General features: G+C 39.2%; 1 long non-coding RNA gene across 1 annotated transcript; it reads right to left on the reverse strand.

The window, feature by feature from the left end:
* Positions 1–19,811: 19,811 nt before the first annotated feature.
* Positions 19,812–54,150, reverse strand: LOC308686317. Its single transcript, XR_014029573.1, has 3 exons — positions 53,578–54,150; positions 22,031–22,207; positions 19,812–21,887 (listed from the first exon to the last, which is right to left on the reverse strand). It is a non-coding gene; the product is annotated as an uncharacterized lncRNA (long non-coding RNA).
* Positions 54,151–72,089: the final 17,939 nt, after the last annotated feature.

Below are 72,089 nucleotides of genomic sequence, written 5' to 3' on the forward strand. Positions count from 1 at the left end.
AGAAGATGGCAATAAACATCAGTTGCATTTTAGAGTCAAATCAAAATAAAGTAATTTGACATGGTCTTGAAAAACATTTAACTAAATACAGAGTTTTGGACTTATTATCTTCAGATTTTAAACATAAAATGTTTAGACATGTGGCTTTAGTTGTAGTGCATTTCTAGATTGCTACAGTGCCAACTTCAATTTTATTTATTATCATAAGGATGTTTCATAAAAATTAATTTCTAAAAACTTTACAAAACTTTGAAGCTATTTATAACAATTTTTTTCATTATGACAATAATTAATTCTACATTTACAATAAACTGCCAGGTGTCAGCTTTCAAATGAGATCATACTTGTGCTTTTAGTACAAAGGGTTCATAAACTGTATCTGTTTCAGTTTGGGTTAGTCATTTCTGGGGATTTTTCAAAAGTGGGGTTGCAGCTTAACAGGTTAAACCCCTCCTTACCAATACAAGTGTAACTGATGATTTCATCTTAGAGATAATGACAAAATCAGTTAGTGAAGAGGTTGAGAGACAGGCACGCCTAGGTCAGACACACAAAACCAAAACAGTCACAGTCAATGCCACGCAACAACGGGAGAGACAACATGCAGTCCAGCCTCCAGCTGAAGTTCAAGCCAGTGTTCTTCAAACTCAAGCTGAAATCCAGGCGAACCGCACAGCTATACACGAACTGACAGCACATGTCTCAGCCTTAGCAAAAACTATAGAGAAGACTCTCAGCCCTACAGCCAGCACTCCAGTGCCGTCACAGGCCAACCCTGTAAGTACGGTGCAACCACCCAAGTCTGCCACAAGGGGGAAATGCAAGCCATGTTTAGCTCGAGGGACTGCAAGCTGCAACCACTTTTTTTGGAAAAAAAAAAAGGTGCCAGGAAGGGCACCGAGCTGTGGGCTGCCTGTCAAAGCCTAAGCCAGTGGGAAACGGGAGGGGCCACTGGGGAGGGACCACCAGTGACCAAACAAGAGCCGGAGTCCCCTGCTTCCGTAACCAGTCTGCCACAAGGGGGAAATGCAAGCCATGTTTAGCTCGAGGGACTGCAAGCTGCAACCACTTTTTCAGGTGTGGCCAGGAAGGGCACCGAGCTGTGGGCTGCCTGTCAAAGCCTAAGCCAGTGGTAAACGGGATGGGCCACTGGGGAGGGACCACCAGTGACCAAACAAGAGCCGGAGGCCCCTTGCTTCCGTAACCAGCGATGACTCCATGGCTCCAACTAATTGTCCATCACTATTGAAACACAGAGTAAGAAAAGGAAATCATTTAGCAAAACTGATAGGCAGGAAGTATTTGCTAACCTGTACTCTCAACGGTGTGCAGACTGACGCGCTACTAGATAGTGGAGCTCAGGTTACGATACTGGAAAAGTCCTGGCTAAAGAAACACTTACCCGACATTAAAATCCAGCCACTTACAGACCTACTATCAGATAATCCACTCAGAATCACAGCTGCTAATGGCACAGATGTACCTTTTGAAGGGTGGGTTGAAATATTGGTGGAAATCAAAAGTGTAAGACATGGTCAAGTAGATTTGTGATTTGCTAGCAGAGGCATTAAAGCTCCATCGAGATACAGCTGAAACTATTGTCTCCATAATTAGTGATACTCCAGCCAAAAAAAAAAAACAAATGACACAATTAGAGTGGGGAAGAAAGGTCTTACAGTTCCAAGTAGCCAAATATGTGAACTGAAGTGTCGTGTCAGATCATGGCCACAGGGAGGAACAATGCTTTTTGAACCCACCTTAGAAAGGGTCTTACCGGAGGGATTACAACTATTTCCAGCGTTAGTTGATGTGCCCGGTGGTGCCTCCAAAGCTGTGAAAATCTCCATCTGCAACTCCACCAAGCATGACATTTTTCTGCCACCAAGGACAGTCTTAGACTGTATAGAAGAAATTGTTGACAGCAAACCAGTCAATCTGTGTTCCCCGGCTAAGCAGACAGCAAAGTCGAAAAGTGATGCATACACGTGTGTCACACAGGTTAGCCTAAGCAGCGGTGCCAGCAGTAGAACGAACAGCTCAGTAGAGTCTCACACACAAGAAAAGTGGCATCCCCCGGTCAAATTAGAACATCTTGATCAGCAATAGCAGGAGATTGTGCGCCAGATGCTTTTCGAGGAGTCTGATGTGTTGGAGGCATCGGTTGTATACCCAACTTACAGCTGAAAATCAATGTGGTGGACAACAACCCAGTTCAAAGGTGCTATAACTCCATACCTAAGCCCTTATACAAGGAGGTGAAAGAATATGTGCAGAATCTCCTAGACAGAGGTTGGATACGCAAATCTGTGTCTTCATATTCGTCTCCAGTTGTTTGTGTCCGGAAAAAGGACCAGAGTCTGCGGCTGTGTGTAGACTTCAGAGGCCTGAACCAGAAGACCGTTCCAGATCGTCATCCATTGCCCCGAATCCAAGACCTGCTTGACAGTTTGGGGGGCAACACATAGTTCTCCATCCTGGATCAAGGCAGCGCGTACCACCAAGGGTTCGTGAGTGAGGAATCCAGACACCTTACAGCCTTCAGTACACCCTGGGGGTTGTATGAATGGATACTGTAAGATCATTTAGTAATTTTAGTGATTCTAACAGGTCAATTTAGCTCAAAGGAATTATTAATTAATTTATAGGGAATTCGAAAGAATCACTTATTACAACCGAGCAAATGACTCGTTCGCGGTTCATTTGAACTGGCTGTAACTATCAGCTCTGCAATATATAAATATCCAAACTATAGTGAAACACTATAGTTAGCAAGGTAACTTAGATCAGCAGTTTAACCTGTTAAGCTGCAACCCCACTTTTGAAAAATCCCAAGAAATGACATACCCAAACTGAAACAGATACAGTTCATGAACCCTTTGTACTAAAAGCACAAGTATGATCTCATTTGAAAGCTGACACCTGGCAGTTTATTGTAATGTAGAATTAATTATTGTCATAATGACAAAAATTGTTATAAATAGCTTCAAAGTTTTGTAAAGTTATTAGAAATTATTTTTTATGAAACATCCTCATGAAAATAAAATTGAAGTTGGCCCTGGAGCAGTCTAGAAATGCACTACAGCTAATGCCACATGTCTAAACATTTTATGTTTAAAATCTTAAGATAATAAGTCCAAAACTCTGTATTTAGTGAAATGTTTTTCAAGACCATGTCATGTGACTTTATTTTGATTTGATGCTAAAATGCTACTGATATTTAGTGTCATCTTCTTACCATCTATGCAGTATATTGTCTTTATTGTTTTGTGGTGCAAACGAGCCCCATTCAGTCTCAGTCTCCCCCTGCACACATTCACACCTCTCCAGCCAGGTTATGGCTCTAAATATGCATTTCTTTTGTCTGCATTAGTTACTAACGACTGGCTATTCACATGCTATTCATATGGTTTCAGTCACTAATTTATTTTCTCAAAGTTCACCCTTACATTCTAAACTGTTTTAACTGCATTTCTTGAATAAAGAAACATTTCAGTAAGCGTTCAAAAATAATAAAAATATAACTTCTAGGTGGCAGGTGCACCTAGGGCTAGCTAGCATGTTAGCTTAGCACACCATCAATACACGACAATTTATGAGATTAAAACCATGTTTGTGCTTATAAACTTACTTTATAAAGCAAATCGAGTATTTTAAATAATTTTCTGTGATCTAATTTGGCTTCAGATAAAAAAATCAGACAGAAAATATACTATTGTATACTGTTCTGCACAATGATAGTCTATATAGATTAGCATTACATTATAAATATAATCTATTATTATGGAAATACCTGGCATGGATTGAAAAACACAGGTAACTCAAATATCATAGCAAACATGTTTATTGTCTTCAAAACGACTGTTTCTCCATGTTACAGCGCGATCTGTTGTTAGCTGTGTGTGTGTTCGAGGCTTCCTGGATTGTCACATGATTATGGCACTTCTTCATGTTCTAATACTGTGCACAGGGCGGCGAGGGCGCCCTCATGCTATTGGTATGAATTGAAAACGCATTAACAGAGTATACAAACGCTCATAATGATTACATCGACGCATTTGGGTATAAATTCAATAAATATTATTCCTGTCTATAGAAATCTGATGTAAACCTATGAGAATATATCAATATTTCTCCAAATCTGCACATTTTTTAGCTAAAAGCCCGGAAGGACGTTGTTTTGTGTATCGCTGTCATGACGACAGCACAGAGTTTTTTTATGAATGAAAGCGGCTGACGCGCATAATTCATATCAAAGGTATCGACTCATTTTTTCATTTCATAACTCCTGACACAAATTAAGAAATAACTGTCGCTATAAGTTTCTCAGAATACAATAGTGGTCAAATTCTGAAACTTGAGTCTTATATCTTTGTAATGATGTATAGTTTGTCAAGGTATAACATTAAATCTGATAGTAACTTTGAACTATTTATAAAAAAAACCGCTTCAGTGCGCCCGCGCTCTGGCAACGGTTAACAGGTTAAGACATTAAATTCGTAAGCACATAACACAAGTAACACTTCTCTTTAAAAATACAAACAAGACTTTGATAATTCTGACTACCACATAAACTAATATCTAACACAAACACACACACACATTCATACGAGTTGCAGAAAGGAAGAGAGTGAGGAAAGAGTGAGATGATGAGTGAGATGATGAAATCTCAAGATTCTATATGCACTTATAAGACATGACCTGAACGAACCATCAAACATTGATTTAACCTTTCTATCGTTTCGTAGGTTATTAAATCTATATCAAATACACCAGTTCAGCTTAAGAGTCTTGAGGTTACTTGCTCGTTTTGCGTTCCTTTTGGGAATTCCTTTGGTCTGCGTCAAAGGGGGTGTCCCGAGTTCGTTCGTTGGCTGGTGTCCCCGTGCTTGGATAGATGTCTGTGGCGGCCACTCACGTGGTGTGGATGGCGGATGGATGGAAAGTCTTTGTTGAAGCTGGCTTTGCAGAAGAAACGTGGACCGAAATCTTGCCGCAAAATTTAACTTAGAACCGAGACTCACAACGGAAAAGAAAGGAAACTAAGAAAAGAAAGGAAATTGAGACGAGAGTAGATGATGGCTTGAATGAAGTTGTTTAACCCATGTTCTTCTGATCTTGATTTGGGTTCTTTCGTCTGTGCGTTTACATGGTTACTGGTCTGTCTGGTCTCTTCTCCCTTCGCGCACTTTTTTCTAACCTGGTTGAGAACTCTTCTAAAACTTTGTTCGGGTCTAAGATTTTTAACTCACATGTTTGTCCGGCCTCCTGGATCAGTTCTGACCAATTAGACACTGTCTTTATTTAGGAGGTGGCGTTCTCTTCACTTCTTATCATAAATCAAGCTTATCTGTGCTCTCCTTACTCTCTAAGCTCTAGCAGAGAGGACAGAGGCCACAGTTTAGACATTATTACTATTATAAGAATACGAAACATTTTACACAGATTTCAATCAAGCCATCTTTTGAATTAAGAACATACGATCATGCTGACAGGAAGCACGACACACTTTCATTCACACAGCTAATAGTTATGACAATTACATGAATTATATGGCATCTTAGCATATTAGATACACATATATTGTAGAAACAACATAGAATTATGTAGTTGCATGATGTTTGATTATAAGTCCATTGAAAATTGTTCTTGAATGATTTTATGTATAGTTATAGGTAAAATCTCAGTTCTCTGGTTTGAAGAGAACTCTGGTTTGGTCTATCAGAGGTCCTTAAGGAGGAGAGGGTCTAGAATGTTGTGGGTCCAGCAACTTCTGCTGTTATCTTGATCGGGCACTGAGTTGTGCCATCTCTGAGCCAATCATTCTTTTCCAAGCTATCTCACATTGACAAGTTCTTCCTTTAGTTGGGCTCATCTCTTTGAAGCTATTTTATTTTAGCCATTATGTCCACTATGAAAATGAGCTGCTTCGCATATTGGGCGATTGTATATCTGTTGAAGTTATTAGTGGCGATCGGTTCGGAGGTGAACGCCGTAAGCGGAGCTCACATGTACACCCGGGATATAACTGCCATACATATTATTTCTGTTATTTAACATGTTTTTGTTATATTTGTTTAATCCATTCATGAATATTGAGTGTCGATGTTAACTAGGAACTAAAGCACATTTTGCGTTGTACTCTGACACTTTTAAGGGTGCAACAGGAAAAACACATATTTGGTCAGAAATTATTCTCCGTGTGTGGATTAAAGTTACACGTGTTTTGTGAGAAGTAAAGAAGATGTTTTTCATTTTTGTTTTTTTTTGAACCGGGTATTTTCAAGTGAACTTATTCCCTCTTGGTTGTGTGCAGCCAGCGAGGTATGTGTATTACGTTTGTAATACACATACAAACGAGCGAGCGAGAGTGAGGTCTGCGGTCTTGGCCATTAGTTGATTTACTTGTTTTTGTATAGGTAATACGTTGTCAAATATGTTTAAACTTAAATAAACTACCCATACAAGTAGTTATGTCTCTTTGTGTTAATTTGTCCTGTTATTGACGTAATGCGCGTCATTTACAAAATGCGCAACCAGATGTTCGAATAATTCGAATAGCTGTTTTTTAGAGGAAATATTCGAACGTCATTTTTGAGCAATTTTGACAGCCCTATATGACAGTGGAAACACATCAAGCATTGGTCCATGTTTAAAGGAAGGAGATGCCTTTTTATGTTGCACTTTAAGTTGTTTTTCATTAATTATGTTAAAAAGAAGATATTATGCCTTGTGCATTTTAAGTTGATTTTATATATTTTAATTTAATAATTTAAAAGTGTTAATAAATTAAAAAAAAAAAATTTTTGCTGATCCGAAAAATGATCCGATCCGTGACTCTGATCCGAGAAACGATCCGAACCGTGAGTTTTTTGATCCGTTGCACCCCTACTTGGATCCATTGCAATTCGCATATAAAAAAGCAAGAGGTACTGATGATGCAGTTTTAACATTATATAATTCAGTTGCTGAGCATGTACAATTAACTTCAAATTATGCTAGAATTTTGTTTTTAGATTTCACATCAGCTTTTAACACGATGAAGATTCACATTTTAATTCAGCGACTGATTGATTTGGGGTAAATGGTGGACTTATCTGGTGGATTAAAGATTTTCTATCTAATCGCCCGCAAAGAGTGGCTATTAATGGCAAACTGTCTGGAATTATCACATTAAATACAGGAGCCCCTCAGGGAGCAATTCTATCACCAATACTATTTTCTTTGTACATTAATGAGTATAGGATAAAAAATGAGGGGTTTAGTTTCCCTTAATATGCCGATGATATGGCACTTGTGGGTCTTATGAAAGTGGGAGATGTTGGTAGTGCTTCTGTATATTATGAACATGCTGAAGCACTTTTTGAGTGGTGCCAGTCGAGTGCACTGGTGATAAACACAAATAAGACAAAGGAGTTGGTAATAACTGGAGACAAGCGTAATATTTTGGGGTTGGAACCTGTAGTACTAAATGGAAATCCAATAGAATTTGTCTGTAATTTTAAGTATTGGGGACATATATTGATGCCCAACTTAATTTTTTAGAAAATACTGATAGCATTTGTAAGAAGGCTCACCAGAGGTTACATCTAATTAGGAGGTTGAATCACTTTGGTGTGAGCAAGATTATACTTGAAATGGTTTATAAAAATTTTGTGGAAAGTATTCTGGTTTTTAATATGACATCATGGTATGGTAACCTGACTGTTGTGAATAAAGCTAGACTGTCCAAGATTGTGAATGAGGCAAGCAAAATAATTGGTAAGACACAGAGACACTTGAATGATCTTTATCGTGGGAAAAGTAAGGAAAAGGCTTTAAAGATAGTAGGGGATGTTTCTCATCCTCTACATAGCAAGTTTCAACTGCTGCCGTCTGGAAGACGTTATAGGCAACCACGAGTAATTAGGAAGGTTTACCAATTATCCTTTGTGCCAAATGCTGTCAAGATTTTAAATGGTAATGATTGATGTGTGCTTTGTTTATTACATCCCCCCCTTTTTTTTTTTTTTTTTTTTTTTAATTGTATTTTATGTGTTATGTGTTGTTGTATTGATGTATGTGAAGCCAGAGACAAATTTCCACTACGTGGACAATAAAGTAAAGTAAAGTAAAAGTAAAGTTAGCGGAGATTGGCTGGCTGGAGCCTTCTTTTATGGCTCTGGGGTTGCTAATTTGGGGTCTGGAATGTTGGGTTCTGTGTGGAATTATGTTTGAACAATTCACCTGGAAGATTCATTTGTGTTTGATTCGCACTCAATCCTACATCATCTCTCCCGCGAGAGGTTTTATTGGCCAAATATGCAGCAGGATATAGAGGATTATGTAAATAAAAGATGCAGCTGCATTAAACAGAAACGTCCAAATCTTCCACAGAGAGCGCCCATGGGACACATCTCCACAAGCAGTCCATTTGAGTTAGTGTGCATCGACTATCTCCACCTGGAGCAAAGTCAAGGCTATGAGTACATCCTGGTCCTTGTTGACCACTTCACGCGCTTTGCTCAAGCATACCCAACAAGGAACAAATCGGGAAAAACAGCAGCCGATAAGATATTTCAAGACTTCATCCCTCGCTATGGTTATCCGGAGAAGCTCCACCATGATCAGGGGAAGGAGTTTGAGAACAGTTTGTTCAACAGGTTACAGCAGCTGGCTGGTATTGGTCATTCAAGAACCACACCGTACCACCCACAAGGTAATCCTGTGGAGAGACTAAACCGCATGCTTCTGCAGATGATGCGTACCCTGGAAGGGGAAAAAAAGAGTCCGTGGAAAGATCACCTGCCCCATGTTGTGCACGCCTACAACTGCACAAGACATGAGGCCACTGGCTTTTCCCCATTCTTCCTCTTATACGGGCGACCTCCACGCTTACCTGTTGACTTATTGTTCCCACCAAAGACCAGAGCCTGAGTCATCCGATCGACAGACATATGCACAGAAATGGGCAAAGAGGATGCATTTCGCATATGAAATTGCTGCAAACAACAGTGAAAAATCTTCAGCCAAAGGCAAGAGTCAGTATGACAAAGCAGTCAGGGGTGTTGTTATTCAGCCAGGCGACCGAGTGCTGGTAAAAAACCTGTCAGATAGAGGCGGGCCTGGAAAGTTGCGGGCTTACTGGGAGCAGAAAGTACACCGTGTTGTGGAGAGAGTTGATAATGGACCAGTTTAAAAAGTGCAACCTGAGAAGGGACCCAAAACCCTACGTGTGCTACACAGGAACCTACTCTTGCCAGTGAACGAACTGCCACTGGAGGAAACACTTCCTGCACCATGTCCAAAAGGAAAAACAAAACTGATAAAACAGAAACTAACCATTGCAGATACACATGAAGAAAACACAGACAGCTTTGATGAGGAATACACTTACCAGCAGATCCCATTCTACAGGTTGGTGAGATCCCAACAGGCAGAGCATCATCAAGCAGTGCATCATCCTCAGACTGAGCAAAGGCTAAGGGCTGAAGCTCATGAGCTTCACCCTACTGTCAGAGAGGACATAGACACCCATGATCATGTTCAGAACACATCACACACACAGGACAGAGCTTTTGAGGATTTCACAGTGGAGGATGATCATCAAGTGGAGGAAGAGCAAAAGGACAGGCCTCAAGTGGACATGGCAGTGGGGGAGGATGAACAGCAAAGGTGGAGGCAGTCAGAAGATTCCAAAGGACAGCCAGGCCCAGAAAACTGTTCACCTATGGTACACTGGGACAGCCATCTTACCAGCAGCAGAATGCAGGGGTAAACTCACTACTGTCAATCTACCCTCTCCTAAGTCATCTCAATACTGTTCCTCTTCCGTACTTCACACATCCACACCCTTACTATTACAATGGCTTCACCCATGCATATTGACATGTCACAGACTCACGTACATCTTAAGACATACAGTCAAATGTCAGGAGACATTTTAAAAAAAAACAGGGTAGAGTGTAAAGGGTTAAAAAGTGTTCACAGTGAGGCATAAGAGATGAAAAAAAAAGTAATTGAGTTAGTACAGTTAATTATACTACTATTTATTGCTAAAAAAAACAATGTGGAAAAAATAGACACCCATATAATTTTTTTCAGGATATTGTGTATTAAATAGTTATTAAAAGGCCAATTTCATTGTATTGTAATTGTTACTGTGGTGGGGCGATACTTAAAGAGGTCACTAGATGGCGCAGAGCGCTCGGGAGGAACTTAAAACCCGTAGGAGACAAACGCTGCAGAATAAAATACTGCAGTTGAGCTGAACGCAAGCTAAAGTTTCTGTCTCATTGTTTCTGCATACAGGATTTAAGAACACACCTACCCCCCTGACACCCACCAGGCCAGGGGGGCGACACTAGCAGTGGGTGTTGCCCTTTTCTTTGTGTTATAAAGAATGCCTTGTCCCATTGTGAGGCAAGCCTGAGACTCACATTTCTCTTGATCTTTCAAGTTAGAGCCATTCATTATCATCGAGATAAGAGACTTTAGGCTTGAAGGAAGTGAGGTTTCTTGACATCTTTCTGGGAATGAGCCAGTGAATTTGAAGCGTGTATGGTTGAATATGTCATTTCTAATAATCTTTGCAGGTTTTGCCAGGATGAGAGCGTCTTCATCAAAATCTCTCTTCCTCAGAGCTTCCCTTAGCATATTTCTCATGCCCTCCTCGAAAACAAGAACTGTATTCCTTCCATCAAATTGTTCTTGTGCATCTGGAAAGCATTGAAGCAAATGATTTTTCAATCTGGTTTTGTTGACTTGCTTCCTGACACCCAGTTCCTGAAGTCAATTTACATACAAAGAGTGGAGCTCAGATAGCAAAAGAGAAGGACTCCAGAATCAACACATGTTTCAACATAGTCCTGAAGTTCAATGAAAGCATGAGACTCATTCATTTTTTCATCTATGTTTTCTGGACATTGGTCGTTCTTACTAGCGAGTCCATGGTAGTGATTTCTCAGCTTTACAAGACATGGTAAATGGTATTTTGCCTCAATTGCAATTAAATCTCCTCCAATTATCCTTGTCATAAGCCTTGTGTCCTTAAGTTCTGTCATGTGGAGTGCCCGCGTGAGCCACTGGAGGGCACTCTCTCCCTGTATTATGTTTCACCATGGACTCATTATGTTTAATTATGTTTCAGTTGTGTTTGATTACCGGTTATTGAGTTCCTTATTTAAGCCTGAGTGATCCCTGTGTCCTTTGCGAAATCTTGTTGCACTGTAAGCGTACATCTCTGAGCATTATTCCCTGTTTTAGTGTTCTGTGTTTCCCTGGACTCTTGACCCTTGCCTGCTTTTTATGAACCTGTGCTGCCTGCCTCGACCTAAGCCTGTTATCACCACGAGTTACTGGACTGCCCCTTGTTTAACTGTGTGCCGGAGTTTATGTCTGCTTGTGTTTAAGTTGAAATAAAGTGCTGCACATGGATCCGACCGCCTCTGTCTGAACGTTACAAGTTCAGTGATCATGTTTCGGATATTCCTGTCAGTATCAAATGTTGATACTTCATGGAGAGCACCTTGATCTATGCCACCCTCACAGAAGAAGCACTTTCGAACATCCAGTCGTTGGCGTTTCATTGGCTTTCCCCCTCCAGATTCAACAGCATTCCGCACGTTCTTCTTTGTCGCTTTCATAAGCTTTGAATTGTTAAACTTTAGGTGGCTAGATTTGTGCCAAGAAGCAGAATGTGAAGCAAAATTGATAGCAGTTTCATAATTCCCAAAATAGAGTTTAGTTGGAAGATTGTCAATCGCCCTGAATTGCTCGACATTAGCAAGCAATGATCTATAGGCATGAGATTTATCACCACTTGTCCCAGGTGTCTGCAAGGGACATCTCAGAGGTTCAGAGGTGTCTTTCTGGCAAATAATACATAGAGCCCAGTTCAGCTCCATGTTGAAGTTTCAGAAACGTATTTTATGTAAGCATAAAAGAACGAATGAATCAAGACATTCTGACCTGCAACACGTCTACAATAGGCAACCAAAATAACTGAAAGTACGTCTAGCTATGTACTGTCACACACAAATAGAATTTAACCCTCTGAGGTGGATTTTCTTCACATTGTAGCACTATAAACTTAAATTACTCCGTCATTTATGGTCATACAGAAAAGAGAAATATAAAAAAGGAATCTGTGATATTTTTACTTTTGTATGTGTCCACTTACAATCAAATCAAAACACTGTGCTTTTGTAAAATAAAGAAAATAAACAGGTTGTGCGTTCTGCCTCTCCGTCGCGGTGAACTTTTTTTTCTTGAGCACGTCTATAAACTGAAACAAAACTCAGCGAATACTTGTCACACATTTATGAGCCATATACCTTTATAAACATTTAAGTGTGTACTTTTAAATGATCGGATTCAAACTGAAAACAAATATTCTCTGTTTAAGTAATTTGTATAAAACCAACAAGATGTCCAGCTTCTCAAACGCTTCCTAATTATTTTTAATTTGAACACGCCCACTCGCGCAAAAGACATTCACATGCAAATCTCCACATGGAACGCGAACGCGCTCGTTACCTCAGAAACAAACACCAAAACACTTCACAAGTCTCTGCTTTTCGTCGAGTTTGAAAGACGCGCCGTGAGCTTACATTGGATTTAGGCTACCTCAGAAGAAGAAGAACGCGATTTGAAGACAAGAAAGATGTAAGGTAAGAAATTCTTACATATTAGTTTGTTATTGTTGCATAAATTTCACATTGCAGTTGAACTGTTGCTAGAAATATGGTGAATATTTAGACCCGTGTTTACTGTTACTGTGTTTGTGGATATCTGCTCAAATGTAGATATGTATATGGTAACCATAATGTTTTATATTTGAGCGCGATCACGTTTGAATGTATCATATTTTGGATCGCGATCGCGTTTGAAAAGCACCAAACGGCTTCATGTTTTTACTATGATCTCATTTCATATCATCATAACGAATGGAAACATTTAAAGTAACATGATAATCAATATATTTTTCTCTAACTTAGTTGTTACTGAAATATTTTGGAAGATTTATAGGCTGCTATAGGTTATTGTTATTGTTATTATTATTTTATGCAGCACTGCGCATAGCCTATGCCTACAAGGCACAACAAACCTGGTGTTCATTATATTATTGTTGGAAACATTTATGTGTGTGTGTGTGTGTGTGTGTGTTCTGTGAATTTTAAAAAGCAATTTTAACCAGAAAATCTAAAATTTATTCCCAAAATCGTGCAGGCCTTTCTCTTGATATCAGTATGTTCACTTTTTTTTTCTTTCAGGGCCCAGATGCCACTCCTGCTGACTTCAACATTCACATGAGTCTCTGTACATGAACATGGTAAAGTGAAAATCAAACACCTTGGAAATGAAAGGTATGTACAATGTTTTTAGGAATGGCACAAAGGTCTCTGTCTTTGGATAATTGTTTTCAATGAGTGCTTTTTTGTCATTTGTTGTGTATTTTTGGATTATGTTGTGTTGTAAATAAATCCAAAAAATCTAAAAGCCATTCTTTTTTAAATCTCCTCATTCTTTGTGCAAGGTTGCTCAGAATGATAGGGCCTGATAGCTCCTAATATGGCCGTTAGGGGAGGGTCTTTGTCTTTCTCAGGTGTGAAAAGCTTAAAAGCTCCCGCATAAAGCTTTTTCACACAAAACGCGTCGTAAAATTTTTAAATCAATATATTGTCTTATCTGAATGAGCAGTCAGGGTGATTTTCACATAGTTTTAGAGCAAATATTCTAGGCTACGTCATACAATTTTCAAAAGTCTTGTGAAGAAATAATCAGTATGGGTTTCATGACCTTATTTCAGTGAGAAATTTTTTTTTGTATTTTCACAAACCACGGATAAATGTCATTATCTCAAAACAACAAACTTTTACACACATGCTGCTGATATATTATTGTAGCAGAGTTTGTGCTTAATACAGTGTAATTTAGACTTTAGCCATGAAAATGTCACAAGTAACAGAAATAAGCACAAATGTCAGAGCATGTCAGAACACCTCCAGGGCCCAGAAAACAGCTCAGACCCCAGAGGGTTAATGTGATGTGATGCAGCCTAACATAAAACTAATGACCAAACTATGAACTTAGTAGATAGCTATATGAATGACCTAGTTGAATTGAAAAATAAAAGAGAAAACCAAGATCTCTTAACATTTAAACATTTTTGCTGCCTTTTTTAATAATTCCGCCAATATTATACAGGGCTTTTTGAGTTTTGTTGAGGTATAAGATGTCTTGACACTTTGTTTTACACTTATAATTTGGAAGATCTACTGGCCTGAGCACAAATTAACAAAAGTAAGCTTATTCAGTTGTCTTAAAAGGCCAGAACCCTGAAAGTTTTACTTGAGAGGAAAAAAAAAAAAAAAAAAACGTTTTTCATGAATATTGTTTTTTAAGTGATTTGATTCTAAATTTCAATATTTCAGCTGGGCTCCTAGGCTGAAATCATTTAGGAGGTCCTAAAGAAGCTTCATGTAAAATTTGGTGTTTTTATCACCTCAGTAACGGTATTATTTAATATGTGCACTACCCAACTGGACTATAAAGCATCAGGGGGTCTGTGTCCATGCCAGCTATGCAAAATGGCACACCAGATCCTCCTGTGGTCCCAAGGAAAATAGCTTTCCCTGAGAGCAGTATACGTTCCAGGGTACCAAAACCTAGGAGCAGACATTCTGTCGAGGCAGGGGCTGAGGCCCAGGGAATGGAAACTTCACATATGGGAGGTATTTTGGCCAAGCAGAAGTATATCTTTTCGCATCTCAGGATACGACGCACTGTCCCCTTTGGTTCACCCTCACACACCCAGCTCCCTTGGAGCTGGACGTTGTGGTATAGACATGGCCGAGGCTACGTCTGTACGTTTTTCCCCGATTACTCTGCTCCCAGGAGTTCTGGAGAAGGTCCGCCAAGACAGAATAAGTCTACTACTAGTAGCGCCGTACTGGCCGAGCTGACTGGTGAGAAGGGAATGAGACGCTGTGTCAATTTGCCATACTTACTGCATCCCTGTGATCGACTTGCTGCGGCTAAATCGAAGCTGAAGCTGGTCAGGCCGGATGTGCTTTTATCCTATCCTAGTCGTGACGTCACCCACCTGTGACGTCACTCTCGTCATTGAACTAGCTGACACAAGTGCTTAAGACGCAATCACGCAGGGGTGTTCCCAAAGCGCCATCTCCCCCTTCTCAGGGAACTAGGGTTACAGTCGTAACCTGAGACGACTTTCTCTTTTGATTTAAGAATAACTTTCAGGTTTTCAGTATATGAAGCACAGCAGATGATTCACGTTCAGTCCAGTGCGTTCAAAGCTTGCGGTGAAACATCTGTGCAATCCTACTTAACATTTCACTCTAACCAAGTCCTGGGCCAATACACTTTTAAACATTCCCAATGTTTTCAATTGCCTCGTACAAACAATATGTAGAAAATGTATCGTTTTCCAGAAAGCACCCTGCGGAAGCCAGTCACTGACATGTGGCCTTAGGTTCAACTAGAGCATTCCCTTTATGAAAAAGAAGTATACTTCAAGTTTAATTTTATGAAGTATACTTAACCCTCTGGGGACCAAAAACGCGCCGGCACGTTTTGCTCGTTTTTTTTTTAGCAATGAAAAATAAACACAAAATGCTCTGTTAATTTTGATCTTTAATTTTCGTGTTATACATCAATCGATCCTGTTCAGTTTGTATTTTTTTTCTGTATACTCACAATAAAAATAAAGTGTTTTGCTTTTTGACAAATAAAGAAACTTTAACATGATGCGATTTCTGCCGTCTCTCTGTCAGTAAACTCCCATTTGAAACGCGTTCGAAAATGATCTATAACTCCGCGAAAATTCAGTCAAACAGGCAAACAGACCCACGGGCATAAAGCTTGAGATCGCACCTTTTAAATGAAGTCATTTATATAAAAAAACAAATATTATCAGCTTCTGTAATCTGTATAAAAAGAGAGCGACTCCAGTCGAGCTCATTACGAGCTCATTGACTTTAATTTGTTCACGCCTACTCACGGAGCGCGCTATTCACAAGATAATGTGCTAAGCCATCTATGCAAAACAGGTAAACGCCCCCAAGCAAATGCATTAAACGCTTCAAGTTTGATCATTTCGTCACCTGCACGTTGGGAAGATGACACGGTACACCGGTGCGGAAGCCCTTCAGTTCGTCCTGGATACTAGCGACGAAGAGTCCAGATTTTCATCAGAAGAGGAGCGCGACAACTCTGATGACGACCGTTTGTATTTGGAAGAGCGACTTGTCCAGCCGTGGATAGAATTTCGGATGAGTAAGTATTCTTACTTGCATTAGTTGACAAGCTATTCAAAACATGAGCTTACATATTATACTGGGTGGACTTGCCATCCAGAGTATTGACATTTGATGTCTACCTATATTCAACACGATCTAATGAAAGTGCACATCTATACCATGAATTTAATATCTCGTAGCCTACCATTTCAACGTCAAAAATGTTTTATTTAGTTTTTTTTGTGTACATGTGCTACACCCCTTGGTTAGGAAATTTGTATTTGTATGTGTAGCCTAAATGATATGTTTAGATCATTATGTATGAAAGATAGAATTTAGAAATTATTTTAGAAAGTAGGCCTAGTAGGTGTTTAGATTATATTTTGACTATATAAATGCTGCCTCATTATCATTAACGATGCATGCTCGCAAATATCAGTTGTAAATGTGTAAATGTGCTGAAATGTGTAAATATACCCAGTTAATGAAGTGCACAAATGTGTTAGGCTATTGTTTGCGGTGTGCCTCTCCGGTAATGGCCCATAGACACGCATATAGGCTTATTGCACGCGTCTAAAATTATTTACATCAGTTATTCATTATAGACTAATGCTACTATAGTTATATTTATGTAATAATATTCTTCAACTTTTTTTAAAGGAATGTAGCTTCATTACTACCTCCGCCTGCAACTCGGAGTGCGCTTAGCAACACAGTCAGAAATCAGAAAGAGTAAGTACATATTTACCCACTATTTTACAGATGTTAGTTCAATTTTGTTTATACTTAGTGTTAATAATATGAGCCTGTGTTAATAATATGAGCCTGTATGACTTTATTATTTATTTTTGGAGATTGGTTGATGTTAGGCTACATATGTTTTGTAACTTTTTTTAAAAGGAATGTAGCTTGTTCACTCTCGCCTTCCACTGCAACGAGGACACGCAGCAACAAAAATCAAATAGAGTAAGTACATATTTACCTTCTATTTTACAGATGTTAGTTACATTTTGTTTATATACTTAGTGATGATACAAATGTAGCCTATATGTGCCTGTTTGCAACAAATGTGTTGTTATGCATGCACAATATAACAATTATTGATTGGTAATGTTAATATAAAAGAGCTTATAGCCTATTGTGTTGCTTTATCAGCATTGCTAAATGCCCATAATATGCATGTGCTGGAATAGTACTCTGTAAAATATATGATAAAAATAGTTTTCAACTTTTTTTAAAAGGAATGTAGCTTGTTCACTCTCGCCTTCCACTGCAACTCGCAGGACACGGAGCAACGGAAATCAAAAAGAGTAAGTACATATTTATCTACTATTTTTTTTGCAAAAAATGCATGTTATGCATGCACAATATTACAATTATTGATTGGTAATGTTAATATAAAAGAGCTTATATATTTTTTGTTTTATCAACATGCTGATTGCCCTGCCCTGGCATGCTGATAGTACTTTGATCAACCTTTATTAACCTTTATTAATATTATTATTTTTATAGGAATGTGGCAAAGAGGGCCAAGACAAACATTCAGAGATACCTGCCTTTACTTTTGTTTTTACAAAATTACAATAAAACAGATTGAAAAACAAAACATTTGAATCTCCTCATTCTTTGTTCAGGCTGCCTCACCTGATGGCCCATTAGCACTCGGGGGAGCGTCTATGTCACACCCCTGGTCTGAATCTCATTAATATTGATGACCCATTACCACTCCCACGCATAAACCTCTTCTGACAAAAAAAACTGTTTTACAATGTTTAAATCAATGTAGTGTTTTATGTGAACAATTAGGCAGGATGATTTTCACATAATTTTGAAGCTAGAACTCAAAGGGACAACATCAATTAGTCAAAAGTCTTGTGGACACATATTTAATATGTTTTGTGTTCTTAAATCAGCAACTTTCATTTTATTTTTTTCCAATATCCACGCATAAACATTATTCTCTTAAAAATACAAACATCTACATACACGTTGCTCGCATATTATGGTAGCCCTGTTTGTGCTATATAGAGTGAATTTACACCTTTGCCATTAACATGTTTATAAATAACTGAAAAAAGCACAAATTTCAAGGCATGTCAGAACATCTCAAGGACCCCAAAAACAGCTTGGTCCCCAGAGGGTTAACCCCCTGAGGTCGACGGTATCGCCGGCGATACCAGCTCGCTTTTTTTCAGTTCAGTTCAAAAGAAATTAATTTTGCTCTGTGGACTTTGATATTACAAGCAAGTTTCATACATCAATCGATTCTGTTAAATGTGTATTATTTTTGTGTATACTCACAATAAAAACAAAGTATTGTGCTTTTTGCCAAATAAAGAAAAATAAACGTGATGCGAGTTCTGCCTTCTATCTGTCAGTGTAGTCCATTCTGAAACGTGTCCGAAAATGAACAATAACTCAGCGAATACTCAGTCAAACAGGCAAACAGACATACAGGCATGAAGCTTGAATTATCTTCTCTTAAATGAAGTAATTTATATAAAAAACAAATATTCTCATCTTGTGAAATCTGTATTAAAAGAGAGCGATTCCAGTCGACCTCATTACAACTAATTCAAATGTAATGTGACTCCGCCTACGGAGAGCGCGCACTATTCAAACGCAAATGAATGAGGCAATCCGCGCAATCCTGTGAACGCCCCCATATCAGCTCGAGAAACACAAGTTTATTCAGATCATTACTTTAACACCGTCTCGTAGCGCTGTGAGGAATAACAATAATGAAAAAAGTACCTCAGAAGTGCGGGTATATCGAGGAGCGAGCTGAGGAATACTGTAAGTTTTTTTTTTCTTCTCACGTGAATCGGGTTTCTGTTTATGAATGAATGAACGGCAGAGATGCGCGCTGTTTACCACAGCTCGCAAAAAGACAGTTTAAATTTAAATTGCGTCTGTGTGTGAATGAATGATGATGTTTTAGCAAACTGTATTGCCGTACTAAGTTGAGTAAAAATCGACAGAAATATGTTGAAATAAAATGTAGGCTATTTGTATAAGCAACGTTTTAAACTGAAAATTAACATTTATATGCCCTAATATTTCATAAAAACAACGTTACAGTCAGGCGTTTCTGTTTGTGTATGAATGTTTCGGTTTTAGCAAACTGTATTGCTACACTCAGTAAATATCGACTAAAATATGTTGAAATAAAATGTATTTGTATAAGCAACGTATTAAACTGCAAATTAACATTTATATTTCTTATAATAAAAATGAAAGACCTATGTTACAGACATATGAAAGACAACATTTCGTTGATTAGTTTTGGATAGATTATACATTTTTAATGTAAAATATCTGCCACCTCAAATAAGCTTTCAAATAAGTTTGCCAATATTTGCTTATGTTAAATATAATATGTTTTGTCAAAAATAAAGTTATCAAATAATCAATCAAATCCTTAACTTTGAAATATGTATGATAAAATGTATACTTTAGTTTTTACAAAGAAAGATTACACTTTCTTTGTAATTGAAACCTTTTTAATAAAAAAATATATTTACAAGGTAGATGTAAACAAACTATTAAAAGGTAAATATAAGCCTTTTCTTTAAATAACTTTTATTGTGTTTTATTATTGACAAATTTGGGGAGAGGATAAATATTCCAAAACTGAAAATACAGTATGAGAATTAACTGCACAATTACTAGACATGTTTTCCTTGGATATTATAGGCCAAATTGCAAGCACAATATGTGGAAAAATAAAAAAGAATTGAGATGCTTCCAACTGTTGCTCTTGCATTCTTGTGGCTCAGTGACTCACCTGAATGAATGGCTAATTAAGTATGCAGGCCCCATTGTCTCCTAAGGTGTGAACCACTATATGCATGACCGTTGACGCCCACTCCGCATATGGCCTTTCCAAACAGAAAGTGCTTTGCAAAATTCAAATCAATGTATTGTGTTATGTGAATGATAAGGCAGGGTGATTTTCACTTCATTTTGAAGAAAAAACACTAGGCAATGACATATTTTAGACAAAAGTCTTATTGGCACATATTTAGAATGTGTTTTATGGCCGTATTTCAGAAACTTTAGTTTTTAGTTTTTTCAATAACCATGCATAAACATTATTCTCTCAAAAATGCAGACATGTACATTCTTGTTGCTCACATTTCATGGTAGCCCTGTTTGTGCTAAATAGTGTGTAATTTTTTTTTGCCATTAATATGTTTATAAGCAACTGAAAAAAGCAAAAATGTCAGGGCATGTCAGAACATCTCAAGGACCCCAAAAACACCTTAGACCCCAGAGGGTTAAAGCAGTAGCCTAGCCTATAAACATTAAGGGCATTGAAACCAGGATCGTAACTAAAACGCGTTCCGCGTAATCTCTCAAAAATAATGCCACACTACTCCATGTATTTTTTTAAGGACTGCTTTTGAAATCACTATAAATTACTATGCAATTGTATCGCTCACGAGAGCTCTTCATTTATCTAATTCCTCAATAGAATAGTAAAAATATTCAGTGTCATTGCTCCTAATATCATCTCTATTTTTAACTTTTGATTCTATTTTTTCAGTTCTAAAATTGATTCTATCTTTGGTTCTATTCTGTTGTAGCCTAATAGGCCTATTTATATATATGAAAAATATGCCTATTAGGCTTAGGGTTTTATATTTAACCCACTTACATTTTAAAATACGGCAATTGCTGCTGTTTTGCACAATGTCCCTTTGCGCCACCTGGCGGTCATTTCGGGAACACCTTTGAAATGCGGCTGGTTTATTTTCGCCGCGGTGATTTCCGGCGCGGCGGTAATAGGCATTCTGGTTGTCCACCATCTGTATTGTATAAAGGGGCATAATAGGTGCCATTTAAAGTAACCTTAAACTAAAACTGTTTAACAAGAAAATACTATTATACAGTCTTCTACTTAAACATGTAATGTTTAATTCAATGTGATACTTTAATTTGCTGTGTAATACTTTATTTCACCAACGTGATGCTAAGTTTGTTAGTTGTTATGCAGTTGCTAGGATATTTCTTTATGGTTTAAATAAATTCCCAACACTTAGAATGAGCAATAGTAATATCAAACAAATATAATAATGGTGGGAACAACTCAATTGATCCACACTGATGCTCCAGAGTGAAGAAAAACCCGTTCCTGCTTAGAGATGCAAGATCATGTAAAGAGGCTGCCTGACCCTCGACTCGCTGTGAGTTCAATAGAGGTCAAAGTTTACATCCCACATTAACTCCAGCTCCAAGATCTGTGCTCTTATATCACATCCCATTACAGGCCTGCCAGATCTCAGAGAGGCCAAAGCCATCATCACACCTTCAGAGAGCGACAGAGAGGGGGGTTTAATAACCTAGAGTATGATATGATCTGAAGAGGGCTGTTTTCCATCTCTTGTATGAAAATAGTCTCTACTTGAACAGCTCTTCATTTCCTGCTGAACGCTGGAGAGATGCTTCACACCGGCCTCTCTGCATTCTGCCCTCGTCAACTGAGACCATGGCCTCTCAGGAGGCTTTTAGTTCGCTCTTGTGCAAAAGATGAAGAGGGGGTGGGGCTTTCTCCTCAATAACCTTCTGTAATTGGTCACAGCTGTGGGTCATCTGTCAATAAAGCTCCATGATTGGATAACCAGACCTCTGGATAATAAAAGACTCCTGACATAAACGTTAGAGACAGAGATAAAGAAGCAAGGGTTAAGCCTGTGTTTAAACGTTCAGAATATCAAAGTGATTTCGGTTGGTTTCAGTGTTATCAACAATCAGGACATGTGCTGTCCCTATTATCATAAGTAACATACAGCATGTTTCCCTGTGGACGTACATCTGATAGAAGGCCAGACTGTGAGGCACATTAGAAAACAAATTCAGTCCAACATCTGGCAGCCGTTAACCTGGATGGCACCTTCTACTGATGAGATCTGACCTCAGGTCTGGAGAGACGGTCCCTCTCCTGTCCTTCACCAACAGTAGTGTCCCTGAAAAACAGGGTGGATTTAGTGATTTGGGGGCCCCAGGCATAATATAGGAATGGGGCCCTATACAATTTCACACATTTACCTGGATCATCCTTAAGGTTACTTTCTCCATTGTGATGCTTGCTGCTGCACTGTCCAATTTATCCATACATTTTTCATCTACATGTTATAATGGCTTTTATTCTTTTGGACACTAGGTGGTGTTTGGGGTAATTTTCACTGCGCAATAAGGCAAGGCTGTAATTTTAACTTTAAAAATACATTTATTTGTATTTATTTTAACTACAAATTTAAATGAAATATAAAATAGTAATAATAATGGGAAGGAAATTATACATTTACACATTTAAATGATTTAAACCAATAATTAAGTACATATGTGCAGTGCATTCGGTGCCAGAGTTAATTGCCTGTGTAGAAAGTAATTGCGCATGTGTCCTCATCTTGGGTCCTTCACAGAAACGAGTGAGCGCCATTTAAAACAATAAAAATACAATACATACTGTTGCTCAGTAGTTATAGCTACAGATGCATTATTTTTTCATTTGCAGCAAGCAGGACACACAAGAAGCATGTTCAACGCGGGTAACACTTTTTTCCAGTGATTTCAATACAGCGTAACACATGTTGTGTCATCGGGAAGGCGTGGCCTATTTGAGAATCTGCATAGGTCAACGATCATGCGCAGTTTGGTTCAGATACCGGTCCGTGATCGCGGGTGTTTTGTGTCAGATTACATTCATACTGTTATAACTTTAGATACCTGTCCTGATCTCAGGGGTTTCGAGTCAGATTACATTCATATTGTTATAATTGCATTCATACTGTCATAACTTTAGATAGCCTACCTGTCCTGATCTCAGGAGTTTCGAGTCAGATTACATTCATACTGTTATAATTAAATTCATACCGTTATAACTTCAGATACCTGTCCTGATCGTAGGGGTTTTGTGTCAGATTACATTCATGCTGTTATAACTTCAGATAACTGTCCTGATCTCAGGGGTTTCAAGTCAGATTACATTCCTACTGTAATAATTACATTCATACTGTTATAACTTCAGATACCTGTACTGATCTCAGGGGTTTCGAGTCAGATTACATTCATACTGTAATAACTTCAGGTACCTGTCCTGATTGCAGGGGTTTCGTGTCAGATTACATTCATGCTGTTATAACTTCAGATAACTGTCCTGATCTCAGGGGTTTCAAGTCACATCTTCTTTATTTATATAGCGCTTTTAACAATGTAGATTGTTTCAAAGCAGCTTTACATAGATAAACGTATAATTTAAGGTAACAGAGATTGTTTTGGCTTTATAGCAGTTCTTTAATAAAGTTATTTTCCAGCTAAAGTTGATTGATTCGCTTCCGTCGCAACGATCATTTGTTATTAAATTTGGGGCCGCTAAGACGACACCATTCTCTCTACATAGACTTTAAACACGAACCTGTGAGAAACGCTGATGGCGGTCACATGCGCATTAAGAATTGGTTCTATAGTTATGTGCGTTTGAATATATGTGCGCAGGTTTGGAATTCCCTACAAATCAAGCCTAAACAAAGTACTGGCGTTTCCTTATAATTTTTGATACAGAATTTTATTTTATTTTATCAATTCGGGGTAGATACGCGAATTGAGTTTCCCGACAACGCTTTATCTGTAGAGTGGTAAAGAGATCCTCCATAGGGAGAGACTAGTTGGCACTTCAGCACTGCGTTGGATCGGGTCCAGGCAAAGGTCCTTCATCAGATCTGGATACGGCCTGGATCCGGCAGGCTGTGGGAAAACCTCGGGATAAACAAAGACACTAAAATTAGCGTAGATGCCATTCTTCTTATGATGTAACGAGTACATCAGGATTTATGGGAAGTGTTCCCGGTTCCAGCTGACCTAATCTATGCAGCCTAACATTGAATTATAGAAGTCTATAATGTATTATGTGAATGCTAGGTCAAAGAGATGTGTCTTTAGTCTAGCTTTGAACTGACAGAGTGTGTCTGCTTCCTGGACAATGTTAGGAAGACTGTTCCAAAGTTTTAGTGCTAAATAGGAGAAGGATCTACCGCCAGCAGTCGATTTTGATATTCTAGTTATTATCAACTGGCCGGAATTTTAAGATCGCAATAGACGTGAAGGACTATAATGCGTTAAGAGCTCGCTCAAGTACTGTGGAGTTAAACCATTTAGTGCTTTGTAAGTGATCAGCAATATTTTAACTAGTGCATTTAAACTGATGCAATGTTTAATAGGCAGCCAAGTGCAGTTTTGACAGAACCGGGCTAATATGGTCATACTTCCTGGTTCTGGTAAGAACTCGAGCTGCTGCGTTTTAGACCAGCTGTAGTTTGTTTATTAAGCGTGCAGGGCAACCACCCAGTAGAGCATTACAACAATCTAGCCTTGAGGTCATGAACGCATGAACTGTTCCGCATTTGTCAATGAGAGCATATGGCGTAATTTAGATATATTTTTAAGATGGAAAAATGCGGTTTTACAGATACTAGACACGTGACTTTCAAATGAAAGATTGGTATCAAAGCGCACACCCAGGTTCCTAACCGACGACGAAGACTCGACAGAGCAGCCATCAAGTGTTAGACAGTATTCTAGGTTATTATGTGAGGAAGTTTTTTGTCCAATAATTAGAATCTCTGTTTTTTCAGAATTAAGTAGTAGGAAATTACGAGTCATCCAATTTTTTATATCAGCTATGCATTCCGTTAATTTTGTGAATTGGTAAGTTTCGTTAGGTTTTGAAGAAATATACAGCTGAGTATCGTCGGCATAACAGTGAAAGCTAATGCCATGTTTCTTAATGATATCTCCTAATGGTAGCATGTACAGAGTGAACAGCAACGGTCCTAGTACTGAGCCTTGTGGTACGCCATACTGAACTTGTGATCGATGAGACATCTCTTCATTTACTGCTACAAACTGATAACGGTCAGATAAGTATGATTTAAACCATGCTAGTGCAATTTCACTAATGCCAACATAATTTTCGAGTCTATTTAAAAGAATGTTGTGGTCGATAGTGTCAAATGCAGCACTAAGATCGAGTAACACTAATAGAGAGACACAACCACGATCGGATGATAAGCGCAAATCATTTGTGACTCTAATGAGGGCAGTCTCGGTACTATAGTACGGTTTAAATCCTGAATGGAAATCTTCACAGATATCATTTCTTTCAAGAAAGGAACACAGTTGTGAAGACACTGCTTTTTCTAATATCTTTGACAGAAAAGGTAGATTCGAGATTGGCCTGTAATTGAATAATTCTGTAGGATCAAGTTGCGTTTTTTTAACAAGCGGTTTAATCATAGCCAGCTTAAAGGTTTGTGGTACGTATCCTAGAGACAAAGATGAATTAATGATATTAAGAAGAGGATCTATGACCTCTGGAAGTATTTCTTTCAGTAGCTTAGTCGGTATAGGGTCTAACATACATGTTGTAGATTTAGATGATTTAACAAGTTTAGTAAATTCTTCCTCTTCTATAGCAACGAACAAATCAAATTTTCCCTCAGGGAGACTACAATGCACTGCCTGATGCGATACTGTAGTAGACGGTTGCATAGTTATAATTTTCTCCCTGATATTATCAATCTTATAAGTGAAGAAGTTCATAAAGTCATTACTGCTGTGTTGCTTGGAAACTTCTGGGCTTGAAGCTTTCTTTTTCGTTAGTTTAGCCACCGTTTCAAATAAATACCTAGGATTATGTTTATTTTCTTCTAATAGACCCCTTCAATGTTTGTAAACATCGAACGCCTAGGTTGGGTGCGCGCGCAGCATGGGGTCAGAAAAATGGTGCGGCTAATAGACCGGCATATTGTGTCAAGGTTATGCACTGTCTTTGCCATCACAGGAACGGGAACAGAACCATAATAAACTTGTTTTAGATAATGGCGATTACCTGCCTGATTAGAGTCCTGCACGGGTTCGGACGGGTGACCCGCAAATTTTGCTCAAACGGGTGAAAAATATCCAACTGTGTCAGGTCGGACACGGGGGAAATACGGGTTTAAACACGGGTTTAAAACAATCACATGCAAACGTAAAAATATATTCATATTTTTAGGAACATGTCTACAAAAATATGCCTGTATTTCAAGTTGATAAAATAATTTAAAATCCACATCAGTTTATTTGCCCACGCGCCACGCCCTCCCAGGATCTTTCACTTTAAAAAATGCATCATAACCGCGCGCGCGATCTTGCAGTCGGCGAGATGGATGCTGAGGAGTTGAAGAGAAGAATAGCTAGTGGAGATTGTAAAGTTGTCGACAGTCATCAAAAATCAAGTCCAGTGTATGGGAGAAATTTGGAGTTATCTGAAGAAAATATTGTGAATGGCTTATTTGCTGTATAATAATAAACGGGAAGACAGGGACAATGCTACGATCAAAGATGTTCCTGTTTGTAGTGTTATTGTGTTATTGACAGTTATTGTGACAACAACGGTATAGTTAAGCCCTGGTAAGTAAACAAATGTTTTCTGTAAACTGTAGACTAGTTTAATAGTTAGGTGAAGTTCGAAATCTGGCATTAATTGTAACCTGTGTCATGCTACTTAGCAGATAGCAGTATCTATCTGAACCATAGACTGTAAAAAAAAAAAAAAATAGATCTGAACAGATGTCGTCTATTTTTTTTTTTAAATGGATGAGATCCTGCAGGAATCCTGAAACTTGACTCCACAACTGGTGTGATTTTCATAGTCCACGACGCAACAAGTAGGCATTTTTTCTTGACGAGAAATTATCTGGTTAACACACAATTCAATGGGATGGAATGAACTTTCTGACCCCGACATGCGCACTGCGAACTTAGAATTTTCCTGTGACGTCCCATATAAAAAAAAAAAACCCTGCATGGTTCATATACAGCAACCATATATCTTCCTTACTTAAATTGGCCAGAATTACCTTCTGTGTTTCAGTTAAGGCCAATACATGTCCTATACAAAATCAGACCGATTATGGCCCATTTCATACTAAATAGCACACATACAACTTGTAGGGGATTTTTGCGTTATATATGAATACTGTTAAAAGACTTATATGAGTTTTACATGACAAAAGTATGCAAATGTGTATGGTATTAGTAGAAATATATAAAACTCATATAAAATTCATATATAAATCATTTAAAGTTCTTATATTGAATCATATGCTAGTCAAATTAAAGTCATATAGAATTTATACACATTTTGTGTCATTTGTTTATGTTTCATACAGATTTCATGTTTTGATGACCAACACCTGATTCACTTATATGCAGTTGGCAAATTTTTAAATTGTACAGTGCAGAAGCCGGTTTGAGGATTACTGTCAGAATATCATTGACCTTTGTGAAGACTGTTAATTTGCCCACAGGATTTGAAAGAGCAGTTATAAAGCAATGACATTGTAAGACCGTGTATTTACATTAATTGTGAACTGTCTGGGCCTGTTGTTTGTGAACAAATCATAACATATTATTGCAAATGAACAAAGTTGAGTCAAATATGTTTCTAGAACAGTGATTAAAATGTTGAAAATTGGCTGGAATATGTTTTTATGGCAAGCCGTTTTAACATTTAATCATTTCAACCGACTAGTATCTATTTTCATGCTACTAGTACTTATTTTTTTAGATACTAGTATCTATTCCATTAAGTAGGCTACTAGTACTTATTCATTAGCTACTAGTGCCTATTCTTTAGATACTAGTGCTTATTCTTTAGGTACTAGTACTTATTCATTAGATACTAGTTCTTATTTATTAAATAATAGTACCTATTAACCCTCAGAGGTCGGAGATCACGCCGGCGTGATCTGCTCGCTTTTTTCCTTATGAGTTGAATTGAGACCCAAAATACTCTTTTGACTTTGATTTTACAAAACAAGTTTCATACATCAATCGATTCTGTTAAATGTGTATTATTTTTGTGTATACTCACAATAAAAACAAAGTGTTGTGCTTTTTGCCAAATAAAGAAAAATAAACGTGATGCGAGTTCTGCCTTCTATCTGCCAGTGTCGTCCATTCTGAAACGCGTCCGAAAATGAACAATAACTCAGCGAATACTCAGTCAAACAGGCAAACAGACATACAGGCATGAAGCTTGAATTCTCTTCTCTTAAATGAAGTAATTTATATAAAAAACAAATATTCTCATGTTGTGAAATCTGTATTAAAAGAGAGCGATTCCAGTCGACCTCATTAGAGCTAATTCAAATGTAATGTGACTCCGCCCACGGAGAGCGCGCACTATTCAAACGCTAATGAATGAGGCAATCCAAGCAAACCTGTGAACGCCCACATATCAGTTTATTCAGATCATTACTTTAACACCGTCTCAGCAGCGCTGTGAGCAATAACAATAATGAAAAAAGTACCTCAGAAGTGCGGGTATATCGAGGAGCGAGCTGAGGAATACTGTACGTTTTTTTTTTCTTCTCACGTGAATCGGGTTTCTGTTTTTGATGAATGAACGGCAGAGATGCGCGCTGTTTACCACAGCTCGCAAAAAGACAGTTTAAATTTAAATCGCGTGTGTGAATGAATGATGATGTTTCAGCAAACTGTATTACTATACTGAGATGAGTAAAAATCGACTGAAATATGTTGAAATAAAATGTAGGCAATTTGTATAAGCAATACGTATTAAACTGCAAATTAACATTTATATGCCCTAATATTTCATAAAAACAACGTTACAGTGTAACAACATTGGCTATCGAATCATTCGTCGTTGGTTTGAATTAACAAATTCGGACTCTCTGTGTTTTCTAAGCACATTCCTGCCCAAAACGTTCTTTGCTAAGCTTATCAGAGCTTGTAACCTCCTGACTTCGAAATTACAAATCATACGCCAGGCTCCATAAAGACTGGAACAACTTGACTTTTACGATCTAAATTGCACCTTGGAGAATAATAAAAGTCCATACATTCTCTTCACTTTGCAAAGTTCTACATTCCAAACCCCCCCTTTTCCCCTCTCTGGACCACAGAGAGATAACGAAACTTGAAACTTTCTACACACACACACACACACACACAAACATCCTCCTATAGAAATATAGTTTTAATGTATGTAACTCAGATTTGGGTTTGATCTTCCTGTACGCATGTTTTATTAATTCGTTTGACCATATAATTATGATTTTCTAGAGGTGTGGTTTTGAAATGTATTCTTTAATCAATAGTGTTTTAGTTAGAGAGGGTTCACTAACATTCTCTGGCAATCCCTTCCCCCCTGTGTGGAACTGTGTTTTATTACCTAACGGAATGTTAGCCAGAAGAGCAGAATTAGGTGTTCATCCTAGATATTTTATATGTATAACCATTGAAGAAATATGTAAGCCTGAATGTAATTTCTCTTTTTCATGATTGTTCTTCTCTGTGATGGGTTTTTGTATTCTTGTAAACCGTAAAGGAATAATGTCTCAGATGTGCACCCTTTTTCAATCATAGATATGCCATGTGGATCTTTTTAAAAAGTCTAATTTTCATTCCCACTTGTAAATGCACATCACATTTTAGGTTAGTCTTATTCCCAGTTAATCGAACTTTTAATACTTATCTTACAGAGTAAGAAGGTACTTCTAGGCCGTAGCTTTTAAACATACCAAATTTGGTCTTGAATTAAACCTCCATATACCCGTAGGAAAGATATGGATACCAAATTATGATAAAATGCATTTTACTGCAGTTATAATTGTTTAACGTAGAAATGGCATGATCCTAAGACTGCCATAAAACATGCAAATCAAACTCATAGTGAGACAAAGAACTTTTCTCCCGCCTGGAATTTCGCATTCCAATTGGCTCAAGCCCCAGGGAGGAGTGAAATTCCTGTGCCCTAGAAAAGCGGTTACACTCCGCGTTCCGTTCAGTTCTGTTCTGTATTTCCTTTCGTCTTGTTTTTGTTCCTGCACTTTCACGAACCCGCCTCGTCAGCGAGAAGACCTTATGGCTCCCTTTGGGAGCGTTTTCAATTTTCTTTAAGTATGTTCTTTATTTTCGTCTTCGGACTCCATGAAGCAAACGCAGCAGACAACTTCAACTCAGAAAGAAAGACTCTTTCGAAAACCCCGCTACCGCGCTCACCAGAAGACACAAGAGCGCGAGCCCGGCTTTCTTAAAGAAACACACGCACGATGGTCTTAGGACACACGCATGAACTCTGCGTTCTTCAGCAACAAAGAGAACCATTTTGCAAGATAAGTTTATTGAACTTTTAATGTGATTTGATTCCTTGCTGTCTCTCAAAAGGTTACCTGTGTTTTTGCGATGAGAGAGAGCATCTCGGTGATCTCTCTCATCCTGAACTTTAGTTTCACTTTCTCCCTTTCATCCTCTCCCTATCTCATCTGTTATCCGTTTGGTCTTGTAATGTTTTCATCCGTATGTTTCTGTTGTAAATATGTATTTACTCTGTGTATACTCGTAGTTTCGATGTAGTATTAGTCTAATTATTAAATTCCATATGTCCTTGACTGACTCTGTTTTAATTGCCCATGTTACTTAGTCCCTGAAATGTTCGATCTTAGCTATATGCTTTACCTTGGTAGGCTACGATTTAAGTAACCTAATTTTAGTCTACAAACACCGAGAGTGTCTTTTCAAGGCCTGGAAAAGATACTCTTTCTCGTGTTTGTAAGAAGGATAATTTTCCTTGAGAGTTAATTTAATCTTACGTACAATCTGTTCGCTGGACAAACAGATTGTTTGATAACTAAATTAATTCCATTAAAGTTATCCCATAACTTCGAGCTGAAATAAGAACAATTGATGTATTAATGACGAACCATAACCCGTTATGGTAATCGTTCATATATCAATCTAGTTCAGCTGCGATAAATTAATGTAACTGTAACATACAAAATATTAATCATATTCATGATTAATTATTAAAATTCCCTATAGATCATTTGAGCTAATATTAATATTAATGTACGACCCATTGTTTTTACAGTTTTGGTGGAGAACGCGACGCATTTCAAACTTTGTTTATGGGCAATATTCAGTTTCAGTCTGTTTATATGGTTATTAAGAATTTTTGCGCATTATGAAATTATGAATTTGTGAGTTAAGTCGCTAACGCGAACTCACTCCTAACTGTCCAAGGCAAAAAGCCGAAGTCAGTAGGCCTAACGTACATTTTAACAAGTTGCTAAAATATGCCTAGACGATTTTAGCACTGTTAAATGCTACGTACACTGCAGTATTTAATATTACAAATGTCCTGTTAAGAGATGAAGAAATATCTCTGCAGTTGATACATTTCTAATATTTGTTTTAAATCGCTGTGAACGAAGAATTCTCACGTGCGTACTACCGGTATTAATAAATATGTTTTCTAAGCGAGAGTCCTTATTAAACATAGGCCTTGCATGCATGCAATATCGTTATTGAATTCGTGGTTAGTCCAGTGATATTCAACAAAACGGTAAAACTCCTGGTTAACATTGACCTAGCTAATCAATCGAAAACCTAAATACACAAATCAAGTGCTATTTTGATAAATGTGTAATATGGGAGTCTAGCAACAGACGGAAAATTCCTGTTGCCCACATTTGAGTATTTGCGGTGAAGAAACCCCGCCATACTTTCCTGTGCAGTATTAATAGCACCAAAAGGTCCGCCGAGACCTCTGTCCTATTTGTGAGTGTTGCAGAAATCAGCGCGTGACGCGAGCTGAAAAGCTCTTAGCGTTTGAATCACATTGAAGTTGTGTAATTCCATTTACTAAACGCCAGAGGGCGTAAGTGGTTAGCAGCCTCAAATTACCCCTTTGCCCCCCTGATTTCCGCCTGCATGAGCGCAACAACGCCATCGCGTGGCCAGTTATCAGATAACGCTCTCTTTACGGCTGAATTCATTTCCCTGTGAATTAATGTTTAAACTCTAAATAACTATTCGCATTTATAGCTCTGCTCGTGCGTTTATTATTTTGTGTTAGACAATTTTCCTGCTTTTGGACTGATACATTAACTCTGAGTTTGGTTCAAACAAGATTTGGATTAAAACTCAGATTAAATCTCAGCCATTCCCTTAGAGGAAACAACGGCACCTAGTGGCCGCCACCCGCGAGGTCGGTTCACTCAGCTCTCTTTCCTCTCTTTTCAAATCCTTTCGTGAATTGTTTACTTCCACTTTTCTCTTTTGATTATCGTAATAATTATTGATGAGACTTCACTGTTACCATTAATTATTATGGGTTATTATTCTGAGTTTTCCTTTTACATGTTCTTTACATGCTCATTCAAATTTGATTTAAACTAGTTTGAATTTTAAATTTAAATTGAGTTGTGTATTCACCCACTGATATCCACTTGGAGGAAACAGCACCATCGTGTGGCCTTGTTGATACTAAGTCGGCATCACTATTTTCCTCCTTTCACTTTTATATCGGCTTTCTCTCCTGATTATTTTTATAAATAGGACTGATACTTTAGTGTATCTGGATTATTATAAGATATTCTGATTTTTACATTTCCTTACATGCTTATTTTAAATTTTAATTTAAACAAGTTTTGAATTTTTAATTTGAATTAAGTTTTATGTTTGCCAGGTTAAGCACAGAGAGGGAGCACGCCCCCTTGTGGTGAAAACCAGCTACTGCGGCCTGCTTCTTCTCCCGTGTTTCAATCCTGTTCCTTTCTATTCTGATTTTTAAATTTTTATTTATTTATTTTTTTTTTTCCTATTATTTTATTCCTACTGTTATTCTTTTCCTTCTCTCTTTCGGGTTAGGTCATTTTGATAATTAACATTATCATAACTTCCTATTGTTTTATCATTATTTAGTAAAACCTTTGACTCTCCTTTCTACAGACATAACTACTCAATTGGTTTTAAACAAGCAAGCCTTAATTCACTTTAAGTTTCCCTTGTTCATCCTTCTGTGTATTTATTGTAGTACTCCCTTTGTGATCTGACAGCCATCTCTGCTTGGTCTCCGGCAAGCGAGCTCACCTGTCTGACGCTACCCGACACTGGCCGTGTGTCTCGGACTCTTCCGAATCTCGTACCTCCGGTTGTGGCACGCCACCCCGACATCAGCAATTTGGCCCGCCAAAAGGTTAAGTCAACGTCAGCGACACACAAGGCAATTTTGAGACAATCACTCGAACTGGGGTCTGCTGAAAGGACCACTCCGAAAGGAGAGTTCCGAGGAAAACTCAATCTTTCCGTGCCGTCTGATGATTGACACCTTGGCGTTGCCACTTTGTGTTTAAAGTCGCAAGTGGTTTGAGTGGGCACACCGTGGTACCGAGAGACGAGGTTGCCCGGGAGCACTGCGGTCAAGTGTTGGAGAACTGTCGGAGAGGTTGACCGAGCCACTGGTTTCCACCTGAGTGGCCTCAATTCACATCAGGTAAACTAAATGTGATAAAACCCATTCTCTTAGTATAAGCCCCAGAATATTAGATATTCCCCCGGATATATTTTAAGTGTTTTGACCCACCTTTCCTCTCCAAGCCACACCCTCTTCCTAGGCTTCCTGCCCCGATAGCCCCACTCACCTGTTGGCCCTATCCTAAACCCTAGCAGTGGTAATAGCTTAGGTCTCGTTACCCTCTCTAACACGTACCGTGTTACTGTTCTGTTTCATTTAATTCCAGACCTAGTCATCACTAGTGTTTTGTTTCACTTTGATCTTTTCTATCCTTTGTTTTGTTGTGATTTGTTTCTTTCAGTTCACCTAAAGACAGTAACCTGTGAGAGCCACCAAAGAAAACTGAATAAGTAGAGCGACAACCAGAGCCGGCGTCACAACACGTGACCCGCCAGGCTACTGCCTGCCAAAATCTCTAGTTCGGGTCCTTCGACCCAAGTCAATTGGCTCCGCTAACTGTCTAACTGTGCATCAGTTAGCCCAAAATTCTCATAAACGGCATAGCCCGTATGAGTATAGCTCTTTAACCTTAGAACAAACTTGCATTGGTCTCTTTGTGTGTGTGCTGTGCTTCTCTCGCCTACAGTGAAGCCAATATGTCCCGTGCATCCAGTCCCGCGGTCCGTCGGGAGCACTTAGCGACATGGCTAAAAGCGACAACGAGCACCTTCCTGCCCAAGGAAGCCAGTGACCTGCAGCATCTGAACCAAACGCAGCTGGACACTGAGCTGGACCAGCTGATGGCACAGGATCCTAGCCAGAGTTACACCCACAAAGAACTCGCCAGGATCACCGGGACCCTAGCTCACCTCCTCGTCGCCCAGGCACGGCTCAGCGAACGGAGCAACATCGACCTGGAGCAGCAAGCCGCAACGCTAAAGCTTCAAGCGGATGAGGCCTGGAAGAACCAGGCCCGTACCCAGAGTCGTCTAGATCAGCTCCTCCTCGAGACCAAGAACCAGCGCGAGAAAGAGGATGCCACAGATCCAGAGCTACAGAAAGAAGTAGAAAGACTTCGAAATGCCCTGCAAGATCTGCGCCTCGACACCGACCAAAGAGAACAGTTGGAGAGAGAAACCAGAAAAGAACTCGACGAAAAACTCCAACAAGGTGACGCTCTCCTAGAGAGAGCCGAGACTGAACTAAAAGAAGCAGAAGCAAAAGCCAGGGCCTGTGAAAAACATTTGCAAACGGCCCGAGCTAAAATCAGCGAGCTTACTCTGCAGAGAGACGAGCTCCAAGATGAACTTGACACTGTTCATGCAGAACTGAAACCTTCTTACAGACTGCAGAGTGGCTGGAACGGAGAAACGCACATCACAGAGTTTCCCCTGACCAGCTGGTCCGCACCTTTCAGCCAAGAACCCAGAGCTGAAAAGGGAGATGTAAGCCCACCGCTCAAGACATCACCAGCCAGCTTCCAAGACCATCTGTCAACAGCGAAAGGGGGAGGACCCTTTCAGAAAACCCATGCCACTAACCACGGCACGACCCCCCGAGAACTTGACAAGCTAGCTCGAAACATTCCTATGTTTGATCCAGATTCTGCAGGACATTATGACATTTATGCTTATTTAAGAGACATTGACTTTCACGTGCAAACTGTCGCCAACATGACGGCTTGGGACAAATTGTATTTGTTAAGAATAACGGCTAGTAGTGATGTTCGTAGTTTTCTAGACCGTCAACCACAGGCTGTCAAAACGGACTTCCAACAATTACGGCAAGCTTTGATCAGTGAATTCTCTGATCCAGACTCCGATCAAGGTTTCATCGCTGCTGTAGACCTCAAACAAGGTCGGCGTGAACACCCCCAGACCTACTACAACCGACTCCGACAAGTCTTCTTCGGAGCACGGAATGAGCCAGGGATGGAACAGGATGTTACATTTAGAACTCTTTTCATGCGGAATCTCCATCCAACCTTATCCCATCATATTGGGGTTTTGGCCGATGCACGGGCCATGTCTACCCAACAGCTGCGTGACTTAGCCCATAAAGCTTACACCAAGCAAAAGACTATTTCTGAAAAGACTGTGAAAAACCCCACAATCTATTCTGTCTCTGGACACTGTTCAAAACTGACTTTAGAGGGTGTCCCACAACACCACAGTCACAGACATTTTTACAGAGAGTCACGACCGTTCCAAACCAGCAGAGGGCAACACAATCGCAGTGGTGCTCGTCCAAAGCACCAGAGCGAGCGCTCTAAAAGATTCCGGGAAACCGGCCGGCGACCCAAGAAGAGCCGATCTCCACCGCCCAGGACAACAAGCCCCGACAGAGAGTGGAACCACTCTCGACACGACACTGGTAAGCTCAAGCCTGAGCTCACATCAGATAACCACAGTGCATCCACGTCTGAGACAGCAGAGATCCTAAAGGTGCTGAAAGAGCTTCTTCACCAGAAACGTTGCAAGAAAGACAAGAAGGACGAGCCAGACATCTTATGCCTAAGCATAAGAACTGAAACCAAACCGTCTGTCCGCCATCTGACTGAGCCAAGCACCTCGAACACTGCTCATCATCCACAGACCACAGAGCTAACTGTCACATCACAACGTGACAGCATCACACAAGCTTCACAGCTGACAGCTGCACACCATGAACGAAACAGCACACCTCCTCACACCAGGTACCAAAATACCAAGGTACCAGAAAACGCTGTTCTGTCTAACTGCCTCCACAGCAAGCTACACGAGACCGGTCCTAACCACCCAACGACCGTCACACCTGCCATGCCAACATTCCTGGGCAACCTAATCAAAAAGGGGGTGGCCCAAAAACTCTACCTGAACATCACGTTGGAAAAGGAAGTGAGCATGGAAGCCCTGATAGACACAGGATCGGACATTACGGTGATCTCAAATCATCTGTTCCAAAGACTCCAATTTAAAGCTAAGAGACAAGACCGAACTCTTACACCTCAAACTTGTGAACTGAACATACAGTCATACAGTCAACATGACATCCGGCTCGAACAGGTAGCCCACATTCACCTGACGATTGGTCCTTTGAGTCTAGTCCATCCCGTGTTCATCTCAAAAATGGACACTTTTCCGTTCCTCATCGGCAGAGACCTTCTAGATCGTTTTGAACCGTTACTGGACTTGAAACAGCTCAAAGTCTGGGCTCAAGTACGAGAACTTTGCCCCCTCCAGTCACAGTCAGACGGTCGGGTCACAAAGGTCACAGAGTTCATGGGAACTCCCACAGCCAGCCAGCAAGACACAGACTCAGCACCAACTGAAGGTTCGAATCCGCTACCCTGCACCTTACAGCCCACCAAAGACTTTGACACTTGCTGCCTCAATGTCATGACTGACCTGCAGCGACATGACCTCATTCAAGCCAGTGCCAAGCCTGGTGCATTAAACAACAAGCTGTGGTCACTTTCAACCCACCCACCCACCCTAGAGGTTGAAAAGCTTACACACAGCATAAGAACTTTACATGCTCAACTGCCTACCTCAGAGCCGCTTACGCTGGCTCCGCTGTTTGCAAAGACAACCATAACTGACATGCGGGCTTCTGACATCCACATAAAGACTTTAAATGCCCACCTCTCAAAACCCTACAACCACCCTTGCATGCCGTCTGACCTCACTGACAACCAGTGCCTCAGACCACTGCATAACACAACGCACATGCTGCGCGTACAGAACAACATTATGAGTTGTGCACCGATTGACATCACAATGCCAAGGCTTGTACTGCCACGACGCACAAAGGGGGATAAACTGCTAATGTTCATCTATAACGCATCATGTGCTGCACAACGCAACACCAGAGACACTGACGAGACACTGAAGCAAGCGACAAGCCGACAGCAAGATGTGGCAAAACATGGGCCAAGGCGAACTAAACCCAGTCGCCGCCCACAAAGTAAAAAGACTGCCCTGTCCAATCAAAGACAACCCTTGCTGGCTTCTTCCTCCCCTTTCTCTCTCTCTCTCCCTGTTGTCTGTGTCAGGTTGCTGCTGTGGTTCGCCATGCTGTACTGTTTGCCAACCAGAGGACAGCTGCCACCGAGAGAACGACCGAGACCCCAGATCACTGACGGCAGGACCTACCCCCAGCAAGTGCATGTTCGACTCATCCAGCCCCGCCCGGTCTACAGAGCACACCACCCCAGCTCCGTAGCCCAATACATCTGGACAAGTGTCCGACGGACAGAGGACTCCCTCTCTCACGCCGAGGCCAAGGTCGAACACATGTTCAACCAACTTGAGAAAGTGACTGTTGCACAATCGGGACTCCTAAGCACCAACCACCACTCCAGCCAGTTCCTGGGAGCATTGCTCAGAACCGGAGCTGCTGCCAGAACTCTGTTTAACATTGGTGTGTCCAGTGTAAATGCAGCGAACCAGACCGCAAACTCCATGAAGCCGCAGTTTACTGTCTTACAGAGTGACTTTGTCCAGACTCAGCTGGTTACAGTGCCAACGACAGACATGCTGTGGGAGGTTAGCTCCTCCAATGACAGCATAGCCACAGGTGTAATCCCACCATACCTGATACTAAGCCTGATGCTAACTGTGCTGGCTTCCGCCATCAACATGCCAGCTGACTTTCTACAAAAACACCTGGCCTACTCTCTGGGTAGCACCATCTCACTCTGCGTCGATCCCGAGCAGAGAGAAGTGGGCCTTCTCCTAAATCCGCCTATCATCGAGTCAAGCCAAGTCTACAGACTTACAGACATTTGCAAGGTCAGGTTTTGGGAAAACAACACCCACATCAAGATAAGCCCTCCAGACGTGGTGGCCTACCACGATGGCGACACACAACCGTACTCAGCTCCAAACCTGCACCTGTGCACTATAACCAAAGACATTCATTATCTCTGCCCTGCCGAAGCTAAGCCTCACACACAAGTGACAGAGACGCAAGCAGAGATTGTAGGTGAAAGGTGGTCTGCTAACGCACCTGTGCACACCGCCACTGTCACTCACGACCAGCATGACACAACCAGCCGTGTCAACATGCTCAACCAGAAAATGGGACTTCAAGTACTGAAAGGTGTCATCCTACACCCTGATGGCCTGACATGGTACCAGCTTCCCAGCAAAGAGTACCAGACAGCACTGAAACTACCATCCTCCAAAAACTTAAACGTCACCGTGAATCCAGGACTGGAACTCCGTAGTGAGAAAAGGGGGTCCCAACTCATGGACATTGCTCCTGCCAACAAAGCCCTCCGAGCACCGGCTCGACGGCCCGTTCTGAACACTTCATCTGCGGTCCGAGGCTGGAACGCCGCCGACATTGGGCTGTGCACCTTTGCAGGTAATCAGCCACACCCTAACACTAGGTTGGTCTCCATCCTGTACAGAAGACTCAACGAGATGCGATGCAGCCAAGTGCACGAAAGCTGTGCACCTTTGCAGGTTTCAGACGGAATCCCCAGAAAGGGGGGCGTCAAGTCAGAGACCACGCCGAACCTCATCGAGCTGAATCCTCAGCTCCAAGCACCACCTGCCTTCCTACCGTCATGATCCACCTGCTACACGACTGTCATGATTCACCTGCCATGTGACCATTGTGATGATTGTCGTCCGACGATGTCCACACGGACTTCACCGGACGAAAAGGGGGAATGTAACAACATTGGCTATCGAATCATTCGTCGTTGGTTTGAATTAACAAATTCGGACTCTCTGTGTTTTCTAAGCACATTCCTGCCCAAAACGTTCTTTGCTAAGCTTATCAGAGCTTGTAACCTCCTGACTTCGAAATTACAAATCATACGCCAGGCTCCATAAAGACTGGAACAACTTGACTTTTACGATCTAAATTGCACCTTGGAGAATAATAAAAGTCCATACATTCTCTTCACTTTGCAAAGTTCTACATTCCAAACCCCCCCTTTTCCCCTCTCTGGACCACAGAGAGATAACGAAACTTGAAACTTTCTACACACACACACACACACACACAAACATCCTCCTATAGAAATATAGTTTTAATGTATGTAACTCAGATTTGGGTTTGATCTTCCTGTACGCATGTTTTATTAATTCGTTTGACCATATAATTATGATTTTCTAGAGGTGTGGTTTTGAAATGTATTCTTTAATCAATAGTGTTTTAGTTAGAGAGGGTTCACTAACATTCTCTGGCAATCCCTTCCCCCCTGTGTGGAACTGTGTTTTATTACCTAACGGAATGTTAGCCAGAAGAGCAGAATTAGGTGTTCATCCTAGATATTTTATATGTATAACCATTGAAGAAATATGTAAGCCTGAATGTAATTTCTCTTTTTCATGATTGTTCTTCTCTGTGATGGGTTTTTGTATTCTTGTAAACCGTAAAGGAATAATGTCTCAGATGTGCACCCTTTTTCAATCATAGATATGCCATGTGGATCTTTTTAAAAAGTCTAATTTTCATTCCCACTTGTAAATGCACATCACATTTTAGGTTAGTCTTATTCCCAGTTAATCGAACTTTTAATACTTATCTTACAGAGTAAGAAGGTACTTCTAGGCCGTAGCTTTTAAACATACCAAATTTGGTCTTGAATTAAACCTCCATATACCCGTAGGAAAGATATGGATACCAAATTATGATAAAATGCATTTTACTGCAGTTATAATTGTTTAACGTAGAAATGGCATGATCCTAAGACTGCCATAAAACATGCAAATCAAACTCATAGTGAGACAAAGAACTTTTCTCCCGCCTGGAATTTCGCATTCCAATTGGCTCAAGCCCCAGGGAGGAGTGAAATTCCTGTGCCCTAGAAAAGCGGTTACACTCCGCGTTCCGTTCAGTTCTGTTCTGTATTTCCTTTCGTCTTGTTTTTGTTCCTGCACTTTCACGAACCCGCCTCGTCAGCGAGAAGACCTTATGGCTCCCTTTGGGAGCGTTTTCAATTTTCTTTAAGTATGTTCTTTATTTTCGTCTTCGGACTCCATGAAGCAAACGCAGCAGACAACTTCAACTCAGAAAGAAAGACTCTTTCGAAAACCCCGCTACCGCGCTCACCAGAAGACACAAGAGCGCGAGCCCGGCTTTCTTAAAGAAACACACGCACGATGGTCTTAGGACACACGCATGAACTCTGCGTTCTTCAGCAACAAAGAGAACCATTTTGCAAGATAAGTTTATTGAACTTTTAATGTGATTTGATTCCTTGCTGTCTCTCAAAAGGTTACCTGTGTTTTTGCGATGAGAGAGAGCATCTCGGTGATCTCTCTCATCCTGAACTTTAGTTTCACTTTCTCCCTTTCATCCTCTCCCTATCTCATCTGTTATCCGTTTGGTCTTGTAATGTTTTCATCCGTATGTTTCTGTTGTAAATATGTATTTACTCTGTGTATACTCGTAGTTTCGATGTAGTATTAGTCTAATTATTAAATTCCATATGTCCTTGACTGACTCTGTTTTAATTGCCCATGTTACTTAGTCCCTGAAATGTTCGATCTTAGCTATATGCTTTACCTTGGTAGGCTACGATTTAAGTAACCTAATTTTAGTCTACAAACACCGAGAGTGTCTTTTCAAGGCCTGGAAAAGATACTCTTTCTCGTGTTTGTAAGAAGGATAATTTTCCTTGAGAGTTAATTTAATCTTACGTACAATCTGTTCGCTGGACAAACAGATTGTTTGATAACTAAATTAATTCCATTAAAGTTATCCCATAACTTCGAGCTGAAATAAGAACAATTGATGTATTAATGACGAACCATAACCCGTTATGGTAATCGTTCATATATCAATCTAGTTCAGCTGCGATAAATTAATGTAACTGTAACATACAAAATATTAATCATATTCATGATTAATTATTAAAATTCCCTATAGATCATTTGAGCTAATATTAATATTAATGTACGACCCATTGTTTTTACAACAGTCAGGCGAAATATGAAAGACAACATTTTGTTGACTATAGATTTGAGTACAGTTTTTATTGTAGAATATACTGAATATATATATCAAATAAGCTTTTGTTTAGCAATTTTTATATATATATATATATATATATATCGTCGCTGTCCGATGAAAACCGCGTATGTCCATTTTGCCGATTTTGAGATTTTTCGACGGATAGAATGTCCAGGTTCATTTCCGTATACAGTATGCTTCACATATCTAAATGACCTATGAAAAGTTGTGAAATCATGTCATCTGATTTTCACGTATATCCATTTGGTGTCAAAGCTGTCAATCACGCCGCGTATCTCCCGCCCTGTGGAGGCATCGCGCGGTCTAAGCGTCTCTGGAAGCTCAGCATTGGATAGCCGAATAACTCTGTGAGGTAAAGTATCAGCAAACGTTTGTTTTTGACAACTGTTCAAGTTTATTATATATTCGCAATATATTCACAACTGTTATTTACCAGTAAATGGTCTAGACGAAGTAATTGTCACTGTTTATTGTGGAGATGTTAACGCACGGGCCTGTTAACTTAAGCAATACTTTTAAGGTAGTCTAATATTTTTCTGACTAATAAATTACTGACACAGTAAAGGGTAGATTTAAATAAAGAAAAACAAAATTTAAATAAAGAAAAAAACTAAATTTAAAAAAAGAAAAATTCAATTTAAATACAGAAAAAACTAAATTTAAATAAAGAAAATGACATTTAAATAAAGAAAAAACGAAAATTAAATAAAGAAAAAACCGAAATTTAAATAAAGAACAACGAAATTTAAATAAAGAAAAACGAAATTAAGTTAAATTAAAAACGAGATTAATTTAGATTGATAACGGGTAAAAAGGCTAATAGCCTACATGTTGGGTCCGTATACTTTTTCGTCCATTCATTATTCTATTTCGGAATGAAAGATGAAATGTAAAAAAAAAGGTGTAGCTTTTTTTCCTTTTTTTTTGTTTAAAAGAAAAAAACAGAAATGGCTGTATTTTTTTTGTACATAGCATAGCCTACTTTGTTATGAGTTTAGTATCATAATGATTAATAAATGCACGCACAATTATCCGTGAACTTGATTTGAAGCCTTTCAACAAAATTCAGAATTAAATGAATGTGCAGTTTGTACAAATAGAGTCTGTAGGTCTACTATGCTGTTGAAAGTATGAAAAGTGAACAGCACGAGTAATAGGATGCACAATTTGAGACGGGTCAGACATGATTTTGACCACTTCATTAAGTTTTGTTTTGTAGAAAACCTTTCTTTAAAGTGAATTTAGTTTTGTATAAATTGTATCTTAATTTTAATCAATTTTTCATCAACCATGGATTTAATAAATAAGCAAAAACCGGTATATAGCAGACAATATAATCATGGAGGCGCCATCGCGTTCACTTGCATTGCACGTTAACTGGAGCGCATCTCATTAACGAAACTCAGTGTATGCCTCACACAGACATGAGAAAGACATCAAATACACAAAGCTTGAAAAGTCTTTAAACGAAATAATTCAAAACGAAAAGAAAAAGGCAACTCTCTGATTATGTATGCCCTTACAAAAGTGCCGCTCTAGGCAATTGCCTAGTTATATGGACGCGCCGGCCCTGGGGTCAGCAATGAGTGTATTGATTCATTGTCCCTTCATAGTTTGCAAGAGACATTTAATAAACTGAGCGTATTTAATAAACGGAGACGTAGGCTATTTAATAAACTGAGCATATTCATCTGTCAATATGAAACGCGACTTGGCCATTCTAATTAATGATCGGAAAAACGCGTATCGACCACCGTTACTGTAAAATATGCGCGTATGTCCATTTAAACTCGATTTTGGTCAAATGTGGATTATATCATTACACTGGCAAGAATATGGCTACATTTAAAGATGCCATACCAAGTATGACAACGCTATGTTCATATGCTTTTAAATTACGGTGTTTTTTTCACTTCCTGAAAAGTAACCGTTTTGGACATACGTGATTTTCATCGGGCAGCGACGATATATAAAATAAAGTCATCAACTAAGATGTTAGCTGTTCCAATTTTGGCTATATTCAAACTAATGAATACATAGATAGGCCTAAAATGTAGGCCTATAATCTTTTTTTTTTTTTACAAAGAAAGAGTACACTTGAAATATTGTTGAAATTTTAATTATTGTTGTAATTGTAACCTTTTTAATAAAATAGCAAAACATATTTACAAGATAGATGTAAGCAAAATCTTAAATGGTCAATATAAGTCTTCTAATTTTTTTTCCTTGCATTGTGGCTCAGTCAGTCAGAGTCACACCTGAATGAATGGCTAATTATGCAGAGTCATTATGCATAATGGGTGGGACATTTTGTATTCCAAGGTGTAAACCACTCCTCGTTCACGCCCACTCGCATAATGGCTTTCCAAGCAAAACCTGTTTTACATCAATTTAAATCAATGTTTTGTTTTATCTGAACGATAAAGTAAGACTATTTTCACATAATTTTGAAGCCAGAACTCGAAGGAAGAACATCCATTTCTCAAAAGTCTTATTCATGCATATTTATTATGAGTTTTGAGGTCTTCTTTCAGCAACTTTCATTTTTAATTTTTTCAATAACCACGCATAAGCATTATTCTCTTAAAAATAAAAAAATATACTTGCATGGTGATCACATATTATGGTAGCCCTGTTTGTGCTATATAGAGTGAATTTACACCTTTGCCATTAACATGTTTATAAATAACTGAAAAAAGCACAAATGTCAGAGCATGTCAGAACACCTCCAGTGCCCAGAAAACACCTCAGACTCCAGAGGGTTAATTAGATACTAGTACATATTAATTAGATACTAGTACTTATTAAATAGATAGTAGTACTTATTCATTAGATACTAGTACTTATTTCAGTAGTGACTAGTAACTATTCTTTTGTTACTAGTAACAAATAAAACAATTTGCCATTGACTTCTATGGGGATCTGTCATTCATATATCAACTATTTGGTTCTGAATAGTATGTATTCCAGTTGTGACTAGTACATATATATTAGATACTAGTAGTTAGGTATTAGGTACTAGTACTTATTTTTTACATACTAGTACTTATTCATTCGATACTAGTACCTATTAAATAGATACTAGTACCTATTCATTAGCTACTAGTTCTTATTCATTAGATACTAGTACCTATTAATTAGATACTAGTACTTATTAATTAGCTACTAGTACTTATTCAATAGATACTAGTACCTATTTATTAGACACTAGTATCTTTTGTAATTGTTACTAGTAACTATTCTTATTTTACTAGTCACAACTGCTATTTTACTATCTTATGTTTTGACTAGTCAGAACGGCCACTGGAGAGTTCAATTAAAAATCTTACTAGTAAAATAAAAAATCTTACTAGTAACATTTGGAATAAATACTAGTATCTAATAAATAGGTACTTGTATCTATTGAATAAGTACTAGTAGCTAATGAATAAGTACTAGTATCTATTTAATAGGTACTACTATCTAATGACTTACAGATGTGGCCTTTAAAAATGCGCGTCTCAGAGAAAAGAATGCCACGAGCACTTCCGAAATTCTGCGGGATCGTGCAGAAGGGGGATTAGGTGTTGGACGCAGGAAATACTAAAACCTGTAGATGGCAGTCGTGTTTCATGTGGCCATACTGAGTTGAGGAAGTATGACGAATACAATGTTTTCTTTTGCCAGTTACATAAACAGTCACATATTCTTCATAAAAATCCGACTCAAACGCGCATCATTTGTCTTATTTTTTTTCCTGTGTACTTACAGTAGAAGAGACGTGATGTAGGCTATGATAACTGAGTCTTATAACACAATAATTTGCGAAGACCTTTAAAGAGACCGAGATCATTTGCGCAATATCATTATCTAATTTTACATTTAGTTCATTTTTGCATCTTAACGTTTTAAATAGTTTTAACATGGTTGTAATGCGCTTTTCTGCATTACACACAGTACTTTTTATACTATCATGTTTCCCTTATAGGCGTCGATTTCGGTGGGGACGGTGGGTACCACCCACCAGATTTCGTCATGAGTCATTTTGTACCCACCACTTTTAACTTCAGTCCATATTAATTTGACTTTTGGTTCGATTTTTTTTTACCGTTTTCAGTGGTTATGAGGAGCTTAATTAATTTAACCTGAGATGTGCGTTATATCGCTTTTTGATCATTCTTTGTGTTGTCGAATTTTGACACAGTTTCATTATTTGTTCATAATAATTTGATTCATAATTATGTCATTTTTTTCTAAAAGTAAAAAAAACAAAGTTTTTTCTAAAAGCAATATTCTAAAGAGATACAAAGACATTGTATGTGTACCCACCAGATTTCGTCATGAGTCATTTTGTACCCACCACTTTTAACTTCCGTTGACCGTTTTCAGTGGTTATGAGGAGCAATATGAGAGAAAAAATTTGTAATCATTGTCTGACACAACAAAAAAAAAATATAATATTCATTTTATTTTAATTTTCGTGTTCGCATTTATGAGGGAAAAAACAACGTGTCAGTTTACGGTTATGGACTTGAGCGCTCTAAAAGCGGCAATAAAAGTCTGCTTTAAAACTTTCACAGAGACCTCAAACAGAACAGCTGCCTTTCTTTAAATTGAATTTCGTTTTGTATTAATTATATCTTAATTTTAATCAATCGTGAACCAATTGCCTGGATTTAAGAAGTAAATATAGCAGACAATCACGACATTGGAGGCGCCGGCGATATCTCATAAATGAACCGAAACTCAGCGTGTAATGCACATTCACATTTACAGTGTATTTAGACACATTTAGACGCATTCATAATCATTACTTTTACCGGTTCTTTGTGGCAAGCTTTATGCGTGCGGTCGTGCGCTTGAGTGCGGCTATATTATGTAAACGCTCATGATCCATAAGTAGGCTAATTAAATTAATATAAAGGGGCGATTTGTCCACGAATTACTTAAATGAACAACTAGCCTAGTATACTAGTCGACTACAAAAAAAAACTTTTAGTCGAAAGCAGCCCGTATTCCACATATTTTCGAACCAGGCAACAGGACATCTGTGTTGAGCGAGGCCGTGGACCCTGAGCGGAATGAACGAGCGGAGCGGAATATTCAGAAATGCGCTCTCCACTCACGAGCTCTGATCGGAACAAACCCGAACCTCACTGTCTGCTGAACTTGCAGAATCATCAAAATATAATATTTTCTAAAGAAGAATTTTAAAACTTTATTGGTGGTAGTTGAGAAGAATTCCTCTTTCCATATCTAAATCATTTCGAGTGCAATATAAATGTATCATATTGTTATTCTTATTATATAAGAATAATACGTATTTTTTACAACATTTTTAACATATAGAGAATATAAGTTTAGCGTGTTGTGTGTATTTCCTAATTATAAGCTTTTGGTGAAATTGCAACAAAACTAAAAGAGTAAAAGTGCATAAAAACAAAAACATGGCGTCGTCTCAAGAAATATCTGCGTACACACTAAACCACTGAAACCGACTCAAAACGATGTAGCCTAGTATACATACCAGACCAGGCACTGTAATTCTGCCACAGACATACACTAAAAACGGAGAAGACTTAAAGCATGCGCATAAACCTTGCGCGCTATACAACAATAATATTAGGCACAGTAGCTTCTTTTTTTTTCTTTTCTTTTTTTATCAAGAACTTTGTTGAACAATATGAACAACCATAAATGGTCTGGTACAAAATATGAGTCACGATATTCGATAGTTAACGGATGCATAAAGCTTGCCACAAAGAACTGGCAAAAGTAATCATGTGTCAAATATAGCAAGGAGACATTTTAATTGTTTACTAATCAACTAGTGTTTTATGTGTCAGTCAAAGATGTTGACAATGCTGACTCGTCATGTTCGCAGATATTGTGAACGTGCCTATAGAGAGAAATGCACACTTACAAAAGAGAGTTGTCTGTTTCTTTTCGTTTTGAATTGTTTTGTTTAAAAGTGGACATTTCAAGCTTTCTAGATACATTTCTGAGTTTCGGTTCATTTATGAGACGAGCTCAGTTCACGAGCAATGCAAGTTATATCGCGCCGGTGCCTCCATTTTCTGATTAAATCGTCTTAAATGCGTCTCCGTGTGGACAGAAACCAATGTAATCTTCCTGATTTAATCACGTAAAACACAAGTCTAAACACAAGCACCACTCTTCTGAATGATGGTAACCACAAACCTCCAAGAGTTTGTAAACCAATTGTTTGTAAAACATATTTAATATTTACAAATTAAAAAAAAAAAAAAAAAAATGTTTTACAGTGTATAAATAAAAAGACATGAAGAAAGTTATTTCCAAAATGTAATTAATTGCACAGTCTTTGTTTTAGCTGCTTGTTTTAGCTGCTACCAATTGCACAGAGTCAAGAAATTACAACCACCCACCCCCCAGGTCTGCCGATTCAACCCCCAATGCTAATCGATCTCCTCTCAGGGAATCAAAAGAAAACCGGTTTTTCCAGTTTTCACCAGCGTGTGGGCGGGGTTTTAATCCCTTGCAGTTCCTTTGTTTAAATGCTATTTAAGCAAATATACATACGCTTTAAGTTATTTCAAATTAATGTTTATAGCTTAATTTGTTGATATCGCGTAACTTAATTTGACATATGTTGATATAACCAACTGACATTGTAGATTCCATTGCATGCCAGGAAGAGGCTTATGCTTTGTTTTAAGTAATGAGCATTTACTATAATATAGCCGCACTCAAGCGCACGACCGCACACATAAAGCTTGCCACAAAGAACCGGTAAAAGTAATGATTATGAATGCGTCTAAATGTGTCTAAATACACTGTAAATGTGAATGTGCATTACACGCTGAGTTTCGGTTCATTTATGCAGAGGTGGAAAGAGTAATAAAATATTCTACTCAAGTAAAAGTACTATTACTACAATTTTTTTTTACTTAAGTACAAGTAAAAGTACCGGTCGAAAAATCTACTCAAGTAAAAGTAAAAAGTAGCTCATTTAAAATGTACTCAGAGTAAAAGTAACTGAGTTACTTTTTTAACAGCGGGGGTGGGTTGGGGAGTCCCCCGAGTAGGGTTGTAAAGGTATGAGATTTTCACAGTATGATAACCGACTAATATAATGGTATTAAACAATTATTAAATATAAAAACTGTATTATTAAATTAGGGTTATTATTATCATCAGTTAAAATGACAGTTACAGTAAATGGGATGAAAACAGTATTTTTGGAAACATTTGTTTTGTTTATTAAAATTTCAATAAAACATGTCTAATCAACTAATTTCAATAAATGATTATGAATTTGATTAAAGGAGTAGTTCACTTTAAAATGAAACCAGCCCATGATTTACTCACCCTCAAGCCATGTATATGACATTCTTCTTTCAGACGAAATTCAGAATTATATTAAGTCAAGTCACCTTCATTTATACAGCGCTTTAACAATATAGATTGTTTCAAAGCAGCTTTACAGAGATAATAGGATATTACAGTAACAGAGAGTGTTTTGGCTTTACAGCCGCTCTAGAATAAAGTAATTGTCCAGCTAAAGTTAGTTTTTGATTCATTCATTTTTGACTGATTCATTCGTTGCGAAAAGCAAATTAGTTATTAACTTAGGGGCCGCTAACACGACAGCACTTTAACAGAAAACAGAAAACTTTAATGTGTTCTGGCCGTTCATTTGCACGACAACAGTGTTTGGAGCTCGAGAATGTAAACCTTGAAATAGGTTACAAGGTGCAAGCTTTAAACAAATTTGAAAAACACTATCATCTCTGTGTAAACTTCAAAAACGTGAATCTGTGAAAACGCTGACGGCGTGCACATGCGTATTACGTGTTTAATCTATAGGTATGTGCATTTGAATGTGTGCATGCGAGTAGTCTTTCTTTACAAATTTACCTCACCAAATTACTTGTACTGGCCTGCATAATACAAAAAAAATATTTGTCGCTTCCGCGTATCCATGCGAACTGGAATCATTTTGATAATGTTTTATCTGTACAGAGGTGAAGGAAGCCTCTGATATTAATAAACACCCTGACGCTTCCTAGCTTGATAATGGCTGTGGATTGCAACCATCAGTTTGAAGCTCATAAAAGTGCATCTATCCATCATAAAAGTGCATCCATCCATCCATCCATCCATCATAAAAGTGATCCACACGGCAACGGGGGGTTAATAAAGGCCTTCTGAAACAAAACGTTGAGTTTGTGTAAGAAAGATATTCATATTTAAATCTTTATGAAGTAAAATAACTAGCTTCCGGCCAAACGAACATATGTATTCGACTTAAATCTAAAGCGCAACTTATGCGAGTAATGCGACGTACTGCTGATATTTACGCTACGCCAGGACGCACTACACTACTTCTGACGTCATGAGTTGCATAAGATCCGTTTTAGGTGTAAGTAGACTGCGTATGGCGTACTTTTTTGAGCTTTAAACTGATGGTTGCAATCCACTGCCATTATAAAGTGTTTATTAATATAACTCCGATTGTATTCGTCTGAAAGAACAAAGAAGAAAGTTATATAGCCTACACCTAGGATGGTTTCAGGGCTGATAAATCATGGGGTAATTTTCATTTTCATTTTAACTACTCATTTAACAACTTATTTTTTATCATTAATAATTTATTAAAATGTTCTAGAACAATAGACTTCTATGAAATGTATTTAATTCAGAAAAATCCTTTTTGTTTTTTATGATTTAAAACAAATATATTATCCAAAACGGTGGTAATCAAATAAAAGTTTTACACATTTTTTCATCCTTTTATTTTTTGGCAAAGTGCTGCAAAACAGATTTACTCAATTAAACCATGGACAAAAATCCTTAAATAATGTTTAAATAATCTGTATTATTATTGTTGTTGTTAATATTATTATGAGAAGTACATTCTATTGTAGGCCCACAACAGTTATGTCATCATTTCTTCGTAGTTAAACCAAACTTTTATTTTGATGTGTTGTAATGAAGTCCTGTTTCAGAGTGTAGGCTATTTGACAAGGTTTTTCTCAAAGGTCATTCTCTCAGAGCAGCTCTGGAGATGTTCATGTTTCCATGTTCTCATATTGTTTGTGAGATGCTGAAAACACTATTAGCGCGTCGCGTACTTGAGTATGTAGTAGACGAAACGGCTCGTCTCATTCGCACTGATTCACACAGACACGCATATTATACATTTATATAGCAGTCTCTTGTGCTTTAATATATAGACTACTGACCATGTCGCAATTTGATTTATTGTAGGCTACAGCTTTACTTTCATGTGTTCATGTGTTTCATGGATGGTGTTCCCGAACACGTTCTATGTGTTTCCTTCTTTTGCAGCCAATTTTTTGCGTCCACAATTTTTGCAAAATGAATAGGCTATGCTCAAGCCTCGAGGACAACCACGCGTTCGTTTTTCTATATCCAAAGTATCCCCATACTTACCAGGGGTTCGCCTCACGTGTGTGTGTAAAGAATCTGTATTGTCCGTCTCCATATTTTTTGTGGTTTTTACGTGTCTGTTCTCCCGCCCGTCAATCAATCAATGCTGAGCACGAGCGCGCGCGCTGTTTTAACCATAGTAGGCCTATGCTAGTTCATTTTTTTAATAATGTTTTTTTTTTTTTACTCAGTAACGCATATGTTTTAAAATGTAGCGAATTACAATACTTTAAACAAAACATACTTAAGTAAAAGTAAAATTACAGATTTTAAAAACTACTTAAAAAAGTAGAAATACACAAAAAAACTACTCAATTACAGTAACGCGAGTAAATGTAATTCGTTACTTTCCACCTCTGCATTTATGAGATATCGCCGGCGCCTCCAATGTCGTGATTGTCTGCTATATTTACTTCTTAAATCCAGGCAATTGGTTCACGAAACATTGATTAAAATTAAGATATAATTAATACAAAACGAAATATGATTTAAAGAAAGGCAGCTGTTCTGTTTGAGGTCTCTGTGAAAGTTTTAAAGCAGTCTTTTATTGCCGCTTTTAGAGCGCTCACGTCCATAACCGTAAACTGACACATTGTTTTTTCCCTCATAAATGCGAACACGAAAATTAAAATAAAATGAATATTATAATTTTTTTTTGTTGTGTCAGACAATGATTACAAAAAAATTCTCTCATATTGCTCCTCATAACCTGAAAACGGTCAACGGAAGTTAAAAGTGGTGGGTACAAAATGACTCATGGCAAAATCTGGTGGGTACACGTACACTGTCTTTGTATCTCTTTAGAATATTGCTTTTAGAAAAACTTTTAGTTTTTTTAATTTTACTTTTAGAAAAAAACGACATAATTATGAATCAAATTATTATGAACAAGTAATGAAACTGTGTCAAAATTCGACAACACAAATAATGATCAAAAAGCGATATAACGCACATCTCAGATTAAATTAATTATATAAAAAACAGGGAACATTTTGTAAAAGCAAAACTGAACAAAATGCATACTTAAAATAATTGTATTAGGCTATGTGTTACCGAATATTTAATACCACTTCCCCATAATGTTGTAATTATTTTTTTAAAACAACATCTGTCAAACTGTCAATCAGATACCTCTTATCTGGTCATTTTTATTTTATTTTAGAAGTCATAACTGTTGATCACCCTTTGTATGGAATTTGTGAATATGAATATTTAGAAGATTTACAAACTGTCGGCAAGACCTCAAACCAACCCCGGACATTCTGAGACTAACGGGGAAAAATCTTTATGCTTAATGCATTAAGACAGTTCAATTAAAATATTTATTAATAATGTAATGGCAAATCAGATGCGCCCAAAATATAAATGCTACGCGTTGAGCTGCAACATTACCTCACAAGAAATATCTGCACAAGAACAATCACACAAGAAATATCTTCACGAATTAAGAATCTGGGTAAGTCGCATTATTTAATTGCATTATGTTAGGATTATTTTGTGTATATATATAAAAAATACTGCTGGGTTTTTACAGGCAGAGTCACGTGTATTATGCTCACACTAAATTCTCTGTTGCACTTATATAAATGCGCATTGCATGCACAATCATCTTAATAGTTGTACAAAAAAGTTATGCGCTAGGCTACTGGCAAGAACGTCACTTTGCTGTTTTAATAAAAGCAATGTTAAATAGTCTGCATGCACTCATCTCCTGGAAACCACAGCAATGACAAAGCATATAAAAATTTGTAAACGTTGTCCAATACCCCTTCTTGTCTTAATGAACCTTTTGCATTTACAAATATTTTCAAATGTCTGTATAATACAGTAGCCTACTGTAAATATTTGTGTCTATTACTATTTATAATTTATATTTTATTGTGGATGTTTTCTCACAATCATGACGTAATGTGAATTAAAAGAAAAAATCTAATGTAAAGTTGTTTTTTATGCGCCACCTGGTGGATATTCTGTGAAGCGAAACACATTGAGGGAATTTGTAAGTAGCGCCCCCCGAAAGCACTTGCAGAATTCTGCGAGACTCTACGAGACGAATTGCCGAATGCCGCGGGAGAAAACGCGCGTTTTTAAAGGCCAGATCTGTAGTACTAGTATTTATTGAATAAATACTAGTATCTAGTAATAGGTACTAGTATCTAACAAATAAATACTAGTACCTAATACCTAACTACTAGTATCTAATAAATATGTACTAGTCACAATTGGAATACATACTAGTCATAACTGAATAGTTGATATCTGATTGACAGATCCCCATAGAAGTCGATGGCAAAAAAATTAAATTTGTTACTAGTAACAAAAGAATAGTTACTAGTCACTCTCGAAATAAGTACTAGTATCTAATGAATAAGTACTAGTATATATTTAATATGTACTAGTATCTAATGAATAAGTACTAGTATCTAATAATAAGTACAAGTAACTATTGAATAAGTACTAGTATCTAATAAATAAGAACTAGTAACTAATGAATAAGTACTAGTATCTAATAAATAAGAACTAGTCACTATTGGAATAAGTACTAGTATCTAATAAATAAGAACTAGTATCTAATGAATAAGTACTAGTATCTAATAAATAAGAACTACTAGTTCTCATGCACATACATACAGAGCCCCCCACCTCTTCTCCAGAGTCCTCAGTCCTGTCCCAGTGAAGCAGAGTGCGACCTGCTAGCTGCATGCTAGCATCGGGTATCCCAGGGTGAAACCAGGTTTCAGTGTTAATCAAAACACAGCAATCACGAACATAGGGATTTCCAGCAAGTTGTAATTCCAAGTCATCCCTTTTATGCACCAGGGATCTGGCATTGGAGAGATACAGGCTTGGTAGAGGTGGCTTGTATGGTTGTTTTCTTAGCCTTAGCATAACACCGGACAAGGGGCCCCGTTTCTGCTTCCTCTCCCTCCTCTGTCTGCCGCCTCCTAAGCCCGACAACACTCCACGGGGAGCCCAGCGGTCTCGCTATGTCATCTGGGATGTTGTGCGTATAATGAAAGACACTCCTTATAGATATCTGATGCTGGTCACCGATGTCCAAAAGGTTCTGACGGGTGTAACAAATGTTCTCAGAACCGATAGTGCACACACAAACAAGAAAAACGTAAGACAAAAACGACAAAAAAGAAAAAAAGAATACTTAAAAGAAGAGCCGTGAGCCGCTGCGACCATGCGTGCCGCCATCTTGGATGTGTCAATATAATTCATTATATGGTAATAATGGTATCATACATTAGTTCTCATCTCACACCATGAATACATAGTCCAAACCATGTTTTCCTCTCATCCTGAATCAGTACGGTATTCCCAAATATTCAAACTATTTTAGACCAAATAGAACGCCAACCACTGCAGAGTAGCCCAGTAGCCCGCGTAACGCGCCGCAGACGTGTGCAGGTCTGACGACACCTATCTTGATTAATGTCGACTCCTATCTATCTATATGTGTAGAATTGTTTAGACTTTATGTTCTCTTAGCCAATCAGAATTAGCCAACATGTACTGACTGATGTCATTGGTGCCCTTGGAAATGGTATAACTGGTGTGAGATTTTGTGAACAGTAGAGTCTCTGGCCTGCGACCTCCTCGAGAGACGTTGACGCCTGGCTCTACCGATGAAACTGCAAACTATTCTTCAGTAAATTTGTACCTATTTGATTGAAACTCATGACTCCTGGTCTTCTTTCATCATGTCTGGTCCTGGGTTTTTAAGCTGTTTACAGCTTTTTTTTTTTTTTGATATTATCTTTTTATTTGGAAAGGCAAAATCCCATCACATACATTAATTACAATTTTTTGCATTCAAGTACATAGGCAGGGATGGATTCAGAAAGTTTAGATGAGTTGTCTATATTGCCCTTCTGAGTATTCCTTTTACAGACCATTACTTATTTCAGTTAGGAACAATAACAAAGCAGAACAGAACCGGGATGCGCACCACTTCAGGTACTTAAAACAACACAAAGAGGGCAGGTCTACACAAAGCACAAGTACAGTCAAATGAAATCAGATCTGATTGGTTTTACATACTCAGTCCATTTGGTCCAAATCTTATAAAAAAAATCTTTTTCAACTTTGAGGGAAAAGGATATCTTTTCCATAACATAAATCTCATATACAATTCCAATCCATTCATCAATGGTGGGTGGATCTACTTTTAACCATTTCCTCGTAACAGATTTCTTACTGGCTGCTAATAGTATTGCCAGCAATTTTTTATCGTTAATATTCCATGTTTCGAACCCTATATTGCCCAAATAAACAGTTTCACATTTGAATGGTATATTTACATTAAATACATTGTTTATATGTTTGTGAATCTCTTCCCAATAAGGTCTAATTATCTGGCAGTCCCAAAATATATGGAAGTGGTTGGCTCCATTAGACCCACAAAGTCTCCAACAGGCATCTCCGCTACCCTGATATCGTTTCTGAATGGGTGTGATAAAGAATCTTGCAATGTTTTTCCAGCAGAACTCCCGCCATGTGTTTGACCCGGTTGATAACCACTGCAATTGACATATTTTCCCCCAGCTCTCCTGTGTGATCTTCACTTTCAATTCCCTTTCCCATTTCTTCTTTATGTACTCCGTATTCTCTTTTTTAGATAATTGTATGATATTGTATATTTTGGAGATAATTTTGTTGCTTGGTCTGGGTTTAATTAATGATAAAAATACTTCCAGGAACCCTGACTCATCTGTTCCTAACACCCCTTTAAGATTTTCATTAAAATGATGTCTCACTTGCAGGTACCTAAAAAAATCATCTTTTCCCAGTCCATAATCTTTTTGTAGGGTTTCAAAACTCTGGAATGCCCCTTTGTGGATAAATGAATAATAAGTAGTTAAACCTTTTGAGATCCATATCTTAAATCTGCCATCGATTCTGTTTGGAGCAAAGTCTGAATCATAGGCACACCATCTCATAATTTTTGATGCTTCTCCTAATCTGCAAGTTTTGACCATTGTCTGCCAGGACTTCAGAGAGCTGCCTATTATAGAGTCGTTCGGGATTTCCTGTTCTTCTAATAATTTGTTATCACTTAGTAGGGCTGTTATTGGGATTCTGTTTAACATTGTACTTTCTATTTCTTTCCATGCTGCAGTGTATGTTGGCGAACACAGGCAGACTAAAGGTCTCAGTTGGGCTGCATGGTAGTAGTCCTGTGGGCAAGGAAGGCCCATTCCACCCTTCTCTTTTCTTAATTGCAGTGTCTTAAATTTAATTCTGGCCCTTTTCCCTTGCCACACATATCTTGCTATCAATCTGTCCCATTCTAAGAATTGTTTAGATGGTATTTTGACTGGCAGACACTGAAAAAGGTATAGTAACCGTGGAAGAATATTCATCCTGATTGATTCTATCCGGGAGCTTAAACTTAAAAAGGGAATAACATTCCATCTATGTATATCAGATTTTATCTTTGAATTTAATGGGCCGTAATTGATGTCATACAATCTTGAGTAGTCCTTAGGTAATAAAACACCCAAATATTTAATGGATTCCGCATCCCATTTCCAATTGTACATGGTCTTAATTGAGGATGGTGGGTCATAATTAAATTTTAATATTTGAGTTTTATTGATATTAATTTTATAACCCGAAATGAAACCAAATTCCTCTAGTAATTTCATCAATTTTGGGAGTGTCTGAGTAGGTTGTGTTATACTTATCAATAAATCATCAGCGAATAGGGCCAGTTTTTGCTCCCCGGATTTCATTATTACGCCCTTTATGTCCGACCTCTGCCTAATCAGTTGACTCATGGGTTCTATAAACAAGGCAAAGAGGAGCGGCGACGCACAACACCCTTGTCTCGTTCCTCTTTCCAGAATGAATGAACTAGTTAGATCCCCGTTGATTTTGATTCTAGCCGTTGGTTTGTTATATAGAGCTGCAAATGTGTCTATTATACTCGTATGGAAACCAAATTTTGAAAGTACTTTATATAAAAATGACCACCTCACTGAGTCGAAAGCTTTCTCTGCATCCAAACTTAATATCAGTGTCTCCAGATTTTGTTGTGTGATTTGTCTCATAACGTGCAGTGTTTTCCTGATGTTATCTTGGGTCTGTCTTTGTCTGACAAAGCCAGTCTGGTCCTTATGTATTAATATTGGTAATATCAGTTCTATTCTTTTAGATAATATGGAGGTGAATAGTTTGTAGTCGTTATTTAACAAACTTACAGGACGGTAATTCCCACAATCCGATTGGTCCTTCCCCTCTTTAGGTATGACCGAGATCATTGCCTCCCTCCATGAGGGGGGGATATTTTTATTTTCTAAAACCCAATTAAACGTTTTTAATAATGTTGGAATTAGTTGATCTTGCATTGTTTTGTACCATTCTGTGGGAAAACCATCGGTCCCTGGAGACTTCCCCCCTTTCATTCTCCTGATTGATGATTGAAGTTCTTCTTTTGTTATTTTAGATATTAATTTTTCATTTTGTTCATCAGTGATCTGTGGGAGATTAATTTGGGCCAGAAAGGTATCAATCTGATTGTCATTGCTTGTCTGTGGTTGGGAATATAATGTTTTATAGTATTCTAGGAAGCACTGCTGGATTTTTTCCAGATTAGTTTCTATTTCATTTGTTGCAGAGTTTCTTATTTTGTGTATAGTTCTATCCGCTTGTTGTTTTCTTAACCTATATGATAAAAGTTTTAGTGATTTCCCACCTACCTCATAGTATTGTTGCTTTGTGAAAAGGAGCTTTTTTTGAATTTCTTGAGTATTTATTTCATCTATTTCTTTTATTAGTTTTTTAATCTTATGTTTGTTCTCATCTTTGAGAGACTTTGCATGTTCTTTCTGTAGTGTCTTCAATTCCTCTTCCAATTTTTTAAGTTTTACTCCCTTAATTTTTTTCTCATATGAGGATATGGATATTATTTTGCCCCTAATCACTGCTTTTAATGCATCCCAGAGAATAGGTGGGGTCACTTCTTCATTTTCGTTAATGTCCAAGTACAACTGAATTTCATTTTTCAATTTATCTTTAATAACTGGGTTATTCAGAATGTTTGAGTTCAGTCTCCAGAGGGTTGATTTCTTCTTATTGTTCAGATGGACTGACATATAAATGGGACCATGGTCTGAAATAGTGCTAGCTTTTATTTCACAATTATTCACCCTACAAAGATCTCCTTTAAGCATAAAGAAGTAATCTATGCGCGAGTAGACATTGTGAGCAGGTGAGTAATGCGAGTAGTCTCGGCTCGTCGGATTTATCTCTCTCCACACGTCGACAATCCCCACTTCACGCAACCACGTATTTAATTTTCTGTTAATGTTTTTGCCGCCAGATTTCCCATTTGATGAGTCAATTTTCGGATTTAATCGTATATTAAAATCTCCACCACTTATTAAAATCCCTTGACTTTTTGTTGTCATTAGATCAACTATATGTTTATAAAAGGACCAGTCACTGCCAGGAGGAACATACACGTTAAGGAGACTCATCACAATTCCTTCAATTTTACCCGTAATCATAACAAATCTGCCTTCGGTGTCCTTATGTTCTGATATGTGTTCGTAATTTACAGCACCGGATATCAAAGTCGCCACTCCTCTCCTCTTTCCCGATCCATGGGAAGAAAAGTAAATATGTTTAAATCCTGATTTATTCAATTTGGCATGTTCAGTATCATTAAGGTGTGTCTCTTGCAAGAAAGCTACCTGAATTTTATCCTTCTTTAATTTTGATAAGATTTTCCCTCTCTTAACTGGATTGAGTATCCCATTTATATTAAATGATGCTATCTTTAAAGACCTATTTTGCATCTATGTGATTCCCCCTTCATCTCACTCAGAAACTTAGTGCGCTTCCCCCTCCCTGCAAGAACCGGCAGGGAATGAACGACTAACATATTAATAAACATAAAACCGAACATTTGTCCGTGTGACTCCCTATGTAGGGGTCTGATAATTTGACCCTGTTGAGCCTCCCAAGGTGGCTCGAAGGGAAAATTCCCCCTCCTCATTCCGGAGGGAGAGGCCCTTACCTGCAACAGTCGCATGGAGAAAAAATAAAGTCAATAAAATAAACAAAAAATAAACAAAAACGGGGTCTAAGGATGAAAAGTTAGTCCCGAACGAACCAGTCAATCCTGCCACATAACTCCTCCACTACTTACAATACAGTTCAAGAAATTTCACAATTAACTCCGTTGTCCTCGAACTTTGGATTAAATCCTTTAGGTCCCGGAGGGGGCCGGTGATGATCTCTGAAAGGCTCGGAGTTTCTCCCTGTAGCTTGCATCGCGTCCGGCTTTGATTGTATCCTTCCTCGCTCGCCTGTCTACTCTTTTCCAGGATAATCGTTGCACCTGTTCCATGAGTGTCTCCGGCGGTCTGGTGGTTGTTGTTACCGTGTAGCCTCTTCTCCGCAGGTCCTCTGAAGCCTCCTCTACAGTATCGTAGGTTTTGGTTCCGTCGCCGTGTCTCACGCACAGCCTGGCTGGGAAGAGGGTCTGGAACTGAACTTTATTTTCCTTCAGCACTTTGCGGATCTCTGAATATTCTCTTCGTTGTTTGAGTATCAGAGGTGGATAGTCGTGGTCCAGGTTTATATGGTTTTCTTGCCAGGTAAACCCCTTCCTCTGCCATGCCTTGCGGAGTAATGACTCTTTTGTTTTGAAACTTAAAAACTTAATTATGATGGAGCGTGGCGGCGCATCCGTCGGTGGCTGCGGTCCCAACGACCGATGAGCCCTTTCAATATGCAGGTCGGGCATGTCATCAGTTAACTCGAGACCTTCTTGGAGTAAATTTTCCACAAATGAGACCATCGTTGTTGATTCTTTTTCTGTTCCCTCCGGTACCCCATACATCCGTATGTTATCACGTCTGGAGCGACTTTCCAGATCCAGCAGCTTATCATCCAGCTTGGTGTGTAGCTTTAGCATAGCAGTGATGACTTCCTCTGTGTTTTGGATCCTCTCCTCTGCTTTCTCAATTCGCCCTTCTGCCTCGTCCAGTCTGGTATTCACCTTCACAATTTCTTCTTTTATTTTCTCTAATTGATCTTTATTTTCCTGGCGAAAATCCTTTAGTTCTCGCAGAATCAGTTCCAAGTCGGCCATTTCTCCACGTTGTTTGCTAGCTTAAACCTATTACTGCTAACGTTAATGTTGCTGCGCCCCGTCTTTCTCACCTCTTGTCTTCGGACGATTTTTATTACTCTAAGTGGTGTTATGGTTCTTGTCCCCTTGTCTGTGTTTTCTATGAAATTATTTATTTGTTTTGTATTGGGGAATTTATCTAATTGCACTGGCTCAACCGGGAGCTCTCTCTCTATGCGACCATCTTGGACGATGTTCCAACCGGAAGTCCTGTTTACAGCTTTTTATGTGGACAACTGGTACAGTTAGTCCCACACTTTTCCAGCACCTCTTGGCACTGGAGTTTGTGGGACTGTGCGCGAAAACAGGAAAGGGATGCCAAAGTTCACCTTTGAGATGACAAAAGGTGAGGTGGAATTCAAAGAAAATTAATCGCAGTTGGCAGTAAAATGGCATGACAAGAGGGATGTTCATGTCCTTACCACAGTCCACCCAACTGGTATGGCAGCCACAGGGAAGCTTGATCACATCACTGGGCAACCAAGGATGAAGCCTGTCTGTGTGCTGGAGTATAATAAAAAGATGGGGGCAGTTGACCAAGCTGACATGATGACTGGAATGCACCAGAAAGTCTACCAAGTGATACAAGAAGATCTTCTTTCACCTACTTGACACTGTTTTACTCAACAGCCACATCGTCTACCGGCAAATTCTTGTTGAGAAATGGATACAAATCATCTAATAATAAATATAAACAAGATAAAAAGTGATACAATTTTCAATTAATGTAATCTAAAGTGTTAACAAATTCACAATAATAAACAGACCACACTGCCACAGACTATTCTATTCTCCTCACTCCCTATTGATGTGCTCTACTATGAGTAGGAAAGGAAATCACCTCCCTACAATTCAGGACGAACCTGATGAGAGGGCTGCTGGAGGAGTACAGCACATTGTGGTGTCCAACCAAAAGAAGGCGTCTTGCCTTAGACACTCCTCTGCGCCTTACAGCCAGGCATTTCCCATCTGAAGCCCTCAGACCACTTCCCAGGGTAGCAAAACCAGGCGGCACTGCAAGGTCTGCCGCTCCAGCACACGCAAGAGCAAGCAGAGGTGCCTCACCAAGCACATGTGTGTGCCATGCAACACTCCCTTGTGTGCAGTCCCATTTTTTCATGAGTACCACACACTGAAGCATTATTAAGCCTGTAAAAAGTCTAAATATATTCATTAATTTATGATGATACTATTTTGATTATTATTCATTTAAATTATATTAGTAAGTATAAAGGTATGTGTACTATAGTTTGTTTTAAACAAAAACATTTACCTTTTTATATAAACATTTTATATATACTCACTGATTGTCACGCGGATGTTGTGGAGGAGATGCAAAGTGCCGTGTGCAAGAGAAATTCAAAGCAGTGGGGAAAAAAATATAAACATAACCATATCAACCATAGTCTGTACACACTAACAAATTATTTGAGAGGTTTTGAATAAAAAATAAAGCTAGAAAAAATTCAAACTACTCACCTGCAGGCGGTTATCCATCGTGTGCGCCATTGTGACTGCGAAATGTCATGTGACAAGGTTGATGCATCTCCATGGAAATTAGACAGCGATTCATTGCATAATAACAGGCACAGAAAAAAACTAACGCCAGGCTGCCAGTCTGAATATTTAGAATGTACGTTCAAAAGGGTTAATGATGTCTTTACTACCTTTCTGGAGCTTAAAAGTGGTAGTTGCGTAGCTGCCAACGGAGGGACAGAAATGTCTCTGATTAATTAAAAATATACTGTTCTGAAGATGAACGAAAGTCTTGTGGAGTAATTAATGACAGAATTTTCATTTTTGTTGAACTAACCCCATAATAATTCACACACTTACGATTGTTATTTCGTACTGTAATTTCAATGACTATTATTTTAAACATGAGAGGTAATAAGAAAAACACTGTTGGTGTGTTCAAAATTTTGTCAGGTAGTGTAAAACTATATTTTACCACTTTAGCATAACATACACTAAACCAGGGGTGTTCAATCCTGCTCCTGGAGGGCCACCTCCCAGAACAGTTTATTTACAGCCCCAAGTAATAACATCTGAATCAGCTTATAAAGGTCTTCAAAATCACTTAACTCTGTGGCAAAGTGGCCCTCCAGGAACAGATCTGGATACCTCTGCACTGAACTCATCACCAGTATGGTGAACAAAATGTGTAGATGCATACCAAATTTCTATCAGAATTAATATTGACTGCAGATAAAGTACTAATTGTTGGTGATTTTAATATACACATCGATAATGAAAAAGATGCATTGGGATTGGCATTTAAAGACATTGTAAATTCAATTGGAGTTAGACAACACGTGTCAGGACCTACTCATCGTCGTAATCATACTCTAGATCTAATATTATCACGCGGAATAGATGTGGATGCCGTTGAAATTCTGCAGCAGAGCGATGACATCTCAGATCATTATCTAGTCTCGTGTAATTTGCATTTAGCCAAGGCTGCAAAGCCGACTCCGTGTTTCAAATATGTGAGACCTATCACTTCTGCTACTAAAGATTGCTTTATTAATAATCTTCCTAATCAGTTTCATCATCTCAGCATCTCAGATAGCTTAGAAGAACTAGATATTACAACAGAAACGTTTAACTCTCTCTTTTCCAGCACTTTAGACAAAGTTGCTCCGTTGCGCTTAAAGAAGATTAAAGAAAATAGTCCAACGCCGTGGTACAACGAGCACACTCGGGCCCTTAAGAGAGCAGCCAGAAAAATGGAGCGCAACTGGAAGAAAACAAAACTAGAGGTATTTCGCATTTCATGGAAAGAGAGCTCAATTACTTACAGTGAGGCTTTAAAAGCTGCTAGATCTGCTTATTTTTCAACCCTATTAGAAGAAAATAAACATAATCCTAGGTATTTATTTGAAACGGTGGCTAAACTAACGAAAAATAAAGCTTCAAGCACCGAAGTTTCCAAGGAACACAGCAGTAATGACTTTATGAACTTCTTCACTTATAAGATTGATAATATCAGGGACAAAATTATAACTATGCAACCGTCTACTACAGTATCGCATCAGGCAGTGCATTGTAGTCTCCCTGAGGAAAAATTTGATTCATTCGTTGCTATAGGAGAGGAAGAATTTACTAAACTCATTAAATCATCTAAATCTACAACATGTATGTTAGACCCTATACCGACTAAGCTACTGAAAGAAATACTTCCAGAGGTCATAGATCCTCTTCTTAATATCATTAATTCGTCTTTGTCTCTAGGATACGTACCAAAAAACTTTAAGCTGGCTTTGATTAAACCGCTTGTTAAAAAAACGCAACTTGATCCTTCAGAATTAGTCAATTACAGGCCGATCTCGAATCTACCTTTTCTGTCAAAGATATTAGAAAAGGCAGTATCCTCACAACTGTGTTCCTTTCTTGAAAGAAATGATATCTGCGAGGATTTCCAGTCCGGATTTAGACCGTACCATAGTACCGAAACAGCTCTCGTTAGAGTCACAAATGATTTGCTCTTATCATCCGATCGTGGTTGTATCTCTCTATTAGTGTTACTCGATCTTAGCGCTGCATTTGACACCATCGACCACAACGTTCTTTTAAATAGATTAGAACATTATGTTGGCATTACAGGAAATGCACTAGCATGGTTTAAATCATACTTATCTGACCGTTATCAGTTTGTAGCAGTAAATGATGAGATGTCTCATCGATCACAGGTTAAGTATGGCGTACCACAAGGCTCAGTATTAGGACCGCTGCTGTTCACTCTGTACATGCTACCATTAGGAGATATCATTAGGAAACATGGAATTAGCTTTCACTGTTATGCTGACGATACTCAGCTCTATATTTCTTCAAAACCTAACGAAACTTATCAATTCACAAAATTAACGGAATGCATAGCGGATATAAAAAATTGGATGACTTGTAATTTCCTACTTCTAAATTCTGAAAAAACAGAGTTTCTAATTATTGGACAAAAAACTTCCTCACGTAATAATCTAGAATACTGTCTAACACTTGATGGCTGCTCTGTTAAGTCTTCGTCGTTGGTTAGGAACCTGGGTGTGCTCTTTGATACCAATCTTTCATTTGAAAGTCACGTGTCTAGTATCTGTAAAACTGCATTTTTCCATCTTAAAAATATATCTAAATTACGTCATATGCTCTCATTGACAAATGCGGAACAATTAGTTCATGCGTTCATGACCTCAAGGCTAGATTATTGTAATGCTCTACTGGGTGGTTGCCCTGCACGCTTAATAAACAAACTACAGCTGGTCCAAAACGCAGCAGCTCGAGTTCTTACCAGAACCAGGAAGTATGACCATATTAGCCCAGTTCTGTCAAAACTGCACTGGCTCCCTATTAAACATCGCATAAATTTTAAAATATTGCTGATTACTTACAAAGCACTGAATGGTTTAGCTCCGCAGTACTTGAGCGAGCTCTTAACGCATTATAGTCCGTCACGTCTATTACGATCTCAAAATTCCGGTCAGTTGATTATACCTAGAATATCAAAATCCACTGCTGGCGGTAGATCCTTTTCCTATTTAGCACCAAAACTCTGGAACAGTCTTCCTACCATTGTCCGGGAAGCAGACACACTCTGTCAGTTCAAAGCCAGATTAAAGACACATCTCTTTGACCTAGCTTTCACATAATACATTATAGACTTCTATAATTTAATGTTATGCTGCATAGATTAGGTCAGCCGGAACCGGGAACACTTCCCAAAAATCCTGATGTACTCGTTACATCATGAGAAGAATGGCATCTACGCTAATTTTAGTGTCTGTGTTTATCCCAAGGTTTTTCCTGCAGCCTGCCGGATCCAGGCCGTATCCAGATCTGACGAAGGACCTTCACCTGGACCGATGACAACGCAGTGCTGAAGTGCCAACTAGTCTCTCCCTATGGAGGATCCCACTACCACTCTACAGATAAGTCATTAAATCATCTAAATCTACAACATGTATGTTAGACCCTATACCGACTAAGCTACTGAAAGAAATACTTCCAGAGGTCATAGATCCTCTTCTTAATATCATTAATTCGTCTTTGTCTCTAGGATACGTACCAAAAAACTTTAAGCTGGCTTTGATTAAACCGCTTGTTAAAAAAACGCAACTTGATCCTTCAGAATTAGTCAATTACAGGCCGATCTCGAATCTACCTTTTCTGTCAAAGATATTAGAAAAGGCAGTATCCTCACAACTGTGTTCCTTTCTTGAAAGAAATGATATCTGCGAGGATTTCCAGTCCGGATTTAGACCGTACCATAGTACCGAAACAGCTCTCGTTAGAGTCACAAATGATTTGCTCTTATCATCCGATCGTGGTTGTATCTCTCTATTAGTGTTACTCGATCTTAGCGCTGCATTTGACACCATCGACCACAACGTTCTTTTAAATAGATTAGAACATTATGTTGGCATTACAGGAAATGCACTAGCATGGTTTAAATCATACTTATCTGACCGTTATCAGTTTGTAGCAGTAAATGATGAGATGTCTCATCGATCACAGGTTAAGTATGGCGTACCACAAGGCTCAGTATTAGGACCGCTGCTGTTCACTCTGTACATGCTACCATTAGGAGATATCATTAGGAAACATGGAATTAGCTTTCACTGTTATGCTGACGATACTCAGCTCTATATTTCTTCAAAACCTAACGAAACTTATCAATTCACAAAATTAACGGAATGCATAGCGGATATAAAAAATTGGATGACTTGTAATTTCCTACTTCTAAATTCTGAAAAAACAGAGTTTCTAATTATTGGACAAAAAACTTCCTCACGTAATAATCTAGAATACTGTCTAACACTTGATGGCTGCTCTGTTAAGTCTTCGTCGTTGGTTAGGAACCTGGGTGTGCTCTTTGATACCAATCTTTCATTTGAAAGTCACGTGTCTAGTATCTGTAAAACTGCATTTTTCCATCTTAAAAATATATCTAAATTACGTCATATGCTCTCATTGACAAATGCGGAACAATTAGTTCATGCGTTCATGACCTCAAGGCTAGATTATTGTAATGCTCTACTGGGTGGTTGCCCTGCACGCTTAATAAACAAACTACAGCTGGTCCAAAACGCAGCAGCTCGAGTTCTTACCAGAACCAGGAAGTATGACCATATTAGCCCAGTTCTGTCAAAACTGCACTGGCTCCCTATTAAACATCGCATAAATTTTAAAATATTGCTGATTACTTACAAAGCACTGAATGGTTTAGCTCCGCAGTACTTGAGCGAGCTCTTAACGCATTATAGTCCGTCACGTCTATTACGATCTCAAAATTCCGGTCAGTTGATTATACCTAGAATATCAAAATCCACTGCTGGCGGTAGATCCTTTTCCTATTTAGCACCAAAACTCTGGAACAGTCTTCCTACCATTGTCCGGGAAGCAGACACACTCTGTCAGTTCAAAGCCAGATTAAAGACACATCTCTTTGACCTAGCTTTCACATAATACATTATAGACTTCTATAATTTAATGTTATGCTGCATAGATTAGGTCAGCCGGAACCGGGAACACTTCCCAAAAATCCTGATGTACTCGTTACATCATGAGAAGAATGGCATCTACGCTAATTTTAGTGTCTGTGTTTATCCCAAGGTTTTTCCTGCAGCCTGCCGGATCCAGGCCGTATCCAGATCTGACGAAGGACCTTCACCTGGACCGATGACAACGCAGTGCTGAAGTGCCAACTAGTCTCTCCCTATGGAGGATCCCACTACCACTCTACAGATAAGGCGTTGTCGGGAAAATTCGTCTTGCGGTCCTACCCCAAAGCAACAAATAAAATAAAATTCCTTATCAAAATTTATAAGGAAAGACAAGTATTTTGTTTAGGCTTGGCTTGTAGGGAATTCCAAACCTGCGTATATTCTAACGCACATAACTATAGAACCCATTCTAAATGCGCATGTGACCGCCATCAGCGTTTCTCACAGGTTCGCGTTTAAAGTCTGTGTAGAGAGAATGGTGTCGTCTTAGCGGCCCCTAATTTAATAACAAATGATCATTGCGACGGAACCAAATCAATTAAAACTAACTTTAGATGGAAATAACTTAACTCTGCTGTAAAGCCGAAACAATCTCTGTTACCTTAAATTATACGCTTATCTCTGTAAAGCTGCTTTGAGACAATCTACATTGTTAAAAGCGCTATATAAATGAAGATGACTTGACTTGACTTGACTTGACAAATCATCTGTTGTGGGTGTCTTATTGTAGTTCTTTCCATGCTGACAAGCATATATCACCCTTCTTTTCAAAGAGAGTGGGATGTGTGCTGAATAATCTTCCACTTGCCATAGACATAGTGGTGTTATTTTCTTTTTCTTTTTTTTTCTGTGATTGTCATCAGACCTGTTAAGAGGAAAATTAAAAGACAAGTAAAATTAAAAATGAAACAAAAACAGAAAATTATATCCAAGCACAGCATTAATAAATACGGTAACAGTATTGATCACCGTTAGTTAATCTTAGTTAATGCTTTAACTAATGTTATCAAATGAGACCTTATTGTAAAGTGTTAACCTTTGCTACCTATTATGATCTTACATTGCATATGTTTGTATACAGAAAGTTACAGTATATTGTATTTGTGTTAATGTGTTTTCTGTAGTGAATCTTTCTGAAACTAGACAAATTGCTTATATCATGGCAAATAAATTTCAAGAGATTTCCATAATACAGAAATATTTCTCAAAAGGAGAAAAAGCATGCAGTAAATATATGGACTGTTAAATTACCAAACAGTGTAAGATGTGCAAGATGCACGCTTATGGCTTTCCAGAAGATGTTTCAGTTCTTCGTCTGAAGAAACAATTCTTGTGATGTACTCTTCTGATGATATTTTAAAAGTAGATGGGAGCCAGTCTGATGGAAACAAAGTATAATTTAAAGAGGTTCAGTACTTTAGTCTACATTGTCTTTTTTATTCTTTATATTCACTCCATATAACGCTGGTCAGTTTATCAAAGCCATGATTATTTTGTGGTTACCATGGATTAACTAAAATAACCATGGTTTTTGGTTTTATTTGTAGTAAAACCATGGTTAATTAGGCTACTGACGTTACTGTAAGTTTTACATTGTTGGTTATTTGTTTTAGAAAATCGTTTAACTGTAAGCTAATAAAACGTACTCGGTTACTAACGTAACCTCGGTTCTCTCAAGTAGAGGGAACGAGTACTGCGTAAGATATCTTACGCTAGGGGAAAATCCTTTTTCCGCGAGATATTGAAGCCAAAAATTATCCTTAATTTTTTAATAATGCAAAACGCGTTGCGGTAGCATACATACATAGGCGAGACAGCTCGCGCGCCTATTGGCTGCTCTGCGGCAACTGCAGCAGCCTATCGAGCGAGGCCTGGCGTGACGTCAGACCCAATGAGGGCGCTTCGCGCCCGCTGCGTCACATCCCGCCGAAACGGGCGTGGCCTAGGCCTAGGCCTATAAATACAGCTCGCAGGCAGCTAATATCTGGTTTTTCATCATCGAAGCAACCAGAGCGTGTGCATGCACGGCAAGATACGCAGTACTCGTTCCCTCTACTAGAGAGAACCGAGGTTACGTTAGTAACCGAGTACGTTCTCTTACGAGAGGTCTCTCGTACTGCGTAAGATATCTTACGCTAGGGGACCCAATGCAAGACGCCGTGCGTGCTGGGATCTGACACCAAAGACCCAAGGGCGAAAGCCTGGGGTTCATATAGTGCACAATCACCAGGGGAACTCACAGGGAGTCCAGGAAGAGGGATGGGCGAAGCCGCACTCTTCCGCGTATAGCAGCGTCGCTTAGAGGCGAATTACATCATACAGACAGGGCGGGGTATGGCCTGAACTGATGGGGAAATGTGGGTCTTATACAGTTTGCCCAAAACACATCTTTGTGCTGTTTTTTTTTTTTTTTTTTTTTTACACTGTCGATCATTGAGCTGTGCTCAGTAGACGCAGCATTCTGAGCTGATAGCATCAGGACAGACAATACTGGTTATCTAGACCGACAGCAGCCTGGCCTACAGGGTGGGAACCTCTAGGTTGTAAAACCTTATAAATGTAGACGGGGAGGCCCAGCCTGCCGCCATACATATATCTTGCAAGGCAATCCCTCTTGACCAGGCCCACGATGAAGCCATGCTTCTCGTGGAGTGCGCTCTGACACCCAACGGGCATTGCATGCCCTTGGAAGAGTACGCTAGCACAATAGCGTCAACTATCCATCTGGATAGGCTCTGTTTCGACGCGGCTAGTCCCTTAGAACGCCCGCTGAACGAAACAAAGAGCTGCTCTGTCTGTCTGAAAACAGACGAGCGAGACACATAAGCTCTTAATGCCCTGACTGGGCAGAGGAGGTTCGCGTCTCCTTCCTCATCAGGGACCGGTAGGGCTGACAGGGAAATGACCTGCGCCCTAAACGGTGTGTTGAGGGATTTTGGAACATAACCGTGCTTAGGTTTGAGTATAACTCTTGAGTCATTAGGCCCAAACTCCATGCACGTCGCACTCACTGAGAGCGTGTGTAAGTCCCCTATGCGCTTCACTGAAGCGAGAGCCAGCAGAAACACAGTCTTGAAAGACAGGTGTTTCAGATCAATCGTCTGTAAAGGCTCGAATGGGCCACCTTTCATGGCTTCCAGCACCGTAGAAAGGTCCCATACGGGGACTGAGGGAGGTCTGGGAGGATTCAGTCGCTTAGCCCCTCTAAGGAAGCGGATGACTAAATCATTCCTTCCTATTGACTGACCAAGCGTTGTTCTCGAGAAAGCTGCTATAGCCGCCACATAGACTTTGAGCGTGGAAGGGGTCCTGCCCTTATCCAGCAGCTCTTGTAGGAAGGAGAGCACCTCCGTCACCCCACAGTCTGTGGGTGACACGCCACGGGCTGCGTACCAGCCCGAGAACACTGACCATTTTGAGGAGTAGAGACGTCTCGTAGACGGAGCTCTAGCCTGCGTGATCGTGTTTAACACTCCTTTTGGGAGTTCAGCGGGTACCCGTTGATGGCCCAAACATGAAGGGACCACAATTCTGGGTGAGGATGCCAAATCGAGCCGTGGGCCTGGGAGAGGAGGTCTCTCCTCACTGGCACTGGCCACGGGGCAGTGCTCGCTAGCTGCATCATAACTGGGAACCATGGTTGTTTTTTCCAGAACGGTGCTACGAGCAGTACTGAGCATCCTTCTTCCCTGATCCGCTCTATCACCTGAGGCAGGAGAGAGACGGGGGGAAAAGCATAGAGTGGGCGGCGGGGCCATACATGAGCCAGCGCGTCCCTGCTCTTGGAGAAAAATTCCAGACAGTGAGAGTTTTCTTGAGACGCAAACAGGTCTACTTCCGCTCTGCCGAATTTCTTCCACAGCAGTTGGACTGTCTGTGGGTGTAGAGACCATTCGCCTGCCGGAACATTGTTCCTGGACAGTCTTAGACCTTGAGACGAAGCAGACCGGAGGTCCACGCTCGGCGTGGCACTCGCGCTTTCAGCCAGAACTGCAGTGGGCGCATGCGGAGCAAGCCCAACTGAAGCACTGATGATGCTGAGGCCATGAGACCAAGCATCTTCTGAAATTTCTTGAGCGGGACAGATGCGCCGCAGCGGAAAGAGCCCGCTGCGCGCTGAATGTCTACCGTGCACTGTGGTGATAGCCGTGCTATCATGGACAGCGAGTCCAGCTCTGTGCCCAGGAAAGATATCATCTGACTGGGGGACAGAGAGCTCTTCGCCCAATTGACTCTGAGACCCAAATTCTCGAGGTGATCGAGTAAAATGGTCGTGTGCTCTGTGAGCTCTGAGCGAGATTGAGCTAGAATCAGCCAATCGTCCAAATAGTTCAGTACTCGCATGTCCCGCAGTCTGAGGGGTGCGAGCGCTGCATCCATGCACATCGTAAATGTATGGGGTGTTAAGGATAAGCAGAACGGCAGGACTGTGTACTGATATGCCTGGCCCTCGAAGGCGAATCTCAAAAATCGCCTGTGACGTGACACTATCTGTATTTGAAAATACGCGTCTTTCAGATCTATTGACACAAACCAATGTCCTCTGCAAATCTGTGCGAGGATTTTTCTGGTCGTGAGCATTCTGAACTGTCGCTTCACAAGCACTCTGTTCAGTTGCCTTAGATCTAGTATGGGTCTGAGACCCCTGTCTTTTTTCGGCACCAGGAAGTATCTGCTGTATAGCCCTCCTTCGCTCTGAACTTGAGAGAGAGGCTCTATGGCCCCTTTGTTCAATAGTTTCGCAACTTCGGCTCGAAGTAAATGTGCTACTTCAGCGAATAGCCTCCTTTTATAATGTCTAGCACCCACTTCGAAACCCCGGGCAGCTTTGCCCATGCGTCTGCATGAATGGCTAGGGGTTGAATACGAAGCGCGCTCTGTTTGCTCAGCGGCAGAGAAGCTTCGGTGTGCTGTAGCATCACGCTTATGACATTTGAGGCAGGGGGCGCGCTGATAACAGCGGGCAGATTGCCCGCGCTCGACTCCTCTGCGGCGGTCAACCGAGAGGGGGAGGGCTGGGCGAGTCCCGTAGGAACTATTATGTCTGTGTGTGGATGTGGGCGCGGGATAGCGGGCACATTTACCACACTGAAAACATTGTCCGCTTGAGTGAAGCAAATGCACGTTGGTTTCGTTTTTACAGAAACCTTGAGACATGCAGAACGTAGTGTTTGTGGGCACTGGGTAGTGGGCACATTTACCACGTTTAATGCACAATCGTTCTGAGTCGATTTTATGTGCACGAGCCCTGTGTGACGGGCTGTGCTTGTGTGTAGGAATGGGCACTGGGCAGTGGGCATTTTTTTTACACATAAAACACCATCGGCCGTGGCCGGGACACCAGAAAATTCACTCTTATGGGATTTATCTGGGTAGCCATAAAAGCGGCGTTTGTGTGCAGGCAAGCGTGCTGTGTCGCCGACTTGTTTACTGCAGAATACACTGGAACAGTCACATTTACTGGAACTGAACGAGCGAGAAGTTGCCATAGAAACAGAGAGCGTCAA

Source organism: Scardinius erythrophthalmus (genome assembly GCF_964197995.2).
Source record: "Scardinius erythrophthalmus genome assembly, contig: HAP1_SCAFFOLD_132, whole genome shotgun sequence".
In the NCBI taxonomy this organism is placed as follows: Eukaryota; Metazoa; Chordata; class Actinopteri; order Cypriniformes; family Leuciscidae; genus Scardinius; species Scardinius erythrophthalmus.